Source organism: Coffea arabica, chromosome 1c, assembly GCF_036785885.1.
Source record: "Coffea arabica cultivar ET-39 chromosome 1c, Coffea Arabica ET-39 HiFi, whole genome shotgun sequence".
Taxonomy (NCBI): domain Eukaryota; kingdom Viridiplantae; phylum Streptophyta; class Magnoliopsida; order Gentianales; family Rubiaceae; genus Coffea; species Coffea arabica.
Window position 1 is genome coordinate 18,088,836 of NC_092310.1, and position 71,925 is coordinate 18,160,760.

Genomic DNA, 71,925 nt, shown 5'->3' on the forward strand with positions numbered 1-71,925 from the left:
AACTTGTTATTAACTATCTAATTATGGTTATAAGCTTAAACAACAACATTAAACCAAATCAGGCTGCAAAAATTTAAGCTAAGCTCTCGGCAGAAATTTTTCCATCGAAACAGAATTTCCTAAGCTCCTTAATTCATCAATCAGCTACATAGAATTAACATGCAAGGTCCTAGACATCTTAATCATCAAGTTTTCACTCGGCTAATTACACTTGGGTGCTCAGATTGTCAAAATTAAGCAGGTTACAACTGCATTTTTCATCTCAAGCTCACAGCAGAAATCATTTCCTCCAAACAGATTTTCCTTTTCTTCCTCAATTCATCATCCGAACATATAAACCTCACATGCAAGTCCAAAGCTTGCTTATTCAACCTCTGATCAACCATTTTCAGTCCAGAAAATTTACCTCACTGAAGGCTCACTCACACGTCAAGGTGCTGGAGACTTTCCCTCTCTCGGCTCTCGGCTCGCGCACGGCTTCTGGGTTTGGTTGGTCTGAACTGTAATGGTTGTTGCAGCTGCAGTGGTGTCGTGATTGGAAGATGGTTGCAGCTGATGAAGGTTGAAGAGAAAATGAAGAGAACTCACGCACGACTTCTTCCTTTTTTCCTTCAGCTCACGGACAAAACCAGAGAAATACTTCAGCTCGCGGTTTTCCTCCTTTTCTTTTCTTGTCGATGATACCGAAGCTACGTCCCTCTCACTCTCCTTTCCTTCGATGGTCACGAGGTGGGGTGAAGTGAAGATGATTCGTGGGTGGAGGAGGTTGAGTATATGTGTAGAGGGAAAAGATTGCACTTCGGCAGAAATGGAAATGTGGTTTGAGATGTGAAATAGAAAGAATGGTATACGGTGCCGCGGTTTGTGAGAATGGTTTGCGTGTAAGAATTGGTTACGTAAAGAATTGGTAATAGCAAATGTGATTTGATTTGCGGTCAGAGGTTCCGTTTGGTTTGCATGGAATTGTAAGGGTATTTTAGTCTTTTCACTTTGCTCCCTAATCTCAACTTAATTTCTCAATTCCAACTTAATTCTAAAATTATCCCCAAGTGTGATTTGAACGCCTAAATATACGCTAGTATATTTAAACCATTTTTATCGAATATTTATCGATTACAATTTAATATTAAGGTTCCTAGTAATTCCTAACATTATTTAGCGATTAAATTAGTTATTAGAATTTCCAATTATTATTCCTCAAGAATTAGAGTTAGTCCAACTCGAAATTTATCGATTTAGTAATGTAAAGTCAAGTGAAATAATAATTTAATCCAAGGGTGTCAATTTGCACATAAAAGTATTCTTACGCACTTATTGCGAAAACAAAGAAAGATAAGGATATATTTATCGAAGTTTCACGCATTAAGTATGTTTAGTATATTAGAATCATATTTATCTAAAATTCATTGGTTTTCATCTTAACGCGAAAATTCCTATTAACATTTAACATTATTAACGATTAAAACTAGTTATCGGAAATCAAAGAATTTATTTTAAAGTAATAGAATTAATCCAACTTAAGAAATATTAATTTAGTATAGCAAAACCGAATAATTCAATATTGGCACAATTATATTATTTATTACATAGAAATTATCTTTACACTTTTATTTCAAAACAATTAATTACAACACTAGAATTCAAAGAAATTAATTGTTAGATCAACGAAATAGTTTACCATCGAAATATGAAGTTAATGTAACAAAACTAAGAAATTTAGTAGTCTAGCACAATTCTTTTATTTTGCACATAACGTTTATTTCTACGTACTTATTTAAAAATGATTGGACTTAGTGCTAAAATTTATTAAAGAATTAAAATGCAAATAAAATATGCCCTGATAATTATATGTCTATTTTCAGGGTTCTCACACTTCAGACAAGCAAGCTTCTCGAGAAGGTGAACAGAATCAATACTAGTAGTAGTAATGGTGCTATTTATGAAAGGTCCGGGTACAAAAACTTTAAGGGGGGTTTCTGTGATTAATCATAAGCAGAAAACTGCATCTGAAGGGCTGTTGGTTTCAGATGGTCGATGATGAAAGAAAGAAATCATAGGCTAAAAATCAGAGAGGGGCAACCACCCTTGAAGAAATCCCCAGTCTCTCTGATAGCCTCATTCTTCGCAGAGCTGAAATCTTAAGGCACCGTTTGGATCGAAGCAAAGGGAAAGCTGGAAAGGAAAGGACTCGTAGAGGCCCCATCTCCCTCTTGTGAGGACTCGCAAATTCCTTGTATTTTTCCTCAAAAATACCCTTTTATTTGAAAATTATTATTTGTCAAAGCCCACTACCCAATTATTTCACAATAAGTGTAAGTAAACCTAGAAAATAGGGTTTTACGCTTCGGTTTCAAGTTTGGAGCAAAATTAGGGTTTTCGCGATTTTTCGCCGGATGAATTTTCGGTACAGAGTAAGGATTAAATTTGAGGATTAAAAGTGACTTTTAAGTGAGAAATAATATGAGACTAGTAGCAATGATATAAGGTTAGTGAATGGGAATTAAAAACCCTAGTACGTGAGTTTTTAAGAAAAACGGCGCGAACCGGCGGGTCCCGCGCACTACCGATTGAACGCACCACTTGACCCCCACTTTCTTGCCATACAAGCTCATTAATATTTGAGCAAAATATCTCCTAAATTCCAACTAAGCCTGACCGAAATTAATGGCTGAAAATACAAGAAAGAAAAAGAAAATTTTACTTGGTAAGGTTTGTGACAAGTGTCACACCCTTAGTGGCCGACGAATTGGTTTCTGGTTTAGTAATTTGAGAATTTGACTAAGTTACATTAGGAACTGGACTAAGTGACCTTCATGAACATTGTAGCCCTGAGTCTTAGCTTCGAAACGGCATAGGTTACGTCTTAATCCGATAAGCGTAGCCTCGGCTAAGTTATTTCCTCTTTCATACGTCAAATCTGTCTTTTGCTAAATTGAAATTCTGCACTTGTTATTACTGTATTTCTTATTCTTATGATATTGTGAGCCTATGGAACGGCTCTTGACTTGAATTGCTTATGTGTGATGTTGGGTTGTGGTTGAGGAAAAATAATGAAGCCAAAATGGCTGGAAAATTAGGTAAACACAAAGGGCGTGCTGCCCAAATTTTCGCCCGAGGGCTAGGTTTCTATTTGAACTTGTATACTTTTGTTTGGCCAATACCATGACCGGTTTTCCATTTTAAAACATGATTTTTCATCCTTGGGTTCAAACAACCCTCTTCTTACTTGAAAGTCATCTTTACACGTTTTACTCCTAATTAGTCGGGTTTCTTTGTTTCCCTTAAATGTTTTGCTCGATAAACTATAATAATATTCTCTTGTTCAACCTTAGGTTTCATTGGTGATTAAGGGTAATATCCGGAAGGATATTTTGCACGATATTTTACATTTCTAGGTGAGTGTTCCTTATTTGATTCTATGGCTTGTTGTTATCATTTGCTAATGTGTTAAGTGCTTTTAATGATTTCCAAAACGAGCTTTCTAGGCGAGTGTGTACTTTATCGCACTCGACCTAAATAACTGTGCAATTTTCAAGGATTTAATGATTGAAATGTTACTTGCGCATGAATGTAAGCCTTTTGGGCTGAACTGGCCATTGCCCCTTGTTACCGGTCGTCTCGAGCCAGAAGCGGACTCGGTCGGGCGATTAGGGACTTGGGTGAACGTTTGGTATACTCGAGTATTACCCTGTAGGTTGGTGGAGACTGGCCAACGGCCAGGACGGGGGTGAATGAATGAACGAACGAACGAACGAGGGTTTATTGATAAACGAAAAATGCATTTTCAAATGATTGGAGGAACAAGGGGAAATGTCAGGAGAACGAATGAACGAAATAACGAATTGCTCCTTGTGAGCCGTATCCTTTTAATGAATGTGTTACTATCGCTTTCCATTGTAAATGTTTCTTGAATTATTGATACTCCATGTTTAATGTATTGGGTTGATTATCTGATTATGTGTTCGGAACCTCATTGGGCTTTTAGCTCATTCCTTTAGTTTTGTTTTCCTTACAGGGGAAGGCGAGCGAGGACGTGAGCTTGAGATAGACTAGCCAATCTAGTTTTGTTTCTTTTGTTTCTTTTGTAGTGGTTCTCGCCTAGTGCTTGGCACGGGCTGGACGTATGAAGGATTGAGAACCCTTGTATATTTGATGTTTATATTCTCTTTTGGGTTGGCAATGTATATAAGTTCCGCTTTAAGTTTGGATCAATGCCCTATTTATTCTTGTGATTGATTTCAATTTTTAATTGAGGACTGTAGCGAATGACTGAGTCCCGGCGAGAGCTGGGCAGGCGGCCCGCCGAACCCTCTGGTACGCCTTAGGGGGAGGTGGGGTCGTTACAAGTGGTATCAGAGCTTAGGCTTCAGATCTCTGTAGTGTATCCTAGATTAAAGATTAGGGTACCGGACTGTGGGATTTGATTGGACTTGAAAGTTAAGCGATTGAGGGATAAAATTTATAGTTGCTTCGCGTGGTTTCTACGTGGAGTGACCCTGGACTAAGTGGTGAAAAAGTATAAGGGACTAAGTGAAGCTATGAATTGCGAATGTTATAGGCCTTAAATCTTTCTCATGGTATCTGAGGACCATAGATAGGTATGTCAGGTAGGAATTCCGATTGTAGATAGTTTACTCTTGAGACTGCAGCTCGAGATGTGAATTATCTTAATTCGGATTCTCGTGCCTGAGTACTCTATAGTTGAGGTGCTGCTAAATACTTGAGACTTGTATTTTGGGAACATGAACAGGCTTTGTCTGACTAGAATGAGCACAAGAGGGCAGGGACATCTAGTTTGGATAGTAAATGACGTGAGAGACCAGACGGGCTGATACTGGGGCGACTTAACCTTTTCCTTTTGATTTACCTGTATATTGTTACTACATGACGTTAGTATACCTGTATGTACATGGTTATCTGTCCAACTTGATATGTATTTGTGTATTTGCTTATCCGTCTTTTTGGTATGGCGTGTTATGTGGGTATATGTTTATTTGAATATTTGGTGCCCTCAATAGTTACTTTAGTAACCTTATCGTGTTTATTTACTAAATTACCTTTTGGGGGAAAAGAAAAGAGAGGGAAAACATATATATGGACGGGAGACGTAGTCGTGGACGTGGTCGGGGCCGGGGAACTGAGCGGACCCCGGAAGCAAGAGGAGAAAGGGAAACGTCAGCTGAGCAAGAGCAGGGATCAAGAGCTGCGACTGGAGACCAAATGGCAACGGCAATGCAACAGATGACGGATATCTTGGCAAGACTGGTAGATCAACAAGGCCAAATGGCCGTGAATCAACCCCAGAACCCTGAAATCGGAGAAGATAAGGCTCTTGAGCGGTTTCAGAAATTTACTCCTCCGAAATTCCTTGGAGGATCTGATCCGGATATAGCCGAACAATGGTTAGAGGCCATGATTAATATTTTCACCGTCTTGAACTACACCGAGCAAAGACAAGTAAACTTTGCGGTGTTCCAATTTGAAGGATCGGCCCGAGCGTGCTGGAACGTTATTAAAGCAAAATGGGAAAGAGAACAGACCGTATGGACATGGACGAATTTCATAAGGGAATTTAACGAGAAATACCTCCCTCCTTTAGTTCAAGAGAGGAGAGAGGAAGAGTTTATTGGACTACGCCAGGGAACGTTAAGTGTGGCCGAATATGAAACGAAATTTACGAAACTATCCAATTTTGCTTCTGAATTGGTGGCCACAGAACGGAGAAGAGTAAGACGGTTTATACAAGGATTAAATTTGGAACTCCAAGAAGCATTAGCGGCAGTACAAGTGAATACGTTTACGGAGGCCCTTGAGAAAGCTCAAAGAATCGAGACTGCAAAGGCACAGATAAAAACTTCCCAGACCCAGAAAAGGAGTGCATCGAGTAGTGTAGTGGAGGAATTAAGTGAAGCGAGAGTCCCTTCCAAAGTGCAAAAAGTGAACTTTTTGTCCCACCCACCATGGACATTAGGGGCGATAGGTGAAGGATCTACAAAAGAAAGCCAAATCAGATTTGGGAAAAGTTTTCAAGAAAGCCAAAAGATGGCTTCTCACGTGGTCTGTGGGTACTGTGGAAAAGCAAATCATGTCGAAAGCGATTGTTGGAGAAAGGGGCGGAAATGTTTAATCTGCGGAAGTGGCGATCATCAAGTTAGCAACTGTCCAAGGAGACAGTCACGTGAAAGCAATACTCTGCAACTGGATGGAGCTAAATCACGAGTGAATGAAGGAGGGAAACGAACTAGCGGACCGGCAAAGGTTTATGCTTTAGACAACCGACAAGTTCCGGACTCGTCTGAGGCAACTGAAGGTAAAATTTCGAGGACGAAATTTTTTTAAGGGGGAGAGAATTTGAGGACTCGCAAATTCCTTGTATTTTTCCTCAAAAATACCCTTTTATTTGAAAATTATTATTTGTCAAAGCCCACTACCCAATTATTTCACAATAAGTGTAAGTAAACCTAGAAAATAGGGTTTTACGCTTCGGTTTCAAGTTTGGAGCAAAATTAGGGTTTTCGCGATTTTTCGCCGGATGAATTTTCGGTACAGAGTAAGGATTAAATTTGAGGATTAAAAGTGACTTTTAAGTGAGAAATAATATGAGACTAGTAGCAATGATATAAGGTTAGTGAATGGGAATTAAAAACCCTAGTACGTGAGTTTTTAAGAAAAACGGCGCGAACCGGCGGGTCCCGCGCACTACCGATTGAACGCACCACTTGACCCCCACTTTCTTGCCATACAAGCTCATTAATATTTGAGCAAAATATCTCCTAAATTCCAACTAAGCCTGACCGAAATTAATGGCTGAAAATACAAGAAAGAAAAAGAAAATTTTACTTGGTAAGGTTTGTGACAAGTGTCACACCCTTAGTGGCCGACGAATTGGTTTCTGGTTTAGTAATTTGAGAATTTGACTAAGTTACATTAGGAACTGGACTAAGTGACCTTCATGAACATTGTAGCCCTGAGTCTTAGCTTCGAAACGGCATAGGTTACGTCTTAATCCGATAAGCGTAGCCTCGGATAAGTTATTTCCTCTTTCATACGTCAAATCTGTCTTTTGCTAAATTGAAATTCTGCACTTGTTATTACTGTATTTCTTATTCTTATGATATTGTGAGCCTATGGAACGGCTCTTGACTTGAATTGCTTATGTGTGATGTTGGGTTGTGGTTGAGGAAAAATAATGAAGCCAAAATGGCTGGAAAATTAGGTAAACACAAAGGGCGTGCTGCCCAAATTTTCGCCCGAGGGCTAGGTTTCTATTTGAACTTGTATACTTTTGTTTGGCCAATACCATGACCGGTTTTCCATTTTAAAACATGATTTTTCATCCTTGGGTTCAAACAACCCTCTTCTTACTTGAAAGTCATCTTTACACGTTTTACTCCTAATTAGTCGGGTTTCTTTGTTTCCCTTAAATGTTTTGCTCGATAAACTATAATAATGTTCTCTTGTTCAACCTTAGGTTTCATTGGTGATTAAGGGTAATATCCGGAAGGATATTTTGCACGATATTTTACATTTCTAGGTGAGTGTTCCTTATTTGATTCTATGGCTTGTTGTTATCATTTGCTAATGTGTTAAGTGCTTTTAATGATTTCCAAAACGAGCTTTCTAGGCGAGTGTGTACTTTATCGCACTCGACCTAAATAACTGTGCAATTTTCAAGGATTTAATGATTGAAATGTTACTTGCGCATGAATGTAAGCCTTTTGGGCTGAACTGGCCATTGCCCCTTGTTACCGGTCGTCTCGAGCCAGAAGCGGACTCGGTCGGGCGATTAGGGACTTGGGTGAACGTTTGGTATACTCGAGTATTACCCTGTAGGTTGGTGGAGACTGGCCAACGGCCAGGACGGGGGTGAATGAATGAACGAACGAACGAACGAGGGTTTATTGATAAACGAAAAATGCATTTTCAAATGATTGGAGGAACAAGGGGAAATGTCAGGAGAACGAATGAACGAAATAACGAATTGCTCCTTGTGAGCCGTATCCTTTTAATGAATGTGTTACTATCGCTTTCCATTGTAAATGTTTCTTGAATTATTGATACTCCATGTTTAATGTATTGGGTTGATTATCTGATTATGTGTTCGGAACCTCATTGGGCTTTTAGCTCATTCCTTTAGTTTTGTTTTCCTTACAGGGGAAGGCGAGCGAGGACGTGAGCTTGAGATAGACTAGCCAATCTAGTTTTGTTTCTTTTGTTTCTTTTGTAGTGGTTCTCGCCTAGTGCTTGGCACGGGCTGGACGTATGAAGGATTGAGAACCCTTGTATATTTGATGTTTATATTCTCTTTTGGGTTGGCAATGTATATAAGTTCCGCTTTAAGTTTGGATCAATGCCCTATTTATTCTTGTGATTGATTTCAATTTTTAATTGAGGACTGTAGCGAATGACTGAGTCCCGGCGAGAGCTGGGCAGGCGGCCCGCCGAACCCTCTGGTACGCCTTAGGGGGAGGTGGGGTCGTTACAAGTGGTATCAGAGCTTAGGCTTCAGATCTCTGTAGTGTATCCTAGATTAAAGATTAGGGTACCGGACTGTGGGATTTGATTGGACTTGAAAGTTAAGCGATTGAGGGATAAAATTTATAGTTGCTTCGCGTGGTTTCTACGTGGAGTGACCCTGGACTAAGTGGTGAAAAAGTATAAGGGACTAAGTGAAGCTATGAATTGCGAATGTTATAGGCCTTAAATCTTTCTCATGGTATCTGAGGACCATAGATAGGTATGTCAGGTAGGAATTCCGATTGTAGATAGTTTACTCTTGAGACTGCAGCTCGAGATGTGAATTATCTTAATTCGGATTCTCGTGCCTGAGTACTCTATAGTTGAGGTGCTGCTAAATACTTGAGACTTGTATTTTGGGAACATGAACAGGCTTTGTCTGACTAGAATGAGCACAAGAGGGCAGGGACATCTAGTTTGGATAGTAAATGACGTGAGAGACCAGACGGGCTGATACTGGGGCGACTTAACCTTTTCCTTTTGATTTACCTGTATATTGTTACTACATGACGTTAGTATACCTGTATGTACATGGTTATCTGTCCAACTTGATATGTATTTGTGTATTTGCTTATCCGTCTTTTTGGTATGGCGTGTTATGTGGGTATATGTTTATTTGAATATTTGGTGCCCTCAATAGTTACTTTAGTAACCTTATCGTGTTTATTTACTAAATTACCTTTTGGGGGAAAAGAAAAGAGAGGGAAAACATATATATGGACGGGAGACGTAGTCGTGGACGTGGTCGGGGCCGGGGAACTGAGCGGACCCCGGAAGCAAGAGGAGAAAGGGAAACGTCAGCTGAGCAAGAGCAGGGATCAAGAGCTGCGACTGGAGACCAAATGGCAACGGCAATGCAACAGATGACGGATATCTTGGCAAGACTGGTAGATCAACAAGGCCAAATGGCCGTGAATCAACCCCAGAACCCTGAAATCGGAGAAGATAAGGCTCTTGAGCGGTTTCAGAAATTTACTCCTCCGAAATTCCTTGGAGGATCTGATCCGGATATAGCCGAACAATGGTTAGAGGCCATGATTAATATTTTCACCGTCTTGAACTACACCGAGCAAAGACAAGTAAACTTTGCGGTGTTCCAATTTGAAGGATCGGCCCGAGCGTGCTGGAACGTTATTAAAGCAAAATGGGAAAGAGAACAGACCGTATGGACATGGACGAATTTCATAAGGGAATTTAACGAGAAATACCTCCCTCCTTTAGTTCAAGAGAGGAGAGAGGAAGAGTTTATTGGACTACGCCAGGGAACGTTAAGTGTGGCCGAATATGAAACGAAATTTACGAAACTATCCAATTTTGCTTCTGAATTGGTGGCCACAGAACGGAGAAGAGTAAGACGGTTTATACAAGGATTAAATTTGGAACTCCAAGAAGCATTAGCGGCAGTACAAGTGAATACGTTTACGGAGGCCCTTGAGAAAGCTCAAAGAATCGAGACTGCAAAGGCACAGATAAAAACTTCCCAGACCCAGAAAAGGAGTGCATCGAGTAGTGTAGTGGAGGAATTAAGTGAAGCGAGAGTCCCTTCCAAAGTGCAAAAAGTGAACTTTTTGTCCCACCCACCATGGACATTAGGGGCGATAGGTGAAGGATCTACAAAAGAAAGCCAAATCAGATTTGGGAAAAGTTTTCAAGAAAGCCAAAAGATGGCTTCTCACGTGGTCTGTGGGTACTGTGGAAAAGCAAATCATGTCGAAAGCGATTGTTGGAGAAAGGGGCGGAAATGTTTAATCTGCGGAAGTGGCGATCATCAAGTTAGCAACTGTCCAAGGAGACAGTCACGTGAAAGCAATACTCTGCAACTGGATGGAGCTAAATCACGAGTGAATGAAGGAGGGAAACGAACTAGCGGACCGGCAAAGGTTTATGCTTTAGACAACCGACAAGTTCCGGACTCGTCTGAGGCAACTGAAGGTAAAATTTCGAGGACGAAATTTTTTTAAGGGGGAGAGAATTTGAGGACTCGCAAATTCCTTGTATTTTTCCTCAAAAATACCCTTTTATTTGAAAATTATTATTTGTCAAAGCCCACTACCCAATTATTTCACAATAAGTGTAAGTAAACCTAGAAAATAGGGTTTTACGCTTCGGTTTCAAGTTTGGAGCAAAATTAGGGTTTTCGCGATTTTTCGCCGGATGAATTTTCGGTACAGAGTAAGGATTAAATTTGAGGATTAAAAGTGACTTTTAAGTGAGAAATAATATGAGACTAGTAGCAATGATATAAGGTTAGTGAATGGGAATTAAAAACCCTAGTACGTGAGTTTTTAAGAAAAACGGCGCGAACCGGCGGGTCCCGCGCACTACCGATTGAACGCACCACTTGACCCCCACTTTCTTGCCATACAAGCTCATTAATATTTGAGCAAAATATCTCCTAAATTCCAACTAAGCCTGACCGAAATTAATGGCTGAAAATACAAGAAAGAAAAAGAAAATTTTACTTGGTAAGGTTTGTGACAAGTGTCACACCCTTAGTGGCCGACGAATTGGTTTCTGGTTTAGTAATTTGAGAATTTGACTAAGTTACATTAGGAACTGGACTAAGTGACCTTCATGAACATTGTAGCCCTGAGTCTTAGCTTCGAAACGGCATAGGTTACGTCTTAATCCGATAAGCGTAGCCTCGGATAAGTTATTTCCTCTTTCATACGTCAAATCTGTCTTTTGCTAAATTGAAATTCTGCACTTGTTATTACTGTATTTCTTATTCTTATGATATTGTGAGCCTATGGAACGGCTCTTGACTTGAATTGCTTATGTGTGATGTTGGGTTGTGGTTGAGGAAAAATAATGAAGCCAAAATGGCTGGAAAATTAGGTAAACACAAAGGGCGTGCTGCCCAAATTTTCGCCCGAGGGCTAGGTTTCTATTTGAACTTGTATACTTTTGTTTGGCCAATACCATGACCGGTTTTCCATTTTAAAACATGATTTTTCATCCTTGGGTTCAAACAACCCTCTTCTTACTTGAAAGTCATCTTTACACGTTTTACTCCTAATTAGTCGGGTTTCTTTGTTTCCCTTAAATGTTTTGCTCGATAAACTATAATAATGTTCTCTTGTTCAACCTTAGGTTTCATTGGTGATTAAGGGTAATATCCGGAAGGATATTTTGCACGATATTTTGCATTTCTAGGTGAGTGTTCCTTATTTGATTCTATGGCTTGTTGTTATCATTTGCTAATGTGTTAAGTGCTTTTAATGATTTCCAAAACGAGCTTTCTAGGCAAGAGTGTACTTTATCGCACTTGCCCTAATATGATTTGTTCTTGTTCATTTATTGCAATTGACTTGTTATATATGCATATGAATTGTATCTTGCCTGGAATTCCAGCAGAAATCCTGTGGCTAATTAGTCGAGTCGAGCCGGCAAGGAGCTGGTCGATTAGACAACGAACCCTGAGTAGTTAGTGATGTTGAGTGGAGTGTTATCTCCTCAACTAATCGGTATAATCGAATATTACCATCAGTGTTTATTGTGGAATTCGGGCCCAGTAAGGGGTTTGATCGGTGGACGGAGATTGGAGTTAAGTGGTGTTCTACTGGACTATATTCTTACGTGAAAGTTGACGGAGTGTCAACTACCAATCGATCAAGTTATGGTGGAACCTATATACGAGCAACTGTATCCTTATATGTGAAATGCGAAATAATTGTTCTTTGGCTATATGAAGTGTTATTACTCACTTCTTGACTTGTTTTGCTCATTATTTCACTTTTATGCTACTTTTACTTTATTTGATGGCCAATTCGATATTTGAAACTTCACTGAGTTTTAGCTCACTTCATTAGTTTTGTTTTCCTTACAGGGGTACGAGCGAGGCGTGAGACGTGTACAGACTAGCATAGGCTAGTTGTTTTGACTTTTGATTTGTACTTGCGCTATCACTCGCTTAGGATGCTTTGTACTTGGATTGTATACACTTTGAAGTATTTTGGATGTATAGAAGTTCTATATGTGGATTTGTGCATCGATATATATTATAAGTTTGATTTGCGATGTTATTTATTGTCTATGGATGTATGCGTGAGATACGAGTAAGTGAGTCTTGGCGAGAGTTGGGCAGGCAGTCCGCCGAACCCTTTGGTACGTCTTAGGGAGAGGTGGGGCCATCACAGACAACCCGTTTCTTGGCCACTGTCTCCAAAAGCTATTCACCTACTTCTCTGCTTCTACTTTTCCACTGAAGAAGAGTAGTTGAAGAAATGGGAAACAATGAAAAGGAAAGGAGGATAATTTGAGCTAACATGTCGGAAATAATCCTTAAGAGTAACCTACTATTTTGAGGGGATGTTATTTCTGGTAGGGCAAAGTTGCAATTAGATGGTAAAAGACGTACGATCCCCTTATCAATAGTTAACTATGCAGCCCAGGAGTTAAAATTTGCAGGGCATTGTTGGCAAGACATCTACTACAATAGACTCCTTCCCCAAAAGCAGCCACGTGGCTCAATGTGGGAGTAGAAGTCTTGACTTTTTCTATATATGTACTAGAGGTTTTCTGGCTGTGCAATGCCCAATATATTGTGTCGAAAATATTGAAAAATTTCCTGGTATTCTCATTTCTCTGAACAATGATATGTAAATTCTTGCCAAGTTGTATGTAGTATCCACGCAAATGCATAACTCGTAGAACTGAAGCATTGAAGTCATTGTTAACTTAATTGGTTTGCTAATTAAGCTGCTTAATGGGCGAGACCACAGTGGTAAAGTTCACTAAAAATTTTATGAGGAAGACATTAATTTTTGCTCTTATATTCTAGACATCGATCAATTACTTCTCATATTGGCTGCCAAGGAAGGACCTTAAGAAGGGATGTAAATCTTATGTCATTCTGGGCCATAATGAAGTGTTTGCATACTTCCACATAAACCACGAAGAGTCCGGACAAAGGAGCACATATACAATATGAAAAATAAACATGAATGAAGAACACAATAAGCGTAAATTAATTAAGTCACAGCACACAGTCTTTCTTTCACACATTTTTACAATAGTTTGTACAGCTCCAACAAGAATTAGGAATGAAAAAAAAATTCAAATCTTGGGCTAGTTCAACCATCTTGGACTTTAAATTATCTAATATGTATAATAAAGATAGCTAAACAACACCGCAACAAATTAACTGAATCATAGAAGAATAGTTCATAACTTCACAAAGACTTTGAAATCCCTTCCAGCCCCAAATGTTTGATGCCAACACGTCACGTTCATTCCAGTCCCAAACGCTGCCATGCAGACAATGGTTTTCGTATAGCACTTTGAAATTCCTTTAGAGAGTCCTAACAATGTCAGCATTGATATTAAAAAGGTCATCTTTAGTCATTGCTAGTTTCCTAGGAACTCCAACAGGAATGATCACAAGACGCATGCGAGTGAGGGTATCCTCCAATTGCTCTTTTTTTACAAAACCATGCAGCTAGAAATGTAAACCATATATTATCAGTCTGTATCAAATTGAATAATTTAGATAATGTGGTGCTCCTGGATGAAAAGCCAATAATACATAATTGATATTAGTAACAAGTAACTTGAGGGTATTTGTTGGGCAACACCAAAATACCAGCACCTTGCACACTGGTTTTACAAAACAGTAATGCTAGCTTTAATATCACTTAATAATACTCTGCTAGTCAAGTGTCACACATGAAATTTTAAGATGCATCTCAATTAGTTAGGACTATCTACTTGAAGTCAAGAAAAGAAATAACGTCAAAGAATCAGTTCATTCACTCATCAACTAAAGGTAAATCAAACCATAATAAATAGCATTTTAAGAACCACAAACACATATTTAAATTGTAAAATATTACCCTCTTTTGTGGGGCTTCAGTAGGTTCTTCCTCATTCTTAGAAGTTTCTTCTTCATCTTCGGAAGATGATTCATCTGAGCTGCTTATCTTTGGTTGTACAGGCTGTCAAAGTTAAATTCAAGCATTGAACATATAAGTGAAATGTTAAGGTCCCACAAAAGTCAAATGCCAATAATAATATCTTACTACCTTGTTTGCTTTTGGCGGTTCCTCATCAGAATTTTCATCTGAACTTTCTTCTTCACTACTACTTTCTATTTTCCCCACCTTTAGCACTGGATTTCAGAACACCAGTGGGCTAGAGAACCCCATAAAGAAATAATTACAAATGCCAACTGATATGATAAAAGGCAACAAAAATGCATACTTGAAAATTACATACGACAACTTTACTCTTCTTTTTCTGAGGCTCCTCATCTTCACTTTCCTTATCAGAAGTGTCTTCCTCGCTACTGTCTTTATTCAGCTGCACTTGCAAAGCTAAAATAAAAAATGCATCTGATACCAGTCAAAAAAGCTTGTCCTCTTTAACGCTTTAAGCATGCGAAGCTATTACCTACTTGTTTTCAGCTGCAGAGGATGGCCTCTTGGGAGAAACAACTTTAGAAGGTGGTGACTGCTATTTGATAAAGTACCAAAACAAGGAAATATCAGGAATTAGAAAACAAAATGTAGAAAGAACCAGAATACCTCTCTAAAGAAATATATATCGTCCATATTTCAAACAAATACCACGAATCATGAAAAAACTGAATGACATACTTGTCCCCAGCCATACGTAAGCTTCACAATAACTTGAAACTTAAGCTCAACCATGTTCTCACATACAAGTGTCAGAGTGATTAAATAGTACAAGGGAAAATGTGAAAGGAAAATGGTCATATGATGCATACATTTAGTTATCATATTGTGGATGGTGCACTGATGGAGAACAAAACTTAAGCACTAAAATTGCAAGGTGCAGTCAAGGGACAAAAGAAATGACCTTGAATTGAAGCGGTTCCTTAGTACGAATCTATCAACCCCAAAGCTTCCTTGGAATTGACAGTTTTAGACTGCAGCTGAACCGTTAAACATAGTTGGCAATCTAAATTGGATGCAGAAGAATGGTATTAGTCAACGTAAAACTATGCAAACTATGTAATGTGTTTAATATTAACAGAGGACAAAATTAGACAAAAAGAAAGGGATAATTAGCTTTCGTAGGAAAGATTGCAGAGGTACAATCATTTTCAGCCATATTCATCCGATAAATGAAGTTGGAACCTAAAAACTACAGTCATTTTAAGCCACAGAGGAACACAGTAGTGTTACTTAGCAGATAATCTAGCTCCATTGAGTTTGTGCATTTTTCAAAAAATTCCCTATAACTCTCATTTTTAAAATTGATAGAACATGGAAGATCTTAATTGTCGTCATGTTGAAAAACCATGTCCATGTGCAAACTATTATAGTAGTAGCGTAATTAAAGAAATGTCCATGTCCATGTGCAAAACCAGAGAAACTAAGGGGGTGCTTGTTTCATGCTCTGGAATTGGAATTGGAGATGGAATAATATACAAAAAATCAGTATGGGTTTTGAACCCTGGTATCATTCCACAGACCGATGCTTGGTACAAGCATAGTTGGAATGACATCAAAATTAATTTTTCTTTTTTTTAATTATTGTTCTCATCTCTCACAGCTTTATACGAAACCTACTTAGATTCCTCATCCACCTCAGACATCTTCCTCCCAACAAACCTCTTCACAGAGAAAAACTTGTTTCAAGATTCACCACAGCCTGCCTTTTTGCAATCTGCCCAACCAATCTATCCCCGTTTTTGGTATAGGCCACCACAGAAGGCATCGTTCTTTGCCCTTCAGCATTAGTAACTATAGTAGGCTTCCCTCCTTCCATGGCAGCCACTGCTGAATTCGTTGTCCCCATATCAATCCCAACAACCTTTTCATTCACTACACTCAAAGACCTGTAGAATTGAGGTTTATAAAAATGGAGTTTTATAATGCAAAAATGGGTTCTGAAATTGGGTTGCTGCTGCTGCTGATGAAGACGCCATTTTTATCAACTTTCAAGCTGATTTTTGGGCCAAAAGATAAACTTTATTGGTGAATAATTTGAGCAAAATCGAGGGAACAGATTGGTTCTTAATTTTTTTAATTTTTCTCTTCACAGAGAGAAGAGAACATAAGAGATCGATTGTGATGGGAAGGACGATTTGATGGCGAGAGAGGAGAGGAAAGGGTCTACCGGTGAAGAGAGGAAATGTTTTATCTTTTATTTATACTGTTGGAAATGAAACGGAGAATTTGAGTGATTCCTCCCAATTTACTCAGGAATCATGAATCCCCAAAATTTTAGGTATGATTCCAATATTTTAATTCCCATTACAGTACACCAGGCACCAAGTATTGGAATCATCGTCATTCCCCATACCAAAACCCTCTAACCAAGCAGCCCCTAATATAACAAGGAAGCTGCAAAATAATTGAAGACTGAGGTATGTTAAAAGTCTTTGTCCCCCCAAGTTAGGATCCATCCATTGAATAATCCCCTTTCAACGAACCAAGGTATGGAACTTAGAAGTGCTTATCTGTGCCAGGAATTAATCAATGCATGACCAGTTCCTAAAATCAAAATTTAAGCAGAAACCAAATTATATCAAACAAATCATGATTTGAGTGCAGATTCTACTTGTTGAGCCCCAAAATTGTGGAAAATTAGAACCAAGACAGTAGAAGCAAGGGAAATATTCTTTAACTGGACTTTGGTCGCAACTATGATAGTCACTAACATGACAATACAGTCAAAGTCAACAACAGTCGATGAAATTAATGTTTCTCGGTCTATTAAAGTATTGTTTCCAATGGAATTTACAGATAGCTCGAGCCATTGCAAGACATTAAAGGATCATTCAGCGTACAAACACAAAGGCAAAAATCAAATCATTTTTGTTTAGGACCAAACAGTAAGCTAAAGAACATCTCTTAAATCATCTAATACTCCATAACAATGGGACACGTAAATTTTCAGAAAACTAAACCAGTGTAGTGGTAAAACTACCTTTAGAAGCAAATCATCAAACAAAAAGCATGCTACTATTGTTATTCATCACTTACTGTATTCAAAATATGTGAATGCATAAAATAGCAAGGTGTTGTGGTTTTAAGATTTGAGAGTTATGTGGAACCTGGAACACTGCCTTTAGAAATAGCTTTGAGGAATTAATATTCTACACCTTTAAGGCAGCTACAACAAATCCTAGAAGCTCAATATTAGGATTATCTATTTTCAATTTGGTTTGTTCTATCGGCAGCCTAACTTTTGTGCATAATAGCTTCAAGGTGGGGTAAAACCTTAATATGTAAGACTCATTCTAATGCTTTTACATAAGGTTGGAACTTAAGGTTACAATTGAGATTGAGAATTTAACTTGTTTTAGCTTGGTTATCTCTATTAAGTAGTATAACCCTTCCTTGGTAATTAGTTGTACTATATTATTAATAGGAAAAGAAAAAGCAAGAAACTGAAGGGCTGAAGAGAGAGACCTGAAATTGAAGCAACTGCTTACTGCAAATGTATGGATGCTAAATTAGAGGTTTCTCTGCACCAATTGTTTCAAACTGCAATTAACCCCCTGAAAAAATTTAACAACCAAAATAAAACGTAGACAGATTATCAGTCTCTTTAATACTGGTAGGGGAAAAAATTAGACAAAGAAAAGGAGTAGTTACCTTTAGCACGAAAGGTTGCAGAAAAGAAGGCAGAAGAAGCATGAAGTTTTTTTGACCAGTAGTTCTGTTAAGGGAAAAAAATTTAGTCGACAAGTAATAACTGAAAACAAACGAACTTACAACTGAAATGTGTGAACGCTAAATCAGAAGCTCTTCTGCACCAATTCTTTCAAAGTGCAATTAAACCGCTGAAGAAATTTAGCAACCAAAATAGAAACCATACAGATTATCCAATCTCTTCAATACTCGTGCAAAAAAATATTAGACACATAACATTAGTAGTTACCTTTAGTCGGAAATGTTGCAGAGGAAAAGCAGGAAGAACCGTCATTTTTTTTGGGAGCAGTGTTTGTGTTCCTAATGTATATAGAGACACAAGCTCTATCAGTTGCTAGGAATTTTTCTTTCATTGTCGATAATTTGCCAACTGGCCAATAGAAATAAAAACAAAAGGAGAGACCTATATCCCTAGAAACGGTATTAGGCATCATGAACAATAGATAATGACACAAAATTGATGAGTTGTTAGAGATTTTCCTTCTCACTCTTTTATAATTTGTGAACTGGCAAACGAAAAGAAGGCAAAAGGACAAACCTATATCTCGAGTAATAGGTAGAAATCATACCTCATACCTGACTCTTTGTGGAATAATCCCATGGTTAGGATATGGATGGGCAGCCATAATTGACCCTTTGTGGAACAATACCACGGTTGGGATATGGATGAATAGCCATAATTTGGGGGAAAAATGGTCAAATTATTGACCAAGTGTTGGAAGAGATCAATTGGTACTCTTGTTTGTCCGAACCAGAAAGAAAACGAAAGAGGAAGAAGGGAATGGAAGCAGAGAGAGAGGGAGGAAGGAGAAAAAGTAGAGTTGAACATGAAAACAAAATGAAATCTGCAAACATGCTTCTTCTAAAGCAAAAAGAAAACGAAGCGGAAACAATAGGAAAGAGAGGGCAAGAATGCTGGGCAAAAAGTCAAAAACACTTTTGAACAATTCGCTACTGGTGGAAGAATTGAAGTTGTACCTTTCTTCGTTGAACCAGAAAGAAAAGAAAGGAAAAATAGAAAAATGGGAAACAGAGAGAGAGAAAGGAAGAAGAAAACAAAAGATGATGGGTTAAAGTTGCAAAATGAAGTGCAAATGGAGTGTTTTGCTTTCTTGCCATCAGTGCTAAAGTTGTTTGACTTTTTGGCTTCTTGTCACTTTTCTTCGTTGAACCAGAAAGAAAAGATTAAAAGAAAGGAAAAATAGAGAAACGGGAAACAGAGAGAGAGAAAGGAAGAAGAAAAAAAAAGATGATGGGCTAAAGTTGTAAAATGAAGTGCAAATGGAGTGTTTTGCTTTCCTGCCACCGGTGCTAAAGTTGTTCGACTTTTTGGCTTCTTGTCTTTCATAATGGAGACAAAGAAGAAGTGGAAAACAACAGAGCTAATGCCAACTACCGCTTTCTTTGGTCTAAGAAAAGGGGGCAAGAGATGGGAAAGACTGAGAAATAAAGCAAAAGATTATTCGCAAAAAGTCAAAAATAGCCCTCAACATTTAGTTACTGTTTTGGAGCTAGTTATTTTTCTCCGGGCAAGATAGTAATTTCATTTCACAAGACAAAAATAACCTCACCAGTGCTACATTGTTCGGAGAACTAATCAATATTCTCAAGGCATAAACAGAAGAAAAATTTTCTCCCTCCCCTCATCCCTTCACGTGGCTAAACCTGGGAGTAGAAATCTTAAGTCTTTCCTATATATGTAAGATATGTAATAAGATAAGATATTACAACTTTTTTGTTTTTGTTCTATTTTATGTTGGGCTTGTTTGGAAGCTAGTGTTTTGGACAAGTTTTTTACCTACAAGTTTTTTAACAACTTTTGTCACAGGAATCCAAAAAAATCTTCTCAAAATTTTTTACTTACACACTTCAAAATACCCAAAACATATAAAAAAATTCAACACACAAAAAAAATTCCTTTCCCTTTTTTTCTTCTTCCACCCCAATCCCAACCCACCACCACCGTCGTTTCGTCCCCCATCCTGCGGAGATGCGCCTGGCTTGTTGATGGCTATAAAGAAGGCGCACGTTGGGGAATGGGCAAGGGGGAGGGGTCGGGCTGGGGGTTACGCCTGGGTCGGGCTGGGGAAAGGGCAGGGGGTGGTGGGGGAAGAGGGTCGCTGGCAGAGAGGGGTGGCGGGGGGAGGGAGTCGCGCTGGGGAAACGGCAGGGGGTGGGGGGAAGGGCAGGGGGTGGCGGGGAGAGGGGGTTGCGGGTAGATGGGGGTGGCTGGGGGAGGGGGTGGCTGGCAGAGAGGGGTGGCAGGGGGAGGGAGTCGCGCTGGGGAAAGGACAGGGGGTGGCGGGACAGAGGGGGAAGGGGCACAGGAGGTGGCGGGGCAGAGGGGGGTGGCGGGGGAGGGAGTGGGAGGGTAGAGGGGAGGAGAAGGGGAAAGGGAGGAGAGGGGTGGCGGGAGGTGAGTTGGTGCTGGGAGGTAACGGGGAGGAAAGAAAGAAAGAAGAAGAAGAAAAAGGAAGAAGAAGAGAAGAGAGAAAAGAAAAGAAAAAGGAAAGAAAGAAAAAGAAAAAGAAAGAGAAAGAGAAAGAAAAAAAGGAAAGAAAAAAAAGAAAAGGAAAAAAAAGTTTTTTACTTTGCAAAAACTTCTACAAAATTTTTCACCTTACAAAAACTTCTATAAAAAAATTTTTTACCTTACAAAAATTTTTACAAAATTTTTTCAAAAACTTCTACAGTGCATTACAGTAAAATTTTAGATAAATTGCCAAAAAACTTAGGTTCCAAACAGGCCTGTTATTTCAATTTTTGATGGGCACTAGCACAATTTCAAAGAAATCATGGGAGGCCTTCTATAATTGCCAAAAACCTAAGAATAGATAATATTTGAATTTTTTTTAAGATTTGAAAAGATATTTAACAAGTTCAAAATATATCAAAAGCATTCATTTACAACTAGTATTCTCGTTAGTTCCATAACCTTCACCTATGTTGAAAATACAACTTCTTTTGTTTTGGGTTCTTTTTTATGTTATTTCAATTTTTGATGGGCACTAGCACAATTTAAAAGAAATCATGGGCGGTCTTTTATAGTTGCAGAAAACCTAAGAGTGGACGTCACTCTAATTTACTCAAGCACCAAAAGACACAAGGAGCCTTCAAAACGCGCAAGACTCATATACCATCACACCCCAAAGAAGTTGAAGAAGATATTTATGCTTTTCTGCAGGAGCTAGAGCTCATTTCATGTTCTTCAGTTCGATCCGGAGCCTAGTTTTATGTAATTTATGCTTTTCCCACGGATCGAGCATGTAGATTCAGCTCAATATTCGCGTTCTCGACCCTAATCAGGTAAAATTTCAAAATACTGAAAAACCCTAATTCATGTTGTGTTTCCCCGTGGTTTTTGGCAAAATAGTTCTAATTCGCTTAACATACCCATCAAATGTATTTCCTTTTACGATTTCATATTGTTTAGGCTATTATTGGATCATCTATTGTTCTATTGAGAGAATATATTAGGCGTATTGCATGTTTACCTGAATTGGGTTGTGATAAATTAATTGTTCATCGTTTTAGGGAAATAATTTATTTGATTTGAGATGATATCTACTGTTTCGCACTTGGTTTTGGGGGTTTTGCATTTTCGTTGCTCAGCGGGTGATGTTAGTTGCTTTAAAAGTAAGAATTTAAGTTAATGAGTAGAAATTTGTTGAAAGAATGTGAAAATGGAGAAAGGAGAAAAGATTTGGAAAGGGAAGTGATTAATTTCAAGTAAGGCAGTCTTTGGGCTTTTTAAGCTTTGATTCTACGCAGACATATGTTTCTGTTCTCCTTTTTCGTTTTTAATTTTCAAAGGTGACATTTTATCCTGAGATTTTATGTTTTCGTTGGTGCAAGTGATCTGATAGGAGACTTCTGTGTTGCAGTTTGAGTGAAATGGCGAATCCACCTAATGTGGAGCTGGAAGCGGCAAAATTCTTGCATAAACTTATTCAAGACTCTACAGATGAGCCAACAAAGCTGGCAACAAAGCTTTATGTGGTTTGTATACTCTTTTTATAAGATTTAGACACAGCTTGAATATTTTATCTGTTTCACGAGTATCGGGATTTGGAGTCTATGCTAATTTCTGTCCATGGATGATTTTAGATTTTGCAACACATGAAATCTAGTGGGAAGGAGAATTCAATGCCCTACCAAGTAATATCAAGGTATTTGTCTTGAGCTTCTTCCAAATCTGTTATGCTGCTTACTGCTTCCATGAATTGAGCTTTTCATGCCAAAATTCTTAGTAGTTTTTCATACTCCATCGTCGTGCATGTTTGGTACGTCTTATTGCTGCTTTGTCCATTTCTTTTGGGTGATTCTTCTTTTTTATAAGATATCATTTCTGTTTCTGTTTGGGTAAGTATAATATATTTATGCTTGTCAAAAAGAAAGGGCATTTTCATTGTATAACATTCTCTCAAACTTGGGATTAAAATGAATATTGAGGCTGTAACTACTAAAGTCATCCACTGGTTTACAATTGAACATGTACCACTAGTGAGGATCTTTACAAGATTTTTTATTTTAATTTTTTTGTACCTGCAGTTGACTTATCATTGGTTTCAATGTTTTGTTTTTATTAATCCAAGGGCCATGGAGACTGTGATTAAGCAAAATGGCCTTGACATTGAAGCTTTAATGTCATCAAGGCTCCCTCTCGCTGCTGGACCACAAGCAGGAGAATCTGGATCATCCCATGTTGCAGGTACTCCCACAGTTAAATTGGTTGTGCAGCATGTATAATTTCTAGTTTTTTTCTGCGAGACCATTTGGCTATGCTTGATTGCAAGTTTTGGAAAATTAGAAATTGTACTAACTGCTATACTTGTTACCTGGCTAATGGGTATTGTGAATTGAAATTTTCTGAGTGAAATCAAAAAGGAAAAGATAAGGGGGAAAAAGCAGCCGTGTACCCCACCAAATTTGGATGATTTGGTGTTATTGAGTTGAAATAAAAAGTACTTAAGTAATTTTTTCTCCTCCCCAGTTGTATCTTCATCTCCTCCCCCACTTCTTACCACCATTTTTTCCCTGGCCTCTTGCAGTTGTCCCCCTCCCTTCTTCACTAGCCCTTATTTTCTAGGCTCTCCGCTGTTGCCATGGACCCTCTTCCTCCACAACCCACCAACCCACTCTAGTTGCTGTCATCCCTAAAGCCCCCTCCTGCTCATCCCCTTCCTCCTCATCCTGCTGTGAGTTTCCTGAAACCCCTAGTGCTATCTTCCCTCTCTCGATTGTTACTGCCTTTCTCCACCATCCCCCTGAAAAGCAAATTTTCGATCTCCAAAGTCCACTACTGGTTGATATCTAACCTTCACTTGTACTGTTGTCCCTGTGCTGCAACTTTAACTTGAAACTTGGAATGGTTGTGTGAGATTTGCTGATCCAGTTATAGTCCCCAGTTTTGTGAGTTGCTTTGTGAAACCCCTAGTGCTACCTTCCCCCTCTCGATTGTTATTGCCTTCCCACCCCCTGAAAAGCAAATTTTCGATCTCCGAAAGTCCACTACTGGTTGATCTCTAACCTTCACTTGTACTGTTGTCCCTGTGGTGCAACTTTAACTTGAAGCTTGGAATGGCTGTGTGAGATTTGCTGATCCAATTATACTCCCCAGTTATGTGGTGGCAGTATTCAGTTGGAAGAATGATAATAGAAACTATTTTAGTTTGATACCAATTCTTTCAAAAACTGACCAAACATTAGTTATTTTGATGATTCTGTAGGCCCAATTTATACTGATTCTTTGTATATGATTCGTACTATAATGTCTATTCCCAGGCCTAAACCACAAGCACTGCATAAAATGATGCATGTGTTGGTAATGGAATGGCTGTTTTTATAATGCTTGGTAGAGCTGTTAAGTCAATCGAGTAGCTCGAAAGCTCGTTAGAGCTCGACTCGTTAAGGCTTGAGTTCGGCTCGTTAATTTTGGTTAACGAGTCGAGCTCGAGCTCGAAACATGCTCGTTTAGTTAACGAGCCGAGTAGCTCGTTAACATGCTCGAAACATGCTCGTTTGATACTCGAGTAGCTCGTTAGAGCTCGTTAATGAAAGGCATATTTGTCATTTTAGGAATCAAAATTATAAAAACTAAAAATTATAGGTTTTTATTAAGGTTAATTTGCACGAGCTCGAGCTCGAGCTCGTGAAGCTCGACTCGTTTGTGATAAACGAGTCGAGCTGGAGTTCGAGCTCGAGCCACATGTACATTTAACGAGCTGAGTTCGAACACAATTTAAAGCTCGTTTTCCTAACGAGCTCGAGTCGAGCTCGGCTCGAATTAAACTCGAGTCAAGCTCGGCAGCCAAATACTCGGCTCGATTAACAGGTCTAATGCTTGGTGGTTATGGTACTACAGGTTCTTCACAGAGGACGGGGGTTATAAAGGACCCCAAGTCAAGCTTGACTGCAAATGAGATGTCTAAAACTGATTCCTATAGCTCAGGCGTGTCGCTTGTTGGTCCAACTGCTGCTGGGCATGATATATATCAAGGATCAGCCAATATGATGGGTAAGGACTTGTGTCTGCTGATGCAGCTTTTTATTGGGCTGACATGGCTTTTCTATTTGTAAAATGTTTCTGCTTTAAAATAAATGTGGGAGAACATGGTGTAGAATGGTATCAAATGAGTTAAAAGGAACCAAAAAAATCTATTCAAGAGAATCAATTAAACACTAAAAAAAAAGGTTACATATTTGCTAGTGGCTTGTAACTACTTGATATTGCTAGGAGCTTTTAGGATCAAGGAGGAATAAGATGTTACACCATGCATCCATGCTTTAGAATGAGAAATTTGCAGTTAAGTTGATGTTGTCTGCCCTGTCTACATGAGTTTCCACTGCAACATGTATGTATTAAGTGCTCAAGAGTGAAAGGCCATTTTCAAAATTTGTATTCCACAAGCAAATGATATTTTTCTGGCCCGAATCACAATTACTCCCTGAAGAGAAGATGTATTAATGACTAATGAAGCTATATTAACAGCTGGAAGATTTGGATTGCATCAGGTCTTATGGATTAAAACAATAGAAGTTACAATGGAGGCATCTAGGTTTACTTGTTTCTGGATGCTTATGGATGTAATCTGACAATAAAAGTTGCAATTGCAGTTATGGAATCTTTAGTGATAAAGAAGATTAATGTCTTCTTCGGCTCACATTCATCTCTTACTGAGCACTCAAAAGACTTTCATTAATTGCTGCTGCTCTTCATATCCTCTTCCTGTGAAAATTGAAATCTTTTGGTATTGCTACCTCAAGTTTGAACTCTCATTCCAAAAATCTTTTGGCTGCTACGCTTTTGATACATAAGTTTCCACCTAGTTTTGTCCACGAAGGTGGATTGGACCCACCAATACTATTTGCAGCTTTGCAAGTTGTTGATCTTTGCATCAGTGACCTGCCTGCTCTGTCTTTGTTTAACTGGTGGTCATTTCCAGAGATAAAAAGGTGAAAAGTCCCCACCAAGGTGGCACAAGTAGGCTGTCTGAGATTGTCATATGTTGGTCTTTTTAGACCATTTATTGTTTAATGCTGCTTTTGAATTTCTTTCAAATAGTATTATCAAAATTTGGTGCAGCTATATTCCATTCTGATTGATTAGTTGTAATTTTTATTTTTGCTATCAGTTCCTGTTTGTTTTAGTGTCTTTTGTTTTTTTTTTTAGCACCTATTGAATCTAAACTTTCCATTGAGGTTTCAGGTTGAGCCAGGTTAGACCTGGACCAAGTTGTATAGAATCTAGTTAGCTTTTTGGTTGCAAGAAACTTGATGTCGATAAGATGTTAGAATTCTGTACATTTTGTTGAATTTTGTTCTTCTTTCCTTCAAATTGATGCTAATTGATTTGTATGCAAAAGAATGAAGCAGAAAAAATAAATGGATGATATTCATTTACGTATCTTATTACCAGTTTGATGCTATTGATAGTAGGCAGAGCTGATGTTTCACAGGTGTCATTGTCAACTTATAGTTATGTCTGACCTGGTGAGGCATTTTCAGGTGGAGCTGGCAAGGTACGTGGACTGACACCTGGTGCTACTGCTTCATATCAGCCAGTAGAAGCAGGGATGTCAGTACCTATGCAGTTTGCAAGTTCTTCATTTGCTAATCAGGGTTTTGCTGCAAAGATGAATAAGGATGGAATGGAAGCTTTTGCAGCTGCACCATCAATGGATCTTTATGCAGGCAAGAACATTGCTGGAAAGATAATGGAACATGAAGGAACCAGTCTACCTATTCCTAATAAGTTAAATCAGGTATTTTTTTTTATTTTTTTTATCATGTTTCTTTAATTAATTCTATCATCTTTTTTGCTCACAGAATGTCTCCTATGCTGAGAAGTTGTCCGTTTCTTCTACATATATTTTTGGTATATGAGTTTCAATTTTGTTGGCTTTCGTTAAGCTGCGGACAGTATTAATTTAGATGTTGTCATCAAGTCTCAAAACTCTCAGGTTGTCACGGGTTTATTGAAAGAAAATGACACAACAGCATGAATTTTGTAGTTGAGCTATTATGTTCCAGTTATATATCCTTGTCAATGCTAACTGGAAACAGTGAGTTTTTTTCTCCATCCTTTCCTGGAAATTGCCAGGTGTAAAAATTAAAATTGAAATTGTAAACTGCTTTGGTTGCACAAGCTTTCCAACCATATGTACAGACAGCTCTTGATTGTAGTAGACAGCATATTTAGTACTGGAACCGGTCACTAACAAGCTGGCTGGCTTCTGGTTCTCCATCCTTTCCTGGAAATTGCCAGGTGTAAAAATTAAAATTGAAATTGTAAACTGCTTTGGTTGCACAAGCTTTCCAACCATATGTACAGACAGCTCTTGATTGTAGTAGACAGCATATTTAGTACTGGAACCGGTCACTAACAAGCTGGCTGGCTTCTGGTTGGTGTTTATTTGTACTGTACAAGTGTTTTGTTTTCTGTCTCCTGAGTCTTTTTCTGGCTCCAAGTTGAGCAGAATGTAGTAGCGGAACTTCTTTCTAGGATGAAGAATACAGTCTCATCTTTTCAATCTCCAGCTGTGATTTGAATTTTCTGGTGCTTATTTTCCTGTTTATCTTTTAAGCTGTAAATGAAATGATCAGCAGTCTGCTTTGTCAAAATTTCTGCTTGTAGTGGTACTAAATTTTTCTTTGACTAGAGAAGTGCATAATTGTGGTCTATAGATTTAGCTGGAATATGATTGTAATGTATCACAGGGGGCAATTCCAAGTAACGTTCCAGAAACAAGTATGATACCAAGTTCAGCTTTAAGAGATACTGGAAAATCTCCTGTTGCTCAGGCTCCTGTTTCTGGCTTGCCTTTTAAGGAACATCATCTGAAACAGCTTAGAGCTCAATGCCTTGTGTTTTTAGCTTTCAGGTGAAAGTTGTGCTCTTGTATTTTCTCTAGCTTTTCTAAGAATAACATCTTCTGAAGGCGTTAGATTCTTGAAACCATATAATTTTATGCAATTCTGATTTCTATGCGCAGAAATGGTTTGATGCCGAAGAAACTTCATCTTGAAATTGCTCTTGGAAACTTCTTCCCTAAAGAAGGTTGGTAATACTTATTATCATTACAGTGGTCTTTCTAACTTAAACTAATAGGCTGTTCTTCAGAAGGAGCTCGCAAAGAAATGATTGATCATAAAGGGAAAGAGCTGTCTGTTAATGAACCGACAACTGGAGTGCTTGATAACACAAGGGGTGCACTTTCTACAGGGCCTCAAGCAGGAGGAAATTTTTTAAAAGATGCCGATAATAATGCAAGCATGAAGGAAGATAAAAGTGGTTACCATGCCATGCCATCTGAACATGCTGAAGATAGCAGACAGCATTCAGCTTTAAGAAGGAGATTGGAGGCTGAAATGCCAAAGCAAGAAACATCAGAATCACAGGCATCTTCACTCAGAGGTATACAATCTGATTCTAATTCAAGGAGTATACCTGTTAGTATTCATGAGGATGATTCAGGGAACAATCATCAACAAATTGTAATTTCACACCATGCTCCCTTAGTCACTGGGACAAGTAAGACAATGAAGCATGATGTAAGTTTTTGGAATGGAAATGGATGCCAAATGGAGGCTTCAGGTCTGACACATGCATCACAACAACAAAGAAAAGAGAATTTTGCTAATCAATGTCAGAATGCCGCTGAAAGCAATGGTCTAGGACATCGAGATACCGATAGTGACTTGCCTAGTGTACCATTAAGGGAACAGTGGAAACCTATTTCAGGAATGGATGGCCAAAATAACATACTAATGCCGGTGAAGGATTCTGATATAGTACTAAGAAATGTTTTGCCAGGTGAAGTTATGCTTTTGACCTCAGTAGAATCGGATATAAAAACTACACTTATTTGCTATGTTTCTTAAAATACTATGTTCACGATATTCTACACTTATTTTCTATGATCACTATGTTTCTTAAAATGAATATGATTTGATTTCATAAAGCCTGTCTTTTGTTGTCGGCTTGCTTTAGAGGATAAAAACAAGTAAAATCATTTTGAATCCATCTTTTTGGTTGGCACCTTTTTTGAAAACCTTTTGTTACTTATTGATGGTTACTCCTGAGAAAATGAAAATGCTTTACAGCACAAGAAACTGATACAGAAGAGGAAGATGCTCCTGCAAATGCTGATAGGCCTCCATCTCCAAAGTATACAACATCAGAAAAATGGATATTGGATCGACAGAAAAGGAAACTTCTCAATGAGAAAATGTGGGCATTGAAACAGCAGAAAACAGAGCAGAAAAAGATTGCTGTTTGTTCTGCCAAGCTAAGGGTGGGTGATAATCTTATGCTTCTTTCTTGATCATTGAATTTTGCAAAGATTTTGATGCTTGTATCTCTAGTAAACTTTTGTTATCAATAGGAAATTTTGGTTTAAGTTGCTATCATGACTAGTCTGCTGAATTATTAAGAAGTTCCTCTTTTGATGAAGATTTGGAATCTGGCAGTTTAATAGTAGTCTACCAGAACTTCAGAAGATTCCATATATTTTTCCTCGTGCAAAGTAGTTTTGCCAAGACAATTAAAAAAGTCATACAGGATGCTAGATCATCTCTCTCCGATCATCAAATGCCTGATTTTGAGGCTATAAATCCCATAATGTGCTAATTTTTTTGTTGATACTTGCATAATGATATTTTAGCATGTAAGATCTTTCAAAGGACATGGAATATTCTTGTGGTAACTATCAGTTCTTTTAGTGTATACTGGTATCTCCCCCCTTCACCCCTTGAAGTCTTTTATTGTTATTACTGTTGTTGCTATTGTTGAATCCAAAATGAGGGTATAATTGTTATTATTAAATCCAAAATAAGGGTATAAACCTTCTGGGCTGCGCTGCCTTTTCATGTGGATGCTCAAAAAACTCTGTGCTCAAAAAATCTTTAGAAATGACAAACATGACTGAATAAACTATGAACAATTGACATGGATGCTGGATTTTGATGACTTACATCTGTAACAGCAGGATTAGTGTTGAGGGCATTAATAAAGGATAATGTTGAATGATTAAGTTATTGAAGAACAAAATAAAGAAGAATGAGGTAAGCAAAGTTAAGGTATCATGGTGGGTGGTATGTTTTTGCAATCATTTACGCACAATGAATGTTAAGTAGGTTTAGGGTGGTTAATGGTCATCATACTATGCCTTCTTTATTATTCTCAGTGGACTTGATTATAGAAAGACTTGCCAGAGTAAAGAAGTACAAGTCCATTGTCTTTTTTTTGGCCCAGGCAGAGGACTTTTCTCATCGTTGTAGGCAGTGTTGTTGACAGAGTTTAAAGCTTGAACCAGAAAAGCCTAAGTATACGGTCTTAGGAACTACATAGGTGCTAAACTGATACAGTACCTCGTACATTTCTATGTTAGGATTATGTATCTTGTTACTGAATGTGATAGATCAGTTTGCTTGTCAATTATTATTAGAATTACTTATTTTGGTAAAGAAACTTAAAATTCACAATAGCCACCGTCATTGGTAAGGTGCTTAATATGGATGTGTGGTTGATAGGAAATTCCTTTTTTTTATTCTAAGAATGTTTGATTGAAATTTGCAATATGTCATTGGCATGATTATGAATGAAATTTCTGTGAATCAGTTGCTGATTCTGTTCTTCGAGAGATGGTAATCAAGTTGGGTCTATAATATGTCTACAATGAATATTAAAATTTAAGGATCTTTGGATTTTCTCCTTGGAAATAAGATAGGTGTAAGTTAGTCTTGCATGTTTCAAGTACAAGATCACAGTCTTAAACTTTTAAACCGTCCATCAGATTGTTCGATTGACGAGAATTTTGACTCTGTAACTGAAGAAACAGATGAATTTTTTGCAGAGGTCTATTTGTGTTTAGGAATGAGGTTTGATTCCTCTAATAAATAACGCATGGAAAAAACACTTTTTTTGTTAAAATTTTATTGTTCTATAATTTTATTTTGCCTTGTTTGTGAAGGCGTCAGCTTCTTTCCGTCAAAGTTCAGATTTGAGTTTCTGGGTATGTGTCATTTACTTAATGTTATCTGTTGTTCAGTGATAAAATGGGTTTTATGTCCTATTAGGTTAAAAATGTGTGTGAACAAAATTATGCATATATTGCAGGAAAGTGTGAGTTCATCTGAAGATATTTTTGCAAAAACAAAAAGTGTGATTGAATTGAAGAAGCTTCAGTTATTGGAATTGCAACGTCGTCTTCGGAGGTTTTTTATATTTCCATTCGTTATTCAAATTTCTATTTTCTTGTGGTCCTTTCTGATTTTTCTTTCCTTTCTTTTTATGGTCTTTTTCTTTTACTTCGTCCTAATATGCTTTGTTGACCATGTGAAACTTTATTGGGCAGTGACATTTTGAATGACTTTTTCAAACCAATAGCACCTGAAATGGACCGTCTCAAGTCGATCAAAAAACATAGAATTGGAAGGAGATCAAAACAACTTGAGAGGTATGAACAGAAAATGAAGGAAGAGCGACAAAAGAGAATTCGTGAGAGGCAGAAGGAATTCTTCAGCGAAGTAGAGGTTCATAGGTATGTAAACTGCTGTATGTTGAATCTTTCGCTTTTGCTTTTGGAGGATTTGGCTACTCAAACTGGTTCAATTATGTCTTTTGACAAACCAACTTCAGGGAAAGACTGGAAGATGTATTCAAAATGAAAAGAGAACGCTGGAAAGGTTTCAACAAGTATGTGAGGGAATTCCATAAGAGGAAGGAACGCATACATCGAGAGAAGATTGATAGGATCCAGCGTGAGAAGATTAATTTATTAAAAATCAATGACGTTGAGGGGTATCTTCGGATGGTCCAGGTATAGTATGGCTTTATTACGATTTTCCTTGAGGCTAAGATTAGGTTGTTGTACTTACTATGCCCGCAATGGGCTTACAGGATGCCAAATCAGATCGTGTAAAACAACTACTTAAAGAGACTGAAAAATATCTTCAAAAGCTTGGAACCAAACTGCAGGAAGCAAAGTCAATATCAAGAAGATTTGAGACCGATGTAGATGAGAGCAGAACAGCTACTACTGTGGAGAAAAATGAGATTTCAGTTGAGAATGAAGATGAAACAGACCAAGCAAAGGTTTCTGATTAAGATTTCAAAATGTTCTGATGTGGTAGAATAATTTATTTTTTTCCCTGGCTTATTTGTTTGTGATCCCATTTTGTAGCATTACTTGGAAAGCAATGAGAAATACTATATGATTGCTCACAGGTAATAATTCTAGCTCTCTTCTCAGAATGGTAGCAATCTACTTAGCATTTTAGAAATCCTTGACTTCAACTGTTTTGGTAGTGATAATGTGCAATTTAGCTGTCAAAATATTTGCATCTTATTTTATTCTGTACTTCTTTTACTGACAACATTGTATTTTGCATAGTGCATTTTGGATTTCTCAAGACTTTTATTGTAATTCTTCCAAGCTATAGGATATAATTTTATCGAGGACTGTTTCTTCTGCAGTGTAAAAGAGAATGTATTGGAGCAGCCTACCATTCTTGTGGGTGGGAAATTAAGAGAGTAAGTTATATGTTTTACCAGCATTAATTAACTTTATTGCAAGCAAGTCTATAATCTTGTTGGTTGCACGGGATTGAAGCTTATTATCTTGGGCACAGGGTTACTTTAAAGCTCTCTGGTGTATGCATTGTTTCATTTTATTTTTGTTTTGTTTCAGATACCAAATGAATGGGCTTAGGTGGCTGGTTTCACTTTACAACAACCAATTGAATGGTATTCTTGCTGATGAAATGGGCCTTGGTAAAACTGTTCAGGTACAAGCAGATTTACAGAAGTTAATTTTTACTGTTCTTCCTGACAGCATTCAGGTCATGTCACCAAAAAATTAATTCTGCTATCTCGAGTCAAATCATGTACCAATCCTTCATACTAAGAATCAACTATATTGGTTGCATGAGCTGAAGGATTTTAGTTTCAAGCAGATTATGGTTTTTGTTGAAGGTAGACTTTTTTGATGGGTCTACTTTTGCAGGTTATTTCTCTTATGTGTTACCTCATGGAGACTAAATATGATAGAGGACCCTTTTTAGTAGTTGTGCCTTCTTCTGTGCTACCTGGTTGGGAGTCAGAAATTAGCTTCTGGGCACCAGGCATCCACAAAATTGTGTATTCTGGACCACCAGAGGAGCGGCGTAGGCTATTTAAGTAAGTGTGAATGTGTTTCCTTTTCCTTTTTCTCTGATATTTATGAGGCCAAAAGGCTTTGCTTGAGGATTTCATGTTGTCCTTGACAGGGAACAAATTGTTCATCAGAAATTTAATGTTCTATTGACGACATATGAGTATTTGATGAACAAGCATGACAAGCCAAAACTGAGCAAAATACAATGGCGTTATATCATCATCGATGAAGGGCATCGTATAAAGAATGCTTCCTGCAAGTTGAATGCGGACTTGAAGCACTACAGAAGTAATCATAGATTGCTGTTGACTGGAACTCCGCTGCAGGTTTAATCCATGTTCATGTTATATGCGAATTATTTGTGTAGCACAAGGGTTTCATTTAGTTCATGCTCCATGGAATGCTACTACTTGCTTCAGTCATTCACTCCATTTCTTTTCTGTTTAATCTTTCTTTAAATGTTTCTATTCTTGTTTTTAATTTAATCCTATGTATATGCAGAACAATCTTGAGGAGCTATGGGCACTGCTCAACTTCTTGCTGCCAAATATTTTTAATTCTTCAGAGGACTTCTCCCAGTGGTTTAACAAACCTTTTGAGAGTAATGGCGACAATTCTCCTGATGAGGTAAGCTTCTTTTGGTTTGTGGTTTCTTCTAGTTATCTCCAATTATAGCACTTTTCATCTTTTCATGCTGCTTCCTGATTTACTTAATCTGGGAGCTCCAGGTGTCTTGAAAGATGCGTCATTGTTTAACTTTCATAAATAAATGGCCTTGTAGTTCTGACACTTGAAGTTCTATTCCAGAGTTGATTCCATAAGTACAGTTTCCTTGTAATATTTGGTTCATAAGGGTGTTTAACCTATAGTGGTTGTTTTTGATTGTCATATAATATACTTCCAAGCTTTTGTTCTTTGTGCTCATCAGGCTTTACTATCTGAGGAAGAGAATCTTTTGATCATAAATCGCCTTCATCAAGTTTTACGTCCATTTGTCCTTCGGCGATTGAAGCACAAGGTTAGACCTATCTATTGTTACATAGGAATTTTCTGCTGTATGAGGTGTAATGTCCTATATGGGGATAGCCTGCATCCATTTGCTTCTACTGTATCTTATATCTGTGTGCCACCTTTGCATGGATTTTCTTACCAAATATGTGCTTTGCGCTTTCTTGTGATTCTTGGCATGCAAGGTGGAAATGTTGGAATGAGTTTAGGCATTTTGTTAAAAGCTTAGCAATCATCTCTATTATGCTTTGTGGAGAATGCATGGTTTTATTTATTTTCATAACATTTCTTCAGTGGTTCATTGAATGTGGTAGGTTTCTGACCTAAATACTTTAGGTCCAAGCTCAAAGTGTTTCATGGAGAGTTAATCATGTTATGTCAAACAAGTTTTAGGGAAAAAATGGGAGAGAGAAAAAAGGAGGGCAGATGGAGAATTGTCGCTGGACTGAAATCTTCTGGAAAACCGTATACTTTTCTGCAGGAGAATTTTTAGACATGGAAGAGAACTTTTGTGAGTTGTATATTAGGATACAGTATATTTGAGTTCCGTGCTGGTAGACTGCACAATTTTTGTAGTTTTGGGGTGGAAAGCAAAAAATTTCGCACACTGCTCATAAATTGCAGCAGGCGCTTGTCCATGACAGCGCGCTCAACTTCTGTTTCTAATTATATGCATTAATGAACTCTGACATGAAACACTTTCCTGTATTGAACTGTTGTACTAAGGCATGCATGCCTTTTTGTTGTCTTCTTTATTGAGGTGGTTTCTTAATTGTGTGGGCTATAAATTATGTATCTTCTACCATTTTTAATTCCCTCCTTTATGGGGAAGAGGAAGTTTACAATTAAGAATTAAATTGCATAAGCAAATATTGATATTGTTCGTATTGTCCTGGTAAAGTTTGTGAATAATTATCTTTGCCAAAAACGGAAAGAAACTATGTTTATGCCAAGAGCTGACTTGTCATTATCATGTTCATTTATTTATGGTTCTCTTCTATATTTATTATACCTATTGGTGGAGAATAAATATCTATTTATTTTTGGCCTGCATCCAAAGGCTGACTTGCTTTGTTATCCTTGTTACTTTCTAATGCTATCTGTAGGTTGAAAATCAGTTGCCTGAGAAGATTGAGAGATTGATTAGGTGTGAAGCATCTGCCTATCAGAAACTTTTAATGAAGAGGGTAGAAGAGAATCTTGGTGCAATTGGAACATCAAAGGTTTGTTCTGGTTGTACCTTTTTTATTTTGTGAACACTATTATGCCACTCATGATCAATGTCTGTGAAGTACGTATGATATATATGCTAAGTATGCATATGTATCTGTTAAATGGTCTAGGCAGTGTCAATAAGATGGATGGATGCCCTGTTTGTTAGTGAATAGTAGCATGAATGGTGATGGCAAGGTTGAGACGGCATGCCTACTTCATTGTGAAAATAGATTTACAAAAGAAAAAGAATTTTATGGGAACTGAAGAGATAGGATAATTGTTGATGAAGAATTATTTATATCTTATGATTACTTTAAAGCCAAACAGATTGTCACCTTATTCTGTGATATATGGACTTCCTCTTCCCTTGACTTTTAATTAGAGCAAAAAATGTGCACCTGGTATGCTGAACCCATTTGATCAGTATTCTTATAGGTAGTTTGTGTTTATATTTAAATGTGCTTCCCATGGGCTTTTCGTAGCAATCATCTTCATAAAATTATTTCTCTGTATAACTAGGCCCGATCGGTGCATAACTCTGTGATGGAGCTCCGGAACATCTGCAATCACCCCTACCTTAGTCAACTTCATGTAGAAGAGGTAGTTGCTCTTTCTGTCAATTGTGTCCGTGTTCTGGTAGCTATGTACTCATGGTCATTATTTTTGGTTGTTTTGAAATTGAGTCATGGTCAGTATGTAACATAAAAGTTGTGCAGTGAGTTCTCTTTCTTGTACAGTGCTTGGATAAGAAGTTAATCTGTTCCTCCTTTTGACATTCTTCATGATGCATGTTATCATTGCTTGGAAGTCGAAGTGTTTTGTGTTCTTTAATTGATTTTGTTATAGATGTAGAATTTGGGCTTATCCAGAGAGAGAATCTCCTCTGCCATAGATGTAGGAAACTCAATCGGCTAAGTCTAGTGTATAGATTATGTAACATTATTATGTGGAGATGAAATGTAGGTTGAAGATGTCAGACTAAGCTAATTGATGGAAATGTAAAACCATTTTTGTGCTGTCTTTTGTAATCTTTAGGCTGTGTAGATTGAGTATTTGGCAAGAACAGTTTTCCAAATACAAGTCTACAGGAACATACCCCCAAAACTCCAAATACACCTACCAAAAAATCAAAGAAATAACTATTAAAAAAAATTACTGCCCCTTTCTTCCTTCACGACCCCACCACTCTTTCCCTGCACCACCACCCCTGCCACCTTGTCCCTCCCTCCAAAAGCCCATCACCACCCCCCTGCAGCCACACCCTCGCTCTTCCTCTTTCTCCATCTTTCCCTCTTCCCCTCCTCTTCCCCACTTCCTCCTCCCTCCTCTCCTGCTGCTCCCCCCACAGCCACTCCTCATCCCTTGCCACCTTCTCCCCCACTCCAGATCTGGATCTGGGTCACTAGATTAAAGTACTTGACTCTTTGAAACCTTGTTTTGATATGATGAATTGTTGTTATTGTCAAGTCCAACACACACTATTTTGTCCTCATGTTTTTTATATTGGTTTACACAAGGTTCATGACTGGATACCGAAGCATTATCTGCCAACCATTATAAGACTTTGTGGGAAGCTTGAGATGCTAGATCGCTTATTGCCCAAACTAAAGGCAACTGATCATCGGGTATGTAGACATTTGCATATATTTCCTTTGACCATGGTCTACTAATGCTCCCTGACATATGTTTGAATTCTTTACTGGCTTGATTTCCTTGATTTTATCTTTTCTGAAGTCTTATTATGGTTATGTCAATATTGATTATGTTGAGCTTTTACAGAAAAGATTAAAAACTAAGGGGCCTTTTGTTTCAATGTAAAAAAATTTCTTTGGGAAAATAATTTCAACAAATCATTTTCCAGGAAAATATTTGTTTTCTCAATTTTTATGTGTGTGGTTAATTTTTTGAAATATATTTCCATCAATAATATATCCATTAGACATACCTGTCACCCTTCTCTCCTGCCTCCACCACCACCAATGTTACACCACAACTACCACAGACAACTCTCCTCAATTACTTCTATACTACCAAGAAGATAACAGCCACAAGAAGAGCTGAGATTACTGTCCAAATTAACCTTGATCAATATTGAAGAATTAAATAAGACATGAAAATAGAATCAAATTTCACAAGACAGTTTACTGCAAAATCTGTTCAAAGATCTCATCAAGAATCATGATGCAAATTGCAAAATAAAAATCTGGAAAATTGATAGTGAATGGTGAAATTTTTCATCCCTTCCTCTATAACGGATCTGGAAATTTCATTTCTTTTCTATAAAACTCTCCTTGAATTGTCTTCTTTAGCCAATCCGCATCTTTTCCTATGCAGATCCTATTTCCATTCATTAATCTAATTCATTTTTGCTGGCCTCCCATGAGAATGTTTTGGAGGATGTGCAATAGGTGAGCTTTTGATTGTATGTAGGGAAAGAAGAATATGAAATTAACAGAGTGGCTGGAGGCAAAGGTGTTGGTGACGTTGCCGGCGAAGTATGCCAGAGCAATTTCCTGAAGGCTTATGTCTAAGTTGTGGTGACGGAGTACTACTTTTTTGAAGAGACAATAGATGCCACAAACAAAGGCCAAAGATACAAGAAGTGTAGGTGGAAAATAACTTCAGAAGGTTCACAACTGAAGTTATTTTGCATCAACTGATGTGAAAGATTTTGCAAGGGAAATGATTTTCTCTGGATTAATTGAATCAAACACTGGAAAATTAGGAAATTATTTTCCGGAAAAGATTTTCCTTTGAAACAATCAGACCTCAACTGCTGTTTTGCAAGCTTGAATTTTTGAACTCCTGATAATGTTCAGCTTACTGACTTACAATAGATGAGTATATATTTTTAATATTAATTGAAGGTTCTCTCTACCCCATTGCTTTTTAGAAATACTTATTCTTGTCATCATGTTTCCTTCTAATGTTCTGTTCCCCTTGAGTTTTCTTCCTAGGGCTCGTAGATGAGGAGATAATTTAAAGAAAGTGTGCTATTCTACTGTTTTCTTCTCAGTCTCATGATATATATTTGTGGTTCTCTGTGTATTTTGTTTTCGATGTTGGAGTTAGTTGGAAATCAGAACCTGAAAGTCTTCAAATTTGCAGGTTCTTCTCTTCTCAACAATGACTAGGCTGCTTGATGTCATGGAGGACTATCTTTACTGGAAGCAATATAAGTATCTACGCTTAGACGGACACACATCTGGAGGGGATCGAGGAGCGCTGATTGAGCAGTTCAATCAACCTGGTTCTCCATTTTTTATATTTTTACTTAGGTAATCAGCTGCCTGGGCAGCCATCTAGAAGAAAAATGAATTAACAAAGTCTATGTCAAGTTAAGCACTGTGAACAGATTTTCAAAAATTAAATAATGTTGCTATCGAGTTGACATGCTTAATTGCTGGCAAGGAATTCTGCAGATGACTTCCACTTAAGAGTCCAAAGTGTACAGGATTTGTTTGCATACCAAAGGGAAGTTTGCTTTCTTCTATTATTGGTGAACGCTATCTAAGGGTTGGTTTAAATTATCCCCTTGCAGTATATTAATTCAGAGGTAATGGTACCACTGGTTTCATTTTTGGAGCCAAGACTCCTTGGAAGACATAGCAAAGTTGAGACTTCTATTTGTGTGCTACTAGGTTGGCGGAAGAATAATATTAAGAGTTACTGTTTGATTTAAATGCTAGCGCATAGAGTATTTTAATTTGGTTCAGAAGACTTCAAGTATGTCTTTAGGACTGGTTGCATAGATCCTGTTAATCCCTTTTTTTTCTCATTTTTTTCCCCGGTAAGCCATAGACTACCTTAACCTAACCCTGCCTTATCCCTTGTAATTTTGAATAACTTGGGGAAGCTGTTCGTTCAATATAAGCAGAATTGCTGACCATTTTAATAAGCATGTTTAGTTTGAGTTAGAGAAAATAAAATAAAATAATGATCTATTTCATCTTACAAACAAAAGATAATCTACTAATTGCAAAGATACCAAATAACCTTAGTCGTATAAGTATGGGATAAAATAATTTTTTTTTTAAACTGAATTCATTAGTTATAGGCACATTTCTGCTTTATTTCCAAGATATATGATCTCTTAGTTTAGGAAAAACAATAACAGATAGAATTGTCTTATAGAAAAAGATTTTTTATTTGCCTAAGTAAAATATTATTGCTTACAATAGGGTTGATTTTGTGATGATATTGGGACAATTTGGAGGCTTTGTCCTCTGATTTCTTAAGATACACCCTTGAGGAGTCTCAGAAGACCTAAGTGGTTTGCTTGGGCAATTTTTCATATGTGTCTTCAGAGAAGCCTGGCCTTTTATTCACGTTATTCTATTGCATGTGCACATATTCTATAATTCATGCATACACAGTTTTCTGCTGCTTATCAAGGTGTGTACCAAGCATTTTGTAGGTTCATGGAGACAAAGCATGAAAGTTTTGCCCTGTTTTATCTTTATATCCCTCTACATGCATTGTGACATGTGCTATGCGGTCTCTCTAACAATAAACTACTTCATGTCTTACCAGTATTCGAGCTGGAGGTGTTGGGGTTAATCTCCAAGCTGCTGATACTGTGATAATTTTTGACACAGATTGGAATCCTCAGGCAATTTATTGATGCAACTCCTTGATTTTTCCATCATTTGAACTTCAATGTTTATTTCCTAAAACGTGTTAATCCATTTCTACTTTCACACAGGTTGATCTGCAAGCACAGGCAAGAGCTCATAGGATTGGACAAAAGAGAGATGTTCTTGTTCTTCGACTTGAAACGGTAAATCACTTGATCGCTTGTTTTATCAATTGTAGTTTCTTCTCAAGAATGAATAAATTACTTGTTTGGTGATGGGTGGTTGCTCTTATAATGTGATACTTAGGTTACCTTTGTGATATACCTAAAATCTCAATCTTGTTCCTGTTGGCTCTTTTTGGACTTTATCGGGTGGTTTGAGTTGCAGTGTTTTGAAACAGTTCACCATTTATTGATAAATGTTACAATCTCAACTGCATAGATTTCTGACCATTTTTATCCTTTTCTTCTTATTGGTTTGTCGAATATATGATGTTCACTGAACTCTCCTCATTGACAGTTTGCTATATTCGCTTCCTTTATAGTAGATAAATAGTGCATGTAATACAAATTGGAAGAAAATGTAGTGAAGATGTTTGGAACCTAGGTATTTACTGAGGCTCATAACTAAATTTCAAATTTCATAAAACAAATGATAACTTTTTTTTTTTTTTGGATAAGAATGAGAACTATTATTTTGCTTGCATTTATTGAGAATTTAAGTTCCAAATTAATTTGATCTAATAACAATCACGACCTTGTGGTATTTGTAGAAATTACATGTGTGCAGCATATACGTTCAAATTATTAATTGGGAAAATTGCTCTGTTGTCTAATTGTTTTAGAGGCACATACATATTTGTGGGTGTCTGAAAAATAGATGTTGTGATGTAAGGCAAAGCCTGAATAAGTCTTAGTAAACAAGATAAGCTGTATGTGTACGTGAATCTTGCAATTTATTTGCTGCCTTTAAACTCTGTAGAAATTGGATGTGCAACTTTTCACATTGAGCAATTTGAATGGTTGAGATTGTGATTGCTTGAATGTTTGTGCGATTCATAATGTGTTTTTTTTCCAATATCTAGGCACCTCAATTTTCAACTGAGACTAAACAGTTAATATGGTTACATCATTCTTTTCCTATCAATCCATTGACGCCCTTAAATGCACGTAGTTTTAACTGCTGAAAATGGTCTGATTATGGTCACTACTGAATGCTGTCCCTGCTCACAAGTACGTTGTTCATAGAATTGCTGATTAATGTGGTTAATAGTAAATTGGCTGGTTTCCCTGAAGGATGATGCAAATCGCATTAAACACTTGTAAAATGTTATGGTGCGTCAGTCTTCCATCTTGTCCAATCTCTGGACTCAGTAATGCATCAAATAGAACTTAATGTCTACAGATTCATTAACGTATCAAACAGAATAAATGCCTCAAGGGCATGGTCCACAATTAACATTTCCAAATAATGTATGTCTTTACTTTTTCTGCTTTTCTTTTCCCATTGTATTAATTTATTTGTTTTGGCCTGGTTCAACAATTTACGTTTACAATTTTCTCTAAAGCTGCATCATTTCTGTTCCTGTGTCAAGGTTCAAACTGTAGAGGAACAAGTAAGAGCTTCAGCAGAACACAAACTAGGAGTTGCAAATCAGAGCATCACTGCCGGCTTTTTTGATAATAATACCAGGTTTTTGTTGAACTGCTTGATGAAATCTTATTATCAATTGTGTATCCATAATTCCCTTAGTTGCATGCTAACCTTTTAGCCAATCAACAACAGTGCAGAAGATAGAAGAGAATACTTGGAGTCCCTTCTGCGGGAGTGCAAGAAGGAAGAAGCTTCACCTGTTTTGGGTGATGATGCTTTGAATGATCTTATAGCCCGCAGGTTGGTTTCCTTCTCTGGCTTATTGAATAATTTGGTCTTACATATTCGTAAATTGCCTGGTTACGAAGTATGTAAGGTTGGCAATTGCTGGCATTAAAGTCCAAAACAGTGGGTTTAGCTTTTAAATTGACACATCTTGTCTGTGGCTGAAAAATGTGACCGAGATATTTGCTTTTTTCTGAGATAATGAGTTCTAAGTACTGGGCATACATATTTAGTGAGTTGTATTGTTTGGATCTCTTTGCAATTAAGATTACTTTTTGCAAATTTCTTATGTCTCATGGATGAATCCTGTTCGTAATCTGTGACTCCAGTTTTTCTTTTTGCATCTGGCTGCAAATTTTTGACACTCCGGCTGCAGCATTTCAAATAAACTGTTGTCTGGCTTACTGTATTTTGGTCATTTCTAATGATAATTTTGTGTTACAGTGAATCAGAAATTGATATATTTGAATCGGTTGACAAAAAAAGGCGAGAAGAAGAGATGGTAATTTGAGAATTCTTGCCATTCCCTGTTTATGGTCCCTTTAGTTTCCATTATCATTAAGTTTTTTGCTTCTTTTCTTAATTTTGAGTGCTACAAACTCCGCAGGGGGCGTGGAGGAAGCTGTTTATAGAGAGTGGGGCTGAAGATCGTGAGTGCTTACCTCCCTTGCCTTCTCGACTTCTCACTGATGACGACCTCAAATTATTCTATGAAGCAATGAAGATATCTGAAGCACCACCACAAGTGGTGGCTTCTAATAGTGGAATGAAAAGGAAGAGTGATTACCTTGGGGGCCTTGATACTCGCCAGTATGGAAGAGGAAAACGAGCGAGAGAGGTTGGTGCATGACTTTCTAATGTTTGACTAAGCATATGCTAGGCATTCCCAAATGAATTAGCATCGCATGGTCAATGCTTGTGCAATTTACTAAATGTATAGTTGTGTCTTGATTGCGTTCAAGTATACATCCTTGAAATGGTAGTGAGAAAATGGTATCACATTCTATTAAGCTACTAGCTAATGTATAGTTCTGCTTCTCCCTCCGTCCTGAAATTTCAATTGCATTTTGTGAATCCACCTTATTTTTTTACTAATGGAAAGATGTGTGATGATTGTGCTCTATGTTTCAATTTTGCCCCTGTTTAAGCTTCATCCTGTATGTATTATACGGTTGCGTCATTATATGTGTAGACCTGAAGATAACATAAACATGATGGACCGGAAATATAGAAATGTTGAGGCCTGTGGACTTATCATGCAGAGTGTTGTTTCCTTCTAATGTGCTAGTAACATGCCATCAAATGCTTTATTTTTCTTGGAAAGTAAACTTTTGGGGCCCTCTTAGTGACCCACCAAAAAATAAAATATGTGGTTATGTATAAAGGGTATAGAGTGGAAAGTGATAAAAGTGTTCTTTTCCATTTTAGGTAAGGGATGATAATTTTGGTACAAACCAAAAAGGAAATAATGAAACTTTTTTGTGGGATGGAGAGAGAGTACTGGTTAATTAGCAACAAAATACAAGGGCAGTTATGGAGTTGGTAGTTTAGATGGGAGCTAAAAGGCAGGGAGACCACCAGACACAATGGTGCTTTCATTCTGTAGGATGTATGGATATAGTCAGTTTGCCCCAACTGTCATGTTTGTATTTCACTTTGGTGGTGTCTGTTTGGATAACAAATAAAAGATATTAGTAATGATGTGTCTATTTGGAGTTATTTAAAGTGGGGGTAAACCATATAGATTTTAAATCACCAGTTATTAGGCAAGCAAAAACTCAAAACTCGCATAACATTGATTGATGGGCATGCATTGTTCATTTTCTAGTAAAGAAATAGGAGAAGCTTATTTGCAGTAAGGGAACAAAATGATTTTATGAGTTGGATATTGCTGCATAGTGCTTTGGTATTCAAGTATTATGGGAACAAAATGAATTTATCAGTTGGATATTGCTGAATAGTGCTTTGGTATTCAAGTCTTGTGGGAACAAAATGAATTTATTAGTTGGATATTAGTGATTAGTGCTTTGGTAGCCAAGTATTATTGAAATTCCCTTGCTGTTAATAATTGTTGGTGCGTTTTGTAATTAGGTACGATCCTATGAAGAGCAATGGACTGAGGAAGAATTTGAAAAAATGTGCCAAGCTGATTCACCAGGATCCCCTCAAGTGAAGGAGGAGATCATAGAAAAGAAATTGTCAGCCGTTATTAGTGACTGTGTCATGTTGACTGGTGAAACACAGGCACAGATGCCACAGCAACCACTGAACCCTATTGTTCAGCCAGCGGCAGAACCAAGCAAAGAGGTAACTCCACCATCTAAACGCGGACGTGGTAGGCCAAGAAGAACACCAACTACTACGGAATTATTGCCCTCTCCAGGGGCTCTTCTAGCATCTTCTGGAGTACAACCAATGAATGCTATGCCCAAGACGGAAAATGTCTCCTGCTCTCAGGTGGTTTCTCTTTCTGAAGGTTTGCAAGATTTGGCTCCTGAGAACAGCTTCACTGTGACTGTCCAGCAAATTGTCGTGGGAAGTGATCCTGGAGTGCAGTCAGTTTCTCTACCTCCTGTTACTCCTGCAGTTCCGCCTACTACTCTTCCGTGCCCTTCCACACCTGTACAAGGAAGGGGCCGAGGTCGTAAGGCACAATCTGCTGGAGAAGCCCCAAGACGTAGAGGTAAGAGACTGAATACTGTAGTTGTTCCTTCTCCAACACTGACAGCAATAAGCAAGCCTGAGTTTGAGACCCTGGTAGAAGGAGCTTCAAGCTCTTTGAGAGCCTGTAATCCTGATCCTGCATCTCAACCTTCAAATGCGGTACACAATACTGAAAAACGGACTCTGGTTTCACATGTTCCTCTTCTGTCATCTTCTGCGATGAGCAAATCAGACTTGGGATCTCAAGAAGTGTCTGTTTTGAACTCAACAATGCCAGTTTCTGATGCTTTTCCCTGCTCTTTGGTTATGGCTGCTCCAAATTCCTCAAGTATACCTACTGATGCTTTTCCTAGTTCTTTGGTCACTGCTGGTGTTACTCAACAAGATCCCCTTGCAAGGACTGCTCTTGCTGTTAATCCAGTCCCAGCTCCTCCTTTTCCTTCTGTTATTTCTGGTTCACAGTCTACTGCCCTTGCCCATCCTGCACCAGCGCGAGGCAGAGGACGAGGCTGCAAGGCTCAAAGTGGAGCAGAGGCACCTAGACGCAGAGGAAAGAGACAGAATCTTCAAACACCTGTTTCTTTTGAAGTATCAATTGATCAGGATCCAAGATCAGTTGAACCTCCTGAAAAAAAATCCAGGGTGTCTGTTGGGAGGAGGCCCACCACGAGAAATAAGCAGGAGCATGATGGTTTGAAACAGGCAAATGTCTCGGTTCCTTCCCAAAGTATTACTGATTCTGTGATTGGAAAATTTGATACTAGGCCAGAAAATGGGGCTCAAAAACCAACGGACATTACCCAGTTAGATGCATCTAAAAACTTTGTGGATTCTGTTGGACCCCTTGTTGATAATAAGCAGGATAATGGAGTTTTGAAACCAGTTAATATTGTTCAAACAGTTGCATCTCAAGGCAGTGCAGAACCTTCTTCCGATGAAATGAATAAAGATCATGAGAATCAAACTCAAGATAAAACCAATTCTATACTGTCAAATGCATCTCAAAACATGAAGTATCTTCCTATGGGTCAAGTTTGTGATGGTAAACCAGAAAGTGAAGTGAGACTAATAAACAGCGGCAACTCTGATGCATCCAGGGTATTTACTGATCCTCCCACGATTAAAGAAGGTAAAGATGAGACAGAAAGTGAAGGTAGGAGACTTAAAGATATCCAATTGGATTTATCTACTGGATTTGGGGATTCTTCAGTCGCAAGCATAAGCCAGTATAAACAGGGGAATACAGCTGAGAAAGAGATGAACATTATACTGTCTGATCCATGTCAGAGCAGAGAAGATGGTACCCCAGCCCAAGCTAGTGAGGCGGAGGATAACAGAACCGATAAATCAGCTTGTGATGTTGAGGCTGATGCATCTCAGTTCATTGCAGATCCTTCCAGGGGACACAGGCAGGAGAGTGAAGCCGAGGGGCAAGCAAATACCGGTCAAATGGTTGCATCTCAAAGTTTTTTAGATCCTGCTGGAGTACAAGTTAATACTAGTGTGCAAAAGAATGATGCTCCCATAGTGGATAATGTTGTGGAATTGGATTCATCTCAAAATATTGCATATTCCCCAGCTGTTGAGGTCCAGGATAATCAGGGAACAGAAGCTCAGAAGGACATTGATATTCAATTGGAAACTGCTGCTATACTTTCTGGATCAGTTCCCATAATTGAGAGTGCAGATGATAGGTGTTGCTGTGAACATAGGAAGGAAGTTGAGGATGAGATGGAAGAGGAGAACAGAACTGATACATCAGCTTGTGATGTTGAGTCTCATGCATCTCAGTTCATTGCAGATCCTTCCAGGGGACGGGGGCAGGAGAGAGAAGCTGAGGGGCAAACAAATACTGGTCAAACGGATGCATGTCAAAGTGTCTTAGATCCTGCTGTTGTACAAGTTAATGCAAGTTTGCAAAAGAATGATTCTCCCATAGTGGATAATGTTGTGGAATCAGATTCACCTCGAAACATTGCAGATCCCTTAGATGTTGAGTTCCAGGATAATCAGGGAACTGAAGCTCAGAAAGACACTGATATTCAGTCAGATACTACTGCTATACTTTCTGGGTCAGTTCCCATAATTGAGAGTGCAGGTGATAGATGTCGCAGTGAACGTGGGAAGGAAGTTGGGTATGAGATGGAAGAGGTGGAGAGCTCCTTTTTGGATCTACATCCAACTATTTCAGCTTCAGTCACCCCAGTTTCTGGTCTTTTGCACAGATCTGTTGATCAAGCTAAAACTGAGGAACAGGTTGCAAAAGATTCTTTTCCGGATCCAGGCTGTGTGTCAGCTCCGCCAACAAAGGAAAATGCAGCTCGAGATAAAAACGTTGCTTTGAAAAAGTCTGATGATTTCTGTGCAGAACTTGAAACTAAAAAAGAAGAAATCGAGGCAGGTGTAAATGATTTTCTTGCCTTAAAGCCTGAGGTGGATGCGAAAATTCTCTTGCAAGAAAATTCACATTCTTTGGTGGTGGTTGAACCGATTGTTGTAGCCTCAAGCTCTAGTGTGTGCAATCCTGAAAATCAATCAGGTGAGGAGCATGCAAAAAGTAAGTTTCTGGATGATTCCGTTGTTTCAGACCCTGGATTGACTGAGAATACAATTTACTCTGACAAAGGTGCAGACAACCCACTTTTGCTGATGTCAAGTGATTCAGACCCTTTGACACTGAATGATCAAAGGTGTGATGGTAAGACTTGTGCAACTGTACCAACTTTTGCATCGATGGGTTCAAGTGGTGCAGTTGTTATGTCTGAAAATCCAAGTGGAAAGCTTAGTGATGGAGAAGTTGAGCAAACCTCAGATTTATTGGAAGAGGGAACAACTGCTCCTGATTCTGAAATTTTGGAGGATATATCTGAGATTCATTCTAAGAAAACATTCCCAGAAGAGAACAAGAAGCAAGACAATCTTCTGAGTCAGGATTCTGTTTCAGTTTTATTTTCTGCTGAGAATGTGGCTTCTGTACTGGATAATGCTCAAAATAAGTCACAGGATATATGTCAAAATGTAGATGGAAATGATCCAGAGAGCAAAGGCTCTGGTTTGGATGAGGTCATCGTGTTCAAGCATGAGTTCACTCGTGCTGGGGAAATCAAGCAAAAGGATTCTGCTTTTGATGGACCCCAAACCTCAGATTTGTTGAACGAGGCAATAGCTGCTTCTGATTCTGGGGCTTTGACAGAGATATCTCATTGTGATAAAATTGCCACAGATCAGTATGAGAAGCAAGACACTGTTCCGTGTCAGGATTCGATTTCAGTTGTATCTTCTATTGAGAATGTGGTTTCTGTTGTGGATCAAGCTCCAGAAAACTCACAGGACACATGTCAAAAGGAAGATGGAAATGACCTTAAGAGGAAAGCTACTGGTTTGGTCGAGGTTTCTGTATTAAAGAATGAGTTGACCATGACACTGGAAACTTCATCTCAAACTCTGAGAGCTTCAGAAGTGGCTCCGGTATTAGATACTACTGTAAAAGAAACTAGGAATCAGGCCACAGAAGAGGATGCTAATGGATGGGGGAGTAAAGATTCATCTGTAATGGAGTCTGTTGTTCCTAAGCCTGAGGTGTCAGAGGTTGAAGCTTGTCCTGGGAAAGCAGATGCTGAAGGGCTTCAAAGCAGAGGCTGTTTTGTGGAGAGTGCCAATGCTCCTGTTTCAATGTATGGCATAGCAAATAGCCAATCTTTGGTTCAAAATACATCCCCCACCCGTTCATCTCTTGAAATTGAAGAACTGGTAGCTGATCTTCCAAATGAAGAATGTGTGAAAGAGGCTGATGATCAATTTCAGGTGGGACAGGTTGGAACAACTATAACTGAGGCTTTTGTTCCAGCACCTGATAGCGGTGATTTTGTTAGTAAATCATCATCAATGATTGCTACTGAGCTAAGAGAGGATTTTGAGGTGAAAAAATCTTCAATTACTTGTGATGGAACAACTGAAGAGAAGTCTGATTTTCAAGCTAGTGAAGATTATGCAACTGAAGTGCTAGAGACCAAGAATATGGAGGTTGAACCAGATGCAAGCCTTGTATTTGAGACCTTTAAGGGCATAGAAGAGAGGGTTGTTTCAAATGCTGAAATAAATGTCACCAGTCATAGTCCCAATGAAGGAAAATCTGAAAATTTGGTTGACTCCAAAATTATCGAAGAAAAGCCTGTGAAGGATATTGATAGAGAAGTTACTGAATTTACCGTGCAGACTAGCAACTTGAAGGATGATCTGCCTGAGATGGCTGAGGTTGTTTGTGATTCTAGAACAGATGATTCAGGAAAACATGAAAGCCAAGACAGCATACTAGAAAAGGACTCTGCTACAACTGCTGTGGTAAGTGGTGCTCAAACTTTGGAGGAAATGACATCCTCAACTTGTTTAGTGCTCGAGACAAACAGACTTAATGGTAATAATGAGCAATCTGAAAATGAGGCAGACTTGCAACATTTTGAAGAAATCATTCCAATTAATATTAGTAAAGAGGTCAGTGTATCCTCTATGAAGAGTGTTAATTTGATTGATGCTCTACCAGAGATGGCTGTGGGTGAAGATGATTCTAAACTAGCTGATTCTGAGATACTTGCAGCCACTGACCACATTCTAGAAAATGTTTCTGTTTCAACACTTGAGGCAACTAGAGTGCAAAATTTGGAGGAAACAACACCATCAACCATTTTAGTGCTTGAGACAGAAGGTTTAGTTGTTCAGCCTCCGAAAAATAACTGCGATGAGCAATCTGACAAAGATATTGAAATGGTAGATGGAAGTGTCCCTGATTTAAGCGCATCTTCCATTGCAGCAGCCGAGTGTTGTGAAATTGATACCAAGTCTGCCACTAATTTGCTGGAGAATATGGTTGATTCCATACAGGGTGCTGAGGAAGAAGCATCTCTGCCCTTGGAAATAGCTAGTCAAGATGTCACACCTGCTGAAGTGGCTGAGAAGTCCGAGATTGGATCTGGTAGAAATTTTGTAGCTGAAGCACATGGGAGCGAAAATGCTGAAATGGATGACACTCTGGTTGCTGCTGCTGAAGCTAGTGAACCTAAACCTTATGTGGACTTAGGGACAACTGAAAGTAAAGATGCTTCTACTAATATGGAGAACATGGCTGGTTGCAGACACAACATTGAGGAAGAAGCACCACAGGCACCTCCATCCTTGGAAATAGCTAGTGAAGATGTTACACCTGCTGAAGCTCTTGCAGACAAGTCTGAGGTAGGATCTGGAAGAGATGATGATGATGAAGTAAAAGGCAGCAAAAGGGCTGAACTGGTCAAAGTAGTAGTTACAGATGCTGAAGCTAGTGAACTTCAACCTTGTATGGATGCTGGAGCACCTGAAAATAAAGATGGTTCTGCTAATTTGTTGGAGAACAGGGTTAATTCCAGACACAGGAGTGAGGACGAGGCATCCTCATCGTTGGAAATAGCTAGTCAGGATGCTACGCCTGCTGAATTTCTTGCGGAGAAGTCTGAGATTGGATCTGGAGGAGATTTTGTAGCTGGAGTACAAAGAAGTGGAAGGACTCAACTGGACAAAACTGTTGTTGCAGATGCTGAAACTAGTGAAACTCAACCTCACACTTATGGGGAAGCCTCTGAAAGTGAAGATAGTTCTGCTAGTTTGTTGGACAAAATAGTTGATTCCAGACAGAGCATTGGGGAAGAAGCTTCTTTGTCCTCAGTAATGGCTAGCCAAGATGTTACACCTGCTGAAGGTTTTGTGGAGAATTCTGAGAATGGATGTGGTAGAGAATCTGTAGCTGCTGTACAAGGGACCAGTAGTGCTGAACTGGACAAAACTGTTGTCGCATATACTGAAGCTAGTGGACCTCAACCTTGTACAAATCAGGGAGCATCTGAAAGTAAAGATGGTTTACAACAGCTTGTTGAAGAGTACTCGGACATGGCTAGTGATATGTAGTCTTCGCTTCGGACATGCCACATTGCAATTCCTGGTTAGTTATAATCCAGATATTCTTTAGACTTTGGACTTTGTGACTCTATCCTGATATTGAAAGGAGTTTGGCTGGCTTATCGATCAATTTCTTTAATTTAGATCTGCTGTGTGGTATTATTAGTCTTTATTTGCTGCCTATACTATAGTAGTGATTCCCAACAAAGAAGAGGGGGAAACATGAATTGAATGTATAGTTTGCACTTTTAATGATCTACTGACTCATGTACAGTGTTCCGACTTGGATGTTTAAGTTCAGTTGAAGTGTTCCCCAATCTTTATCCGGGTTTGACTTGGATGTATATGCCTCTTCTTTTGTCTCACTCGTTGCATTTCTTGCTCCATCCTAATTCATTTTTTGTCCTTGTGCTACACTTAACTCTTTTTTTTTTTTTTTTTTTTTCCCGTTTCTGTTTGCAGTTTGGAAGCATTTGGTCAATTCGTGGGTGGCTTTTTCTTTCGGGTTGTGATTCAATTGTTGGTTGGCTTTGAGGCTCCAAAAATCCTGCTCTGGTATAGCTGTCCATCTGTGTGCGTGCTGCTCTAATAATTTCTAACAATGTTTTCCATGCACGATACACTGAGGAGAGTTGGCTTGAAAGCATGATTATTTTTCCCTGTTTTTCATTTGAGTATTTCCTTTCTGGTGGAAATAATTGCGCTATTGTTTTCTTCTCGGTGGTTAATTGCTATTCTGTGGTTGGGACCGCAAATGCCATGGCTCATAAGATGCTGCAGCAGTAACGATGATGTTATTTTGTTGATTTGATCACACAGCCACTGGGATGACTCTGAATATGAACTCTCTCTCTCTCTCTCTCTCTCTCTCTCACATGCTATAATTTGATGGCCATTAAGGCGGGAAGGATCAGATTTGCTATTTGCTCTCCCAAATTTTGTAGCTTGCTTGTACATCTTCTCTGAACGGGATTTTACACTTTCCTTGGGGATGGAAAAAACAAACATGTACTAAAACGCACAAAAAGCATGTCTACAAATCCTTGATCGAGAGAATGTATTATGTGCTTGTCGCTTTACAAATCTGCAAATTCATGTGGTGTATAGATTTTCATATACTCTTGCCCCTAGTGTCAGTGGCTTGGCGAAATGTTTGTTGTTCCAATTGTCTTCTCTCTCCCTCCATTCCAGTAAAAGAGAATATTTGAACACAGACCAATGTTTGTTTGCTTTAGCGGGATGTAATTTTTTTTCATCAAAATTTCATCCGACATCTCAAGCTTTATCCTTCAAATGAAATTCCAGGAAAGATGCGTAAGATTTTGCGATGTGATTTTAAATCGCGAATGCATCACCGACACGAGCTCATCTCTGATTTGCTATTTGTTTCCTCTCTTCTATTGGCAGTCCGCATTAGGAGGTTCAAAAGAAGGTTATGAAAAACTAGAGCTGCCTGCAGTGATGGAAGCTAAAATTTGTTTGAATAGGGTGGGAAAAAATTATGTTTATTTTGTGAAATTTTCTTAACATTAATATGATGACTAGATAAAAGTTAGATCTTTTTGTCTTGTTCCGTATTTGGTCTCAACGATGTGGACATGATGCCTTCTTGTGAAGCTTTTTGGGTATCTTTTCATTGTTTTAGGAAATGTCTTTTGGAATTTAAGAAAGAATCATGTGTTTTGAATCTTGATTTATCTCTCAAGATTGTCTCTAACCCTAGAGGTAAAGGTACGAACAAGGAATAAAGTTTGGGAGTGGGAGAGTTTGAAAATGTTTGTACATTATTTTGGTTTAATTTAAGCAAGTGGAAGAAGGGGAAGAGAGAAGATTGTATTAATCACATTAAAAAAAAAACAAAAAAGAAAAAGAAAGCTTGTATCACATACAAAAGTATCTATTTACAATGGAAGATGAAGAGTAGACATTCTTAGGGAGACTAGAAAAAGGAAAAGAATAAAATTATGAAAATTAATAGTAAAGCATGTCTTGACGTGTATTCAAAATTAAAATGGATCCATTGTTGCATGTTAAAAAAATATATATTGAAACTTAAATAACATTCACAAGGTCATGGGAATCTAGAAGGTCATGGGAACTAATAAATCAGAGTAATCATAATTTGAATCTAGAAGCGTTAATACTATTTATCATAATTCTTTAACATAATCTAGCATTTTATCAACCCTGGAACAAATCCACTTAATCAACCAAGCAACCAAAGTGTGGATGTCAAAATTACATTTCATGGAATATATTTTATAAACAATTCATGAGTTGAATCTCTTTGCCCTCTGGAGCTTGGTCTGGCGGTTGAGGTTGCTGAAAATGGAGCCTTAGATCCCTGGTTGTCAGCAAGTTGTGGAGGGTGGGGAATAGTTTGAGGGGTCCACTTCCTGCGGGACACCCCTAAAAAAAAAGAATCTTTTTAATATTTGTTTTAGCATTTCTTTAGCAAATACTTCTTATTTCCCAAAATCATCCACTCAATATATTGTTCTTTCTAAATTCAATGGAACTCCAGAATTAAATACCCTGAAATACATTATTCAAAGAATATATCCATAAGGATGTCAATGGTGCCCTGATGATTGTACAAAAGCTCAAAAGTACTATGAACTCTTTTCTCTTGACGCTGTATCTATGGAAATTCTTCATAGATTGGACAATAGAAATCTAAACCATATAGCCTTTTCAAAATGTATAATTAAGAAGGTTTGTAAGCCTAATGAATAGGCTTCTCTTTATTCCAAAAAGAAATTTTTTGTTCGAGTTATTCCAAATGGATATACATATCAGGATTACAAAATGGCTTGGTACAGGGCCTTTCTATTTCGGCCATTTGATCAGAATCATTCTTGGTTTTCACTTCTGATCAAATGGCTGAAACAGAAATGCTTTATACCAAGCCATTTTGTAATTCTGATATGTATATTCATCTAAAATGAATCAGCTAGAAGATTTCTTTTTGGAATAAAGAGAAGCCCATTCAATAGGCTCACAAACCTCCTTATTATGCATTTTGAAAAGACTATTTGGCTTGGATTTCTATTGTTTGGTTTATAAAAAATGTTCACAGATTCAGAGTCAAGAAGAATGAGTTCATAGCACCTTTGAGTTTTGTAGAATCATCAAGACACCATTGACATCCTTCTGGATATATCCTTTGAATAAGGTGTTTTAGGTTGTGTAGTTTTGGGACTTCATTGAATTTAGTAAGAACAATATGTTGAGTGGATGATTTTGTGAAACGAGAAGTAGTTGCTGAAGAAACATTTTGAGATTGGGATTGTTTCTGAGACGGTTTTGGAAATGAAAGAGTTTGAGAATATGGAAGTGGAGGAAAACCTTGAAAAGCTTAAAATTGGTTTGAAACTGGTATTGAATTCATAGTCTTAGGCTGATTGAATTCTTGGAATTCTTTCTTTATCTTTATTGTGTTTTGAAACGCTCATTTTTCCTTGTCAGAAATTCTTTTGTTAGAAAACAAGGAAGTGAATTATTTTCTCATCGATGAATTCAATTTCAAAATCAAATACTGATAAAATAGCTTGCCATATGATAGAAATTTATTTTGAAATAATATTTGGTACATCCTTTTGAAAAACTTCTTTTGCAGATTTACAATCAATTCTCAAAAGGAATATTTTATTGTATAAATCATCTTGAAATTTTAAAATATAAAATACTATTGATAAAATTTCCTTTTTAATAGTAGAATAGCTCTTTGGGGTCTAAGCCAGACTCCTGAATGAAACCTAACTAATTGTTCTACTGACCTTGAGATTTTTGTTTTAGAGGTATCCATTTCTACTATCATGAATGCGGATGGATGAGAAATTCCTAAACATGATAGTGATCTAACTTTTTTCTTTAAACATGTGAACTATATGAGTATGTTGATTAGACTGTGCTGGTGGATTTTTCTATCATCTTTGAAATAATGGAGCACAAATTTGGTGTAATTTTGAAAAGAAATTTAAAATTTTAAGGTTTGAAGTGGAGGATGCACTAATGATGCTACTTGTTCATTTAAACGAGTCCACTTTTTTTTTTTTTTTTTTTGTAAAAATTTGCATAGTCTTTGTTCCACAAAATGGGTCTGTGAGACCTTGAAATCCTACTTGTCTTTATAACTCTTATTTTAAGTCACTTGCTTTGAATTCTTGGTTGCTTTACTGGTTTAATCATGGGTTTTCACCTATTTTCTTATTTAACTTGGTGCATGTCGAGTTTCATAGTGTATTATATTAGTGTGACCGACTAGTGTGATGTGTGCGTTATGTTTGGTGAACGAGAACAATTGTGGTGCTAGAGGAATTATGCGATTAAAAGTGTTAAGAGTGTATTAGAGGAACACAAGATAGATTGGCTATAAGAAACACAAGAGAGACAAAGAGAAAGGAATGAAATCTTACCTTGCCACTTGTCACTTATTCATGAAACCTTGACCAAGACCTTTGACCAAGACTAATCCTTATCTTGCCATTTGTCACACCACTATAACATGTTGACCACCAAGACTAATTCTTATCTTGCCACTTGTCAAACCACTACAACTTTTTAACCAAGACTAAGCCTTATTCTTATCCAACTAAAACTTTAGTTCTTCACCATTTTTTCTTCTTTTTCTTTCTTGTCTTGGCTGAGTTTAGAGAGAGAGAAAGGGAGAGAAAAGAAACAAACTTCAAGCATTGATTCTTGCCTATTTGGTGAAAAAAAAACAAGAGAAAACCCAAATCTTGATACGTTCCTCGATCAGCTCGTTTTGAGGTACGTAGCACGTTTGCCTAAGGATCTAGCAAGGTTGTCCATTGCGAGACCTTAAATCAACACGGATGACACGTTTTTATTTAAAGCGGTAGAACGACACTCCGATGAAGGTGAATACTCCAGGGGAATAGGTTGGTTGAACAATCAAGGACAGGACGCAAAATTGTTCAAAAACCTTTGCCAAGCAAGTGAAAAGCTCGAAACTCACTCTTAGAGAAAGAATCGAAATAAAGGAAAAACTTTATTGATAAAACTTGTGTTTAAAGCTTACAAAGCTAGCCTATTTATAGGCTAAAGGTAACAAGAAAAACCCTAAAGAGCAGTCGGCCATCTTGATGGACAAGATGGGCCGGCCCATGATCTTCTAAACAACTAATCCAATCTAATAGGCATTAAGGACTAAGGCCCTACTCGGCCGACCCACGTGGAGGCCCACTTGATCCTTCATGGGCTTGGATCAAGGTGTAGATTACTTGATTGTCTCTTTCCAAGCCTTCAATATCTCTATGGGCCCCATGTTGATCTTGGACAATTCGAACAAGGGCTTGGAGGGAATCTTTGAAGAGCTTGGCCCATGCACGTGTGACTAGGCCCAATGGAACTCGGACCGGGTCATTGCGTGGGCCCTGATCCATGCACACATCAGTCCCCTCCTCTTGAGAAGGATTTACCCTCAAATCTGGATCCTCCTCATCAAGAAATAGGCTCAAATCCGTGACATTGAAGGTCGCACTAACATTGTATTCCCCAGGTAGCTCCAATTTGTAAGCATTGTCATTAACTCGTTGGAGCACTCGGAAGGGTCCATCGCCTCTCAGGGACAACTTGCTTGGGCTTTGCTTGGGGAATCTTTCCTTTCGCAAGTGTAGCCAAACCCAATCTCCAGGCTCAAAAACCATCTTACGACGGTGCTTGTTGGCCTGCTGGATGTATTGTTGAGTACGCCTCTCAATGTTCGCCCGAATGACTTCATGTAACCTGCGCACAAAGTCAGCCTTCTTTTTCCCATCTAAGCTTGTGTGCTTAGAGGAAGGTAAGGGCACTAAATCAAGGGGGGTTAGCGGGTTAAAGCCATAAACAACCTCAAAAGGTGAGTAGTGTGTAGCACTGTGAACAGTTCGATTGTAGGCAAATTCGACATGAGGCAAGCACTCTTCCCAAGTTTTAAGATTCTTCTTAATTAAAGTCCGAAGTAGTGTGCCAAGTGTGCGATTGACAACTTCAGTTTGTCCATCGCTTTGTGGATGACTGGTGGTGGAGAATAGTAATCTAGTGCCAAGTTTAGACCACAAAGTCTTCCAAAAGTAACTCAGAAATTTTACATCTCTATCACTAACAATGGTCCTAGGCATACCATGCAGACGGACAATTTCCTTGAAGAACAGATTAGCAATATGAGATGCATCGTCAGTTTTGTGACAGGGGATAAAATGAGTCATCTTAGAGAATCTATCAACCACTACGAAGATGGAGTCATTTCCCCTAGGTGACCTAGGGAGTCCTAAGACAAAGTCCATGGACAAGTCTACCCAAGGAAAGTGGGGGATAGGCAATGGGGTATACACGCCATACGGGTTTGTCTTAGACTTCGCCTTATGACAAGTGACACATCTACCAACCATGCGCTCAACATCTCGACGCATGTGAGGCCAATAGAAATGCTTTTGTAACATGGCTAGAGTCTTAACCATGCCAAAGTGTCCCATGAGACCACCACTATGTGCCTTCCTAACTAAAAGATCACGAATGGAAGAATTAAGCACACATAGCTTATCCACATAGAATAGAAATCCATCATGCAAAAGTACTTTCCATGTGGGTTCTTAACACAAGCAGCATATATGTCACCAAAGTCATGATCATGCGTGTAGAGTTCCTTAATCATTTCGAACCCTAATAACTTAGCATCAAGGCAGACAAGCAAGGAATGTCTATGTGATAAGGCATCAGCTACCACATTTGTTTTGCCAGTCTTGTACTTAATCACATAGGAGAAGGTGTCAATGAAGCTTACCCATTTGGCATGTCTCTTGCTTAACTTGGGTTGCCCCTTGAGAAACTTCAGTGACTCGTGATCAGTGTGTATCATGAACTCCCGAGGGCGAAAACAATGTTGCTAGGTCTCCAAGGTCCTCACTAGCGCATACAACTCCTTGTCATACGTTGGGTAGTTTAAAGCAGCTCCTCCCAGTTTTTTGCTAAAGAAGGCACAAGGCCTTTTGTCTTGTATGAGGACAGCGCCAATACCTATACCAGAAGCATCACATTCGATTTCAAAAGTCTTGTTAAAGTTTGGTAATGCCAAAATAGGTGCATGTGTGAGCTTGTTTTTGAGGGTAAGAAATGCTTGTTCTTGGGCTTCCCCCCAATGGAACTTGTCATTCTTCTTGGTCACAGCGGTTATTGGGGCGGCAATGGTGCTGAAGTCCTTGACAAAGCGTCGATAGAAGCCTGCAAATCCAAGAAAGCTGCGCACCTCAGGGACAGATGTAGGAGTTGGCCATTGCTTGATGGCTTCAATCTTGGACTCGTCTACCTTGATACCCTGTGAACTTACTATATAGCCCAGAAACACAAGTTCATTAGTACAAAAGGTGCACTTCTTAAGGTTAGCGTATAGACGCGCCTTTCGAAGTGTCTCAAGAACTAGTCTCACATGCTCCAAGTGCTCATGTTCATTGCGACTATATATCAGAATATCATCAAAGTAAATTATGACAAATTTGCCAATAAAGTTCCTCAAGACATGGTTTATTAGACGCATGAAGGTGCTAGGGGCGTTAGTCAACCCAAAAGGCATGACTAACCACTCGTAGAGACCATGCTTGGTTTTGAAGGCCGTTTTCCATTCATCGCTTTCCTTCATCCTAATTTGATGATAACCACTCCTTAGATCGATTTTGGTGAATATGATAGCACCATCGAGTTCGTCAAGCATATCATCTAATCAAGGAATGGGATGACGATACTTAACAGTAATGGCATTGACGGCCCTACAGTTAGTGCACATACGCCAAGTTCCATCCTTTTTGGGGACAAGGACCACAGGCACAGCACAAGGACTGAGACTCTCTTGTACCCAACCCTTACTTAACAGGCCATCAACTTGCCTTTGAAGCTCCTTTGTTTCCTCAGGGCCCATGCGGTAAGCAGGTTTGTTGGGTAGTGGTGCTCCAGGAATGAGGTCGATTTGGTGTTCAATCCCTCGGATGGGTGGTAAGCCATCAGGGACCTCGTCAGGGAAAACATCCTCAAATTCCTGCAAAAGAGCAACCATACTCGAAGGCAATTCCTTATCGAGTTCAGCAACATCCAAAAGCACATGCTTGCAAATCACGAGAAGTACAGGCTGATCAGAATTGACAACTTTTCTAACGTCCTTAGCCTTAATGATCATGTTTTGCTTTCTAGTGGTAGGTGTAGTGGGTGCTTTGTCATGCGTAACACTAGGTGTGCTCACTTGACCCTTGGTCGATGGCTCACTTGCAGAAGTGGAGCCCTTGCCAGGGTCACCGCCTTTTGTTTCCTCCTTTGATGGTCTTGTTCACACTCTCTTTGCAACTTAAGTTGGTCCTCATACACTTATGCAGGTGTGAGTGGTGTGAGGACCTTGCGTTTGCCATCATGCAAGAGTGTATACTTGTTGGCCCTTCCGTCGAATGTGACGTGTTTGTCAAATTGCCAAGGTCTCCCCAAGATGACATGGGTAGCATGCATAGGCACGACGTCACAAACAACTTCATCAGTGTAAGTTCCAATGGAAAAGGGAACGCGTACCTGTTTGAAGACACGTACCTCTCCATCCTCACTCAGCCATTGGAGGCGATAAGGGTGTGGGTGTCTAGTAGTTGGAAGCCCTAAGCTCTTAACTATGAGTAAGCTCGCCACATTCGTGCAACTCCCACCATCAATGATGAGGCTACACACCTTGTCACCTACTTTACAACGGGTGTAAAACAGGTTCTCCCGTTGTAGTTGCTCGTCCTCCTTAACTCGGGCGGTTAGCACTCGTCATGCCACCAAATAACCTACTTCTCCTTGCGTAGGCGAGCAATCTTCTTTAGCTGAGTCGTCATCCAGGCAGTCACCTTTGATTAGTTCAGGCATCTCCTCACAGTCGTCATCATCGGACATGATCTCACCGTTGTGAGTGATTATCATGACCCGTTGGTTCGGACATTGATATTGAATATGTCCAAACCCTTGGCACTTAAAGCATTTGATGTCCCTACTCCTAGCCTTAGGAGTCTCATGTGGTGCCTTAGAAGTAGACCTGGATACATCGGTAACTTTGTTAGGGGTGGAATTGGAATTTCGGTTAGGCACATTACCTTGTATTCGGCTTGAAGAGGTTGGTGTGGCTGAATATCCAGCTTCGTGGGTCGCCCTCCGTGGTTGGTTGCCCTTCCATGAGGTCGAGTTCGAGGACTGGAAGGTACGGGCTCCTCGCCTTAGTTTCTTTCCCCTCTCGGCCTTGATAGCGAGTTCAAGAAGGTCATGCATGTCCACATAGTGTTGGAGCTCCAAGGCTTCTTGAAGGTCCGGGTTGAGTCATCGAAGAAACCTAGCCATGGTTGCTTCACTATCTTCTTGAAGGTTCGCCCTCATCATGGCCATCTCGATCTCCTTGTAATAGTCCTCCACGTTCATGCTGCCTTGAGTGAGGGTTTGCAATTTAGAGTGGAGATCTCGGTTGTAGTAGCTTGGAACGAATCGCTTACGCATCAATGCCTTGAGCTCTCGCCAAGTTCGGACTCGCGGTTTCCCCATTCTCCTCTTATGGGTCCTCACTTGGTCCCACCACACTAGGGCGTAGTTGGTAAACCTAACGGTGGCAACTTTGACTTTTTGTTCCTCGCTATAATCGTAGCAGTCGAAGACCATTTCGATGCGGCCTTCCCACTCCAAGTAAACTTCAGGGTCACTTTTGCCATTGAATGGGGACACTTGAATTTTAAGCCCCTTTAGTTCGTTCTTGGGTGTGTCCCTTCGAGGCCTCTCGGGTTGCTCCTCATCCTCACTAGCGGAGTAGTCCTCACTGTTGGCCGTTTTGGTACCTCGGTTGCTCCGGTTGTGAGATCTAGAACGAGATCCTCGTGTGAGACTCTTGGAAAGCTCCTCAAAGCGGGTATGCATCTCCTCCATTTGTTGTTCACTGATGCGCCTAAGCTCATTCTTCATTGCAGTGAACAACAATGAGTAGTCGGTGGTTGCTTGTTGTTGCTCCATGTCTCTCGTGGTGTCCTGCAAAAGGTTAGTAACAAGGCAAAGCAAGTATAACCTCACCTCACTCCCTTAGTGTATCACTCACGCTCGTGTATAGTACTCAAGTCGCTCTATTAGACTTACCAAGTACCTTTACCTGTTGGTTTAGGTAGTTGAGAAATGCAGCTCGAGTCCAATAATTGTCACCAACTTTTTTCCCACAAGAGTAAGCAAGAGTGAAGGACACAATTGGCTGATACTTTGAGATGGAGTGGACGAATTTTGAAGGGTTATTGCCGGCGGGCAGATTTGGAAATAAAGCCCAAGGAAGGGAACCCTAGATATCCTAAGATGTAGGAGCGGTTCCTAAAACGTAGGAGCGAAAGTAGGAGTGGTTCCTTAAGGCAAGGAGAGAAAATAGGGAAGTGTCCAAGTGAGCAAAGAGTTATCCAAGTCTTTTACTTAGTCTCCTTAACTAATTTGGAAAACAAGTTAGAGTTGGAAACTCCTATGAAGACCTCTCTTGAGCCCCTCCAAACCCTTCTCCAAAACAGATTTGGTTTCTTTCCTCCCTCAACCGAAAATTTCCAGAAATTGCACCCTCTTAAACCCTTCCACAAGTCGGCTAACCTTCCTATAAAAACCCTCTTAGGCAGCCGCACCCTACTCCCACAAATTTGATTTTTTCTACTCCCAAGAAACAACAATTCAGCTCGTCACCCCCCCAAGGCAGTTTTGGTTCTTGTTTCAAGACAATGGCTTCCCAAGATGACATGAGCAATGTCACTCAAGTGTCCCCCAAATGGCTTGCCCAAGAAACTCCTAAGAAATTTACTCCTAAACCAAGAAAGCCCCGTATGGATGCGAGAGCGTACAAGAGACTTTTTATTCGAAGGGAGGTGCAAGTTTTCAAGGCTCAAGATAATCAAGAACTCCAAGAACCTGAAAGGGTGGTTCAAGTAATCAAGGCTCAAGGTGATCAAGATTTCCAAGAAGAGGTTGGTCAAAATTTTTGAGCACTTGTCTTGGGTTTTAATTTTCTGTTTTGGGGTAGAAACAAGATGTAACAAGTCTGTCTTGGTAATAAAGAACCTCGTTCTCCCCTTTCTTTTCTTGTTCGGCCTTGTTGCCACCCGTGCACTTCCTTCTTCTCTCTCTTTTCTTTTTTTTTTTCCTTTCCGATTCTGTTTTCTCTCTTTTTTTTTTCTTTCGCTTATCAAATGACTAACAGCACAACCTGACCGAACTTGAAGTTAAAATTCCAGAATTGATTCGGTCCTCAATGCGCACAAGCCTCCAAGAATTCCCTTGCGAGTTTCAAGAACTTCAACTTGCGTTTCTGTTTTGTTCCTTCTCTCTTTTTTTTCTTGACTTAAAGACAACACAACTACTTGGCCGAATGAGTAAAACCAGATTCGCATAGCCCTCTTTTGTTTCGACTACAAGCTATGCTCAAAACCGCAAGTTTTTGCAAAAACTTTCAAGAGCTTCAAGAAGTTCAATATTGGTTTCAAGAACCTCAAGAAACCCAAGGTTCTTGTTGGTTTCCTTCAAGATTCGTAAGTTACCAACAAGTTAACCACAAAATCAGTTTAGGAAGCTACGCAAACAACTTAGACGAACAATTGAACACTTGAACAGATTTGACAACCAAAAGGCAAACCCTAGCCGTGCAAGTCTCCTAGCCGCTGTTTTTTTTTTTTTTTTTTTTTTTGTAGTTTCGGCTATGACCAAATGCTGGGCAGAGTTGATGCAACAAGAATATAAAACCTGGTCAGATTAGAGCTAGCAACAATAACGCACAACTTTGGACAGAATTGGGGTGTACAACGAACAAGTTCGCGACTCAACAATACTAACCAAGTGACGGCCAGATTCGTAGCACTACTTGGACAGAAAATTTTCCACCAAATTATGGTACAAATCAAGGTCAGATTGGTGACAATCTACGACCAGAATTTGATGCAACACGTAACACAAAACGGCGGACAGAGAAACAACAATGACGCAACAAGAACAAGGCAGGTGCGGACAGATTTTTTTTTTTTTTGGCTCGGACAGATTAGGCTCAAACGACAAGACAACACGACGCAAAATAGAAAAATATTTTTTTTTGTTTTTGCAAGACAAGGCAGCGGAAAACAAGGAAAACTAAAACAAAATAAGACAAACAATGGATATAACGGAAGATACCTCAACCAAAGCTCTAAAGCCAACTGATACGTTCCTCGATAAGCTAGTTTCGAGGCACATAGCGCGTTTGCCCAAGGATTTAGCGAGGTTGTCCTACTTTTGAATTGCGGGACTTTAAATCAACACTGACGACACGTTTTGATTTAAAGCGGTAGAACGACACTCCGGTGAAGGTGAATACTCCAGGGGAATAGGTCGGTTGAACAATCAAGGACAGGACGCAAGATTGCTCAAAAACCCTTGCCAAGCAAGTGAAAAGCTCGAAACTCACTCTTAGAGGAAGAATCGAAATAAAGGAAAAACTTTATTGATAAAACTTGTGTTTAAAGCTTACAAAGCTAGCCTATTTATAGGCTAAAGGTAACAAGAAAAACCCTAAAGAAAACCCTAAAGAGCAGTCGGCCATCTTGGTGGACAAGATGGGCCGGCCCATGATCTTCTAAACAACTAATCCAATCTAATAGGCATTAAGGACTAAGGCCCTACTCGGCCAACCCAGGTGGAGGCCCACTTGACTCTTCATGGGCTTGGATCAAGGTGTAGATTACTTGATTGTCTCTTTCCAAACCTTCAATATTTCTATGGGTCCCATGTTGGTCTTGGACAATTCGAACAAGGGCTTGGAGGGAATCTTTGAAGAACTTGGCCCGTGCACGTGTGACTGGGCCAAATGGAACTCGGACCGGGTCATTGCGTGGGCCCTGATCCATGCACACATCAAATCTACTCCGACAAACCTTGAATTCAGCTTGGAGGGAAGCTCTTGGTGAAGTTTTTGGAGGAAGAAAGCATTGCAACCTTCTTGATTTGCTTGCCATCTTTGGGTTTTGAAGTAAAGAGGTGAACTTTGCTAGAACTTCTAGTTTCTTCCTTGATTTTTGAATTTAGTTGATGCATGAGGTAATAGAAGCTAAAGGAAGGACTTATATGAAGGCTTTTATGGTTTTCAAATTATGTTGTAAAATTCCAGCTTTGGTGCATAATCTACTTAGTTTAGTTTTGAGCTTTATATATATATATATGCAATTTTGATGAAAAGGAAGGATTTTATGGAGGCTTGCATGTTTTTCAAGTTATGTTGAGAATTTTTCAGATTTGGTTCATGAAGTGCATAGCCTAGGTTCAAGTTAGATATTTGTGATTTTGATGTTTTTTCTTGCCAAGAATATATACCGTATGACACATGCTGTGCTAGCCATGAATTATTGTGATTTCGCCATGAAGATAAGGTTGAAACTTTGAGGTTAGAGGAAAGGAATTTAAGGACAAGTTGCTAGAAATTCTTGTCTGAGTTGGAATTTTGGGATAATTTTGACATATTATGCTCAAGGTACTTGCTAAAACTTTGTGAAGAAGAGGGGAAAAACCTATTTTTCCAAACTGTTTGCTTGCTGAAAATTTTTGCAAGGAGCTCTGCGCAGATTTGGGAAATTGGCTATACCTTCGTATAGAAAAGTCAAAATTGAGTTCCGTTTTTGCGTTTGAAACTAACCTCATAGTCCTTTTGACCATGAAAATTTCAGAATTTTTATCAATTCCTATGAATATCTGTGATTTTTCAAAATTGACTGAATTTCCATTCCTGTTCTATCTTTCTACTGGATAAAGCAGCCACTTGAGATTGGATTTTGACTGAGTTGTTGATAGAATCTTTCAAAGGTATCTTCTGAGAAATTGTACCCCTTTGAATCTATTTTCCAACGGTATAAAGTTTATAAATTTTGGATTTAAGAAGCTTGAGATATGATTTTTCAAATAGCATCGCGCAAAACTGGGAAAAATTCTGATTTCTTAAAACCGTCCTTACTTTCACTTCCAACTTCAAGTTGGAGTTGTTGAACCATTTTGAGCTTGATTTTTCTTTGGAATAATGTGACTTGGCATAGTGGATCTCATGGCACTTTATAAATGTGATTTTAGGACGTGGAGGTGAGGTCGGAAGTGCACTTGAGGCGAACACTTGAACTTGCACCGTGGTGAGTGTTCCTTGCATGTTTGTGCAATAAGTGACTATGTGAATATATGCGAGTGATTGTTTGAATGTTAAATGCTTTCCAATGACTGTTAAATGGATTTTGAATAGGCGAGTATGTACTTTATCGCGCTCGACCTAAATGAATGTGAATTTTCGAATATCAAGTGATTGAACGTTACTTGTGCATGAATGTAAGCCTTTGGCTGAACTGGGCCCTTACCCTTCATTGCCAGTCGACTCGACCCAGAACCAGACTCGATCGGGCGGCTGGTGACCCTGGGACAGTGTTTTGGTATACTCGAGTATTACCACGAAATATGGTGGAGAACTGGCCAGTGAATTCAATACAATGAAATCAATGAATGAGTGACAATGAATACTGAAGGGGTTTTTCCACTGTTAAATGTTTTCAAATGGCGGAGGAATAAGGGAAATGGTTGGGGACTGAATGACTGAATGAATGGCTCCAAGTGAGCTCGTATCCTTCCAATGATTGACTGTTTATTTCTTGAATGACCGTTTATTACTGTGCAAAGTGTACAAATTGTTAAATGTAATACTTCCATGTTTTATCTACCTGATTGCTTGCTTAGGAACCTCACTGGGCTTTTAGCTCATTCCTTTAGTTTTGTTTTCCTTATAGGAGTGAAGGTCGAAGCAAATAAGCGTGAAATAGTGTACATAATCTTCATGTACTTGCACTTTTATAGATGGAATGTATTTTGGAGATTTGGTAATGAAATTCTATATTTCACTTTTGGGTTGTATATTAAGTTAAAATTTTTGGATGAATGGAACTTTTTATGTTAATCTAGAGGCATGAAAGACAATTTCAAGAATGTTAGTGAATGAGTCCTGGCGAGAGCTGGGCAGGCGGTCCGCCAAACCCTTGGGTACTCGTTAGGTGGAGGTGGGGTCGTCACAGGTGGCATCAGAGCCTAGGTTTGAATTGGCCTGGACGGATTGAGTGAGTGTAGTTGTGATGGTTTAAGTGCGAGTATTTAAGTGTGAAACCCTGAAGTGTTAGGTGGTGAATCTTGCTTCATTTGCTTAAGTTTCTTATTGTCTTGATGCTTGATTGTAATGTAGGAATGGACGGAAACAGTGGAAATAAGAACCATGAGCGGTCTCGTCGAGTCCTTAGCTACCAAGAACGTCTAGGAGGATCCTAGTATTTGACCTGAGATTGGGTTGATTGAGGAGATTGGCTTAATGAGTGTTGTCACGGACTACTTCCATACATGTTTGGCTTGGGTTTTGTATAGCGGATGGCTGACTTGGAAATTTGATGGTTGTCCCTGTTTGGAGTTTAATCCTTGTAAGGATCTGATTATGTGTGTTGGGTATGGCTATTCTTGGGTTTGAGTGAGGAGTTCCACTTTGTGACTCGTAAGTAAGGATGGACTTGATAGTTCTATTGAAAGGGATCATATTATTGGGATATGTATACCCGACAAATAGTGTGAGATAGGTTATGATCACTCTCAAGTAACATCTCGAACTTGTGCGAGCAAAGATAGAATTTCGAGGACGAAATTCTTTTAAGGGGGAGAGAGTGTGAGACCCCGAAATTCTACTTGTCTTTATAGCTCTTATTTTAACTTACTTGCTTTGAATTCTTGGTTGCTTTACTGGTTTAATCATGGTTTCTCACCTATTTTCTTGTTTAACTTGGTGCATGTCGTGTTTCGTCGTGTGTTATGTTAGTGTGACCGACTAGTGCGATGTGTGCGTTACGTTTGGTGAACGAGAACAATTGTGGTGCTAGAGGAATTATGAGATTAAAAGTGTTAAGAGTGTATTAGAGGAACACAAGATAGATTGGCTATAAGAAACACAAAAGAGACAAAGAGATAGGAATGAAATCTTACTTTGTCACTTGTAACTTATCCATGAAACCTTGACCAAGACTAATCCTTATCTTGCCATTTGTCACACCACTACAACATGTTGACCACCAAGACTAATTCTCATCTTGCCACTTGTCAAACCACTACAGCTTCTTAACCAAGACTAAGCCTTATTCTTATCCAACTAAAACTTTAGTTCTTCACCATTTTTTTCTTCTTTTTCTTTCTTTTCTCGGCTGAGTTTAGAGAGAGAGAGAAAGGGAGAGAAACAAAACAAACTTCAAGCATTGATTCTTGCCTATTTAGTGAAAAAAAACAAGAGAAAACCCAAATCTACTCCGACAAACCTTGAATCTAGCTTGGAGGGAAGCTCTTGGTGAAGTTTTTGGAGGAAGAAAGCCTTGCAAACTTCTTGATTTGCTTGCCATCTTTAGGTTTTGAGGTAAAGAGGTGAACCTTGCTAGAACTACTAGTTTCTTCCTTGATTTTTGAATTTAGTTGATGCATGAGGTAATAAAAGCTAAAGGAAGGAATTATATGAAGGCTTTTATGGTTTTCAAATTATGTTGTAAAATTCCAGCTTTGGTGCATAATCTACTTAGTTTAGTTTTGAGCTTTATATATATATATATATATATATGCAATTTTGATGAAAAGGAAGGATTTTATGGAGGCTTGCTTTTTTTTCAAGTTATGTTGAGAATTTTTCAGATTTGGTTCATGAAGTGCATAGCCTAGGTTGAAGTTAGATATTTGTGATTTTGATGTTTTTTCTTGCCAAGAGTATATACCGTATGACACATGCTATGCTAGCCATGAATTATTGTGATTTTGCCATGAAGATAAGGTTGAAACTTTGAGGTTAGAGGAAAGGAATTTAAGGACAAGTTGCTAGAAATTCTTGTCAGTGTTGGAATTTTGGGATAGTTTTGACATATTATGCTCAAGGTACTTGCTAAAACTTTGTGAAGAAGAGGGGAAAAACCCATTTTTCCAAACTGTTTGCTTGCTGAAAATTTTTGCAAGGAGCTCTGCGCAGATTTGGGAAATTGGCTATACTTTCGTATTGAAACGTCAGAATTGAGTTCCGTTTGTTGTGTTTCAAACTAACCTCATAGCCCTTTTAGCTGTGAAAATTTCAGAATTTTTCTCAATTCCTATGAATAGCTGTGATTTTCCAAATTTGACTGAATTTCCTTTCATGTTCTGTCTTTCTACTGGATAAAGCAGCCACTTGAGATTGGATTTTGACTAACTTGTTGATAGAATCTTGAAAAGGTATCTTCTAAGAAATTGTACCCCTTTGAATCTATTTTCCAATGGTGTAAATTTTATAAATTTTGTACTTAAGAAGCTTGAGATATGATTTTTCAAATAGCATCGCACAAAACTGGGAAAAATTCTCTTTTCTTAAAACTGTCCTTACTTTCACTTCCAACTTCAAGTTGGAGTTGTTGAACCATTTTGAGCTTGATTTTTCTTTTGGAATAATGTGACTTGGCATAGTGGATCTCATGGCACTTTATAAATGTGATTTTAGGACGTGGAGGTGAGGTCGGAAGTGCACTTGAGGCGAACACTTGAACTTGCACCGGGGTGAGTGTTCCTTGCATGTTTGTGCAATAAGTGACTATGTGAATATCTGTGAGTGATTGTTTGAATGTTAAATGCTTTCCATTGACTGTTAGATGGATTTTCAATAGGCGAGTGTGTACTTTATCGCGCTCGACCTAAATGAATGTGAATTTTCGAATATCAAGTGATTGAACGTTACTTGTGCATGAATGTAAGCCTTTGGCTGAACTGGGCCCTTACCCTTCATTGCCAGTCGACTCGACCCAGAACCAGACTCGATCGGGCGGCTGGTGACCCTGGGACAGTGTTTTGGTATACTCGAGTATTACCACGAAATATGGTGGAGAACTGGCCAGTGAATTCAATACAATGAAATCAATGAATGAGTGACAATGAATACTGAAGGGGTTTTTCCACTGTTAAATGTTTTCAAATGGCGGAGGAATAAGGGAAATGGTTGGCGATTGAATGACTGAATGAATGACTCCACGTGAGCACGTATCCTTCCAATAATTGAATGTTTATCTCTTGAATGACCGTTTATTACTATGCAAAGTGTACAAATTTTTAAATGTAATACTTCCATGTTTTATCAACCTGATAGCTTGCTTAGGAACCTCACTGGGCTTTTATCTCATTCTTTTAGTTTTGTTTTTTCCTTATAGGAGTGGAGGCCGGAGCACGTAAGCGCGAAATAGTGTATATAATATTCATGTACTTGTACTTTTATAGATGGAATGTATTTTGGAGATTTGGTAATGAAATTCTATATTTCACTTTTGGGTTGTATATTAAGTTGAAATTTTTGGATGAATGGAACTTTTTATATTAATCTAGAGGCGTGAAAGACAATTTCAAGACTGTTAGTGAATGAGTCCTGGCGAGAGCTGGGCAGGCGGTCTGCCAAACCCTTGGATATGTCTTAGGGAGAGGTGGGGTCGTCATAGTTGGCATCAGAGCCTAGGTTTGAATTGGTCTGGGTGGATTGAGTGAGTGTAGTTGTGATGGCTTAAGTGCGAGTATTTAAGTGTGAAACCCTGAAGTGTTAGGTGGTGAATCTTGCTTCATTTGCTTAAGTTTCTTATTGTCTTGATGCTTGATTGTAATGTAGGAATGGACGGAAACAGTGGAAATAAGAACCATGAGCGGTCTCGTCGAGTCCTTAGCTAACAAGAACGTCTAGGAGGATCCTAGTATTTGACCTGAGGTTGGGTTGATTGAGGAGATTGGCTTAATGAGTGTTGTCACGGACTACTTCCATTCATGTTTGGCTTGGGTTTCTATAGTGGATGGCTGACTTGGAAATTTGATAGTTGTCCCTATTTGGAGTTTAATCCTTGTAAGGATCTGATTTTGTGTGTTGTTGCGTATGGCTATTCTTGGGTTTGAGTGAGGAGTTCCACTTTGTGACTCGTAAGTAAGGACGGACTTGATAGTTCTATTGAAAGGGATCATATTATTGGGATATGTATACCCGACAATTAGTGTGAGATAGGTTATGATCACTCTCAAGTAACACCCCGGACTTGTGCGAGCAAAGGTAGGGATTTCGAGGACGAAATTCTTTTAAGGGGGAGAAAGTGTGAGACCCCGAAATTCTACTTGTCTTTATAGCTCTAATTTTAACTTACTTGCTTTGAATTCTTGGTTGCTTTATTGGTTTGATCATGGTTTTTCACCTATTTTCTTATTTAACTTGGTGCATGTCAAGTTTCATAGTTTAATATTAGTGTGACCGACTAGTGCGATGTGTGCATTATGTTTGGTGAACGAGAACAGTTGTGGTGCTAGAGGAATTATGCGATTAAAAGTGTTAAGAGTGTATTAGAGGAACACAAGATAGATTGGCTATAAGAAACAACAAAGAGATAAGAATGAAATCTTACCTTGCCACTTGTCACTTATCCATGAAACCTTGACCAAGACTAATCCTTATCTTGCCATTTGTCACACCACTACAACATGTTGACCACCAAGACTAATTCTCATCTTGCTATTCGTCAAACCATTACAACTTCTTAACCAAGACTAAGCCTTGTTCTTATCCAACTAAAACTTTAGTTCTTCACCATTTTTTTCTTCTTGTTCTTTCTTGTTTTAGTTGAGTTTAGAGAGAGAGTGATGTGGAAGTCGAGATTACTATCCATGTGGAGCAAGTGAAGGTGCCATTGGAGCCTATGCAACGAGCTCGAACGAAGAGATTGAATGAAATACTACAAACATTAGTTCGTGCGGCCCGAGAGTGAAGTGGAGAACCAAAGGCCATTGAGGGTCACAATGAAGCTAGAGATGTTATCCTACTTTCGGCCATCCACGATGATTAGTGGTGTCAAATTCGGCCAAGGGCCCATGGCCCATTACTAGCTTTAGTAAAGTGTAATAATGAGGTCCAACTAACCTGTGGTTGTTCAGTCCTTGAGTCAATGGTCTAGGCCATGTGGGCCACCTTAGTGGGTAGTTTGGCCCATTAGTCTTTATTACTAGTTTAGTATTTAAGGAAGCATTGTTGCTTGTAAGAGTAGTTTTTGATGATTAAAAAAAGTACACTTGAGAGCCTCTCAAAGCTTCATTAAAGCAGTCTTGAATATCTTAGATTCATTTCTTAGGTATTCAATCGACTTATCAATCTAGGACCGCGCTAGATTGTGGCGTCTTCTACCAATACCGAGGTTCGTTGACCACGTGATCAATGGGTTTAGGTGATCCGCTGCATTCGTCGTCTTCAACATGAGTCCCTACCTTCTAGATCCTATCCTGTCTATATGGGTTGCATCACAAGGTTGGTGCTGTTCGTATCAGCTGGCATCAGAGCTAGTTGAAGGTGTATATCCCTTCTTTCATTTGTTTCGTTTTGTCTTTTTTTTTTGGTGTCATTTTTTGCTCTTGTTGGAGTAAAAAAAAAAAAAAATTCTGTCCAAGTGTCTCTAATCTGTGCAAGCTTTGTCGCATTGGTTTTGTCTTGTTTTGGAGTCGGAATTTCTGTTTTGTTGCTTCATTATTTGTGTTGTTGTTCTTTCTTGTGTTGTGTCAGATTTTGTCCGTGGTTGACTTTAACCTATTCGCGTAAGTCTGAAGTTGTTTGTCGTGTTTGAGAGTCAAAATTTCTGTCCAAAAGCGTCTCCATATCTGTCCAAGTCAGTCCGCGATCGTGTCCTCTTGTTCTTGCATTGAAAAAAAATTCTGTTTTGTGTCCCTCTTTGGTTGTCTTGAGTCGTGTGCGGCTGCCACACCTTGTGGTGAGTCCGTGAGTCCTTATGGTTTAGGGTCCTTGGGTCAAAAAAAAAAAGAGGGGAAGAGGAAGGAGCGGCTGCCGTATCTTGTTGTTCCTTGTTTGTCCGAAATTAGGATTGTTCCAAGGGGGGAAACCATTGTGGGCTGTCCAAAATTTTTCTCCTTGCAATTCATGAGTTTTGTGGACTGTTTTGGGGTGGTTGCACACTGTGCTTGGGAAGTTTGAAACCATCTTGACCGTATTGAAATTTTGGAGTCAAACCCATGTGCGTTTGAGTAAGTTGGCAAGTGCGTGAATCTGATTTGGGTTTCCTTTCAGCCATACATGAATTAATTGCGGCTGGCCAAGTCCAAAAAGAGAGAAAACCCTAGCCATCCTTTGTTTTGCTTTGTCATTAAAAAAAAAATAGCAAGCAAAATAATTATTTCGGCCAAGCCAAATTCCAGAAATTTTATTGCCAACCATTCGAAGGGTTACATAGTGGTCCGAACTACTAATCAAAAGCAAAAACAAGCGCAAAATCAAAAGTTTTGGTCCACTACTTCTTGAAATTCTTGAGCACTTCGAGTCTTGGGAGTCTGTTTCACTCTCCTAGTGAACAATTTCTTGTATTCTCTTGCGGTGATGAAGGATTTCCATGGTTTTGGAGTAAATTTCTTGGGAACCACTTGGGTAACCCATTGGGAGGGAACCTGAGGAGGGTTGTTAGTGTCACCTTGCGGATTGTCCATTCTCTTGATGCTTGTTCTTGAGCCAACTGAATCTGCCTTGTGTGTTGCGCCTAAGGAGAACCGCAATTGAACTTGCCTTGTGGGGTTAAAGTTCCCGGCCACTAGGGCATTAATAACCTAAAGCCAGTCGTGACCCTTGATTGCTTTTCCCAAACGAGATTGGTTTTCCTAATCTTGAAGGTTTCCTAATCGTGAAGCTTCCAAAAATCAGCCTCCTAAATTTTCTTCCAACTCCTACATTTTAGCCGCCATTCTTGCCTAGATTTTAGGGTTCCCTTAGCCATTCATATTACACTTCCAAAGCTGCCACCTTGTCCCTACTTT

The 71,925-nt window shown here is 38.8% G+C and overlaps 1 protein-coding gene and 1 long non-coding RNA gene across 22 annotated transcripts; one reads left to right on the forward strand and one right to left on the reverse strand.

The window, feature by feature from the left end:
- Positions 1-13,468: 13,468 nt before the first annotated feature.
- LOC113725982 (uncharacterized) lies at positions 13,469-19,540 on the reverse strand. 16 transcript variants are annotated; one of them, XR_011819537.1, is made up of 7 exons: positions 18,373-18,700; positions 18,087-18,150; positions 17,901-17,989; positions 15,337-15,438; positions 14,908-14,967; positions 14,541-14,817; positions 13,469-14,453 (listed from the first exon to the last, which is right to left on the reverse strand). It is a non-coding gene; the product is annotated as an uncharacterized lncRNA (long non-coding RNA). The 16 variants fall into 16 exon arrangements; XR_011819451.1 differs by having other exon boundaries at positions 14,541-14,831; XR_011819010.1 differs by adding an exon at positions 18,720-19,540 and having other exon boundaries at positions 14,541-15,438; positions 18,373-18,443.
- Positions 19,541-21,264: 1,724 nt separating this feature from the next.
- Positions 21,265-51,183, forward strand: LOC113717619 (uncharacterized). Of its 6 annotated transcripts, none has more exons than XM_072060557.1 (34): positions 21,310-21,449; positions 21,999-22,142; positions 22,251-22,312; positions 22,739-22,854; positions 24,508-24,660; positions 26,151-26,407; positions 27,363-27,526; positions 27,638-27,702; positions 27,766-28,458; positions 28,749-28,939; positions 30,617-30,658; positions 30,763-30,860; positions 31,001-31,186; positions 31,285-31,465; positions 31,546-31,740; positions 31,829-31,872; positions 32,122-32,178; positions 32,336-32,432; positions 32,651-32,823; positions 32,913-33,126; positions 33,302-33,427; positions 33,729-33,818; positions 34,915-35,031; positions 35,543-35,623; positions 36,541-36,648; positions 38,132-38,301; positions 39,557-39,635; positions 39,729-39,803; positions 41,195-41,292; positions 41,386-41,493; positions 41,923-41,980; positions 42,086-42,316; positions 43,570-50,110; positions 50,530-51,183. In XM_072060557.1, the coding sequence occupies exons 2-33, from the start codon at positions 22,038-22,040 to the stop codon at positions 50,074-50,076; spliced, it is 10,941 nt and encodes a 3,646-aa protein (XP_071916658.1). In that variant the 5' UTR covers positions 21,310-21,449; positions 21,999-22,037; the 3' UTR covers positions 50,077-50,110; positions 50,530-51,183. The 6 variants fall into 6 exon arrangements, with proteins under 6 accessions (XP_071916715.1, XP_071916658.1, XP_071916656.1 ...); XM_072060555.1 differs by having other exon boundaries at positions 22,028-22,142; XM_072060673.1 differs by having other exon boundaries at positions 22,028-22,142; positions 27,766-28,059.
- The last annotated feature ends 20,742 nt before the right edge of the window (positions 51,184-71,925 follow it).

Bases quoted from the DNA above. Each gene is read 5' to 3' on its own strand.
- LOC113717619 (XM_072060557.1), top strand. From the start codon at position 22,038: ATGGCGAATCCACCTAATGTGGAGCTGGAAGCGGCAAAATTCTTGCAT. The intron at 33,819-34,914 runs GTTAGACCTATC...TGCTATCTGTAG, and splicing joins TTCGGCGATTGAAGCACAAG to GTTGAAAATCAGTTGCCTGA. The intron at 42,317-43,569 runs GTTGGTGCATGA...TTTTGTAATTAG, and splicing joins GAGGAAAACGAGCGAGAGAG to GTACGATCCTATGAAGAGCA.